Source organism: Lithobates pipiens, unplaced genomic scaffold (genome assembly GCF_037356315.1).
Source record: "Lithobates pipiens isolate NorthernLeopardFrog02 unplaced genomic scaffold, aLitPip1_a1.2 Scaffold_19, whole genome shotgun sequence".
In the NCBI taxonomy this organism is placed as follows: Eukaryota; Metazoa; Chordata; class Amphibia; order Anura; family Ranidae; genus Lithobates; species Lithobates pipiens.
The window spans coordinates 524720154-524792242 of record NW_027507764.1 but is presented as its reverse complement, the minus strand read 5'-3'; the positions used below and the strand labels follow the sequence as shown (position 1 = coordinate 524792242).

At 46.7% G+C, this 72089-nt stretch overlaps 1 protein-coding gene across 1 annotated transcript; it reads right to left on the bottom strand.

The window, feature by feature from the left end:
* Positions 1 to 15894: 15894 nt before the first annotated feature.
* LOC143998094 (glutathione S-transferase P 1-like) lies at positions 15895 to 67609 on the bottom strand. Its single transcript, XM_077493844.1, has 5 exons — positions 67445 to 67609; positions 48510 to 48656; positions 48106 to 48219; positions 40080 to 40187; positions 15895 to 16060 (listed from the first exon to the last, which is right to left on the bottom strand). The coding sequence occupies exons 1-5, from the start codon at positions 67607 to 67609 to the stop codon at positions 15959 to 15961; spliced, it is 636 nt and encodes a 211-aa protein (XP_077349970.1). The 3' UTR covers positions 15895 to 15958.
* Between the last annotated feature and the right edge of the window lie 4480 nt (positions 67610 to 72089).

Sequence of the window (72089 nt, the reverse complement as noted above, 5' to 3'; positions counted from 1 at the left end):
ACAGTGAGGCTGCATTTGATGGGCACTGGTGAGGCTGCATTGAGCTCTTGCATCAAGTTTGCAGTCTCTGACCATCTCCTGTAGGGAGTCTGGAGAGGAGTCAAGAGTGGGAGCACCACCAGGATGGGGGTCATGGGAGAAGTCAGACTTGTGTGGACTGTGGACAAGAGACTATAGGATAAAACCAGAGCCACCAAGCTGGAGCCGACTGACTGAGCCCTGCACAGTGCACCTGAGAGGAGGTTAGTGAAAGCACCGCCAGGCCAGTCGGGGGGGGGGGGGTCACTGATGTAAGGGGGGAGTGAATACGATAATGTAAAGCCCCGTACACACGAGAGGACTTATGTCCGACAGACCTCCAAAGGAGTTCCGCCGGAGTTCCGACGGAGTTCTGGCGGAGTTCTGGCGGACTTTTCGACCGAACGGACTTGGACACACACCATCACACCTAACTCCGACGGAGTCGAACGTGATGACGTACGACTGGATTCGAATAAGGAAGTTCATAGCCAGTAGCCAATAGCTGCCCTAGCGTCGGTTTTAGTCCGTCGGAGTAGCATACACACGAGCGGATTTTTCGAAGGGGACCGGGTCCGGCGGAGTTCCGTCGGGAAAATTTGAAGCATGCTTCATTTCTAAAGTCCGTCAGACTTTTGCGAAGCTAAAGTCCGTTGCAGCCCACACACGATCGGATAGTCTGACGGACTCGGTCTGACGGACTTTGGATGTTGAAAAGTCCGCTCGTGTGTACGGGGCTTAAGGGGCACTGATATAAAGGGTTTCCTCCTTATATTAGTAACCCACCCCCCTTACCTTCGTTTATCTTTTCTGCAGAAGGTGGTCCCCCCTGATGATTGATCACTTACCACTATTAACTGGTAAAATGTATGGTTTTCCCTTTCATGAACAAGAAAATAATGACGTTATGCTGTTGGGCTGTTATAATAATGCTGTGAGGCTGGTATGAAATGTTTTCCAGGGCTGGTTTTTGAAAGCATGGGCGTCCGCAAGGTTACTCAGGTGGCTGCGTACCATGACCATATAGCCTAGAGAATGTACATCTTTTTACATTGCAATACATCTGTTGTTGCCATATTTTTATCTTGATGAAAACAGCCTATACAGTGACAGTATGAGATCAAAATATGGCCACAACAGATGTATTGCAATGTAAAAAGATGTACATTCTCTAGGCTATATGGGCATGGAACACAGCCGCCAGAGTAACTTCCAATACAAAGTGAAGATGAATTATCTGTTATATAACACATATGTATTACCAGTGGAAAGATTTTCATGAGATTGTCCAAAAGGGGCGGAGCATGAGTGGCCTTAAAACGATGCCCCCCCTTGGAAAAAGTTCTGCGGACGCCCATGGATATAACCCACATAGTTATTACTATGGCGCTGTGTCCCCTGATGTAAGAAAATAAACGTTTGTGCTGCTTTTGCTGGGGAGATATTATGCGTTATAGTTGCTGCAATCCCGCCCACTTCTCACCCCATGTTACTGAATTTTTTTGCAATACTAGCACTAGCAAGACAGCCTAATATAGTGGTCAGGTGGCAACTCTAGTTGTGTTAATAACTGATGTCCCTTATGACATCACAGTCCCGAGGCATGCTGGGGCTGTGACGTCATAAGGGGCAGGGTCACCGTGACATATTTTGCTGGGTGCATACCTAGAATAAAAAGTATTTAATGTACCCTAATGCCCTTGATTACCCTGTGTGTAGACATGAAAGGTGTAAAGCATTTAAAAGCTATAAAGCTATATATGGCCACAGGATACCTATGGCCATATATAGCTCAGGGGGGTTTAGTACATGCTCCACACTATATAAGGCCACCAGCATAGTGTGTTGGCGTGCAGGGAGAGAGCAGGATAGGCAGCGACAGTGTCATCTTTTGCTTGTTAACCTAGCGCAGTTACAATGGGTTTAGTGTGCCTCCTGCACACAGTATAAACCTGAATCTACCCCTTATTGCTGGTGTTGTTCTGTTTCTGTAACACAGGCATCTGCAGCATTTACAGTGGGTGTTGTGTGCCTCCTGCACAGTATACACCTGAAAATACCCCTTATTGCTGGTGTTGTTCTGTTTCTCTAACACAGGCATCTGCAGCAGTTAGAGTGGGTGTTGTGTGCCTCCTACACAGTATACACCTGAAGATACCCCTTATTGCTGGTGTTGTTCTATTTCTGTAATATAGGCATCTGCAGTAGAGATGGCCTTGCGGTTCGCCCGGCGGTCGGTTCGTGGCAAACTTTGCTCGTTTGCGATTCGCCAAACCGGCGGAATTCTGGCGCTGTTCGCGGCAGCCATATTTGTTTACATTGTGAAGAACTTTTACCCATGACACATCCATCATGGGGTACAGGACAGCCAATTGAGACATTTCAGCACATGGACATACCCCCTACCTTTTAAATAGACCTGATCTGGCGGCCATTTTACATTCTGTCTTTTGTCAGTGTAGGGAAAGAACGCTGTGTGGAGCAGGGACAGTCAGTCTAATCACTAGCTATTACTATTAGGTCCACAAAAGTCCTTTTAAGGACTGGTATAGGTGTACAGTATATAGGGTTGCAATACACTTATAATATACTTTCTTTCAAATATAGAAAACATATTATAGTGCACTGCAGTGCTGCTGAGTGCTGACTGATTCTGCAGCTGTCTTTTCTCAGTGCAGGGAGGGACAGTTTGGTGTTTGGAGCAGGGCCAGTCTGCAATTCACTAGCTACTAGCTAGCTACTATTAGGTCCACAAAGGTCCATTTAAGGACTGGTATAGGTGTACAGTATATAGGGTTGTAATACACTTATAATATACTTTCTTTCAAATATAGAAAACATATTATAGTGCACTGCAGTGCTGCTGAGTGCTGACTGATTCTGCAGCTGTCTTTTCTCAGTGCAGGGAGGGACAGTTTGGTGTTTGGAGCAGGGCCAGTCTGCAATTCACTAGCTACTAGCTAGCTACTATTGGGTCCACAAAGGTCCATTTAAGGACTGGTATAGGTGTACAGTATATAGGGTTGTAATACACTTATAATATACTTTCTTTCAAACATAGAAAGCATATTATAGTGCACTGCATGCAGTGCTGACAGATTCTGCAGCTGTCATTTCTCAGTGTAGGGACAGTGTGGTTTTTGAGGGAGCAGGCACAGTCTGCAATTCACTACCTACTAGCTAGCTACTATTAGGCCCACAAAGGTCCTTTTAAGGACTGGTATAGGTGTACAGTATATAGGGTTGTAATACACATATAATATACTTTCTTTTAAATATAGAAAGCATATTGTAGTGCACTGCATGCAGTGCTGCTGACCGATTCTGCAGCTGTCGTATATCAGTGTAGGGAAAGTTTGGTTTTTGGAGCAGGAACAGTCTGCAATTCACTAACTACTAGCTAGCTACTATTAGGTCCACAAAGGTCCTTTTAAGGACTGGTATAGGTGTACTATTTGGTATGCAGTATATAGGGGTGTAATACACATATAAAATACTTGCAAATATAGAAAGCATAGTATAGTGCATTTCCACTGTGCAGCATTGTGACTGCTGAGCGGTTCTGCAGTGATACTACAAAGAGTGACAAACGCAATTAGAAAAAAGTATTATAACTGGTGTGATAGACCAGAGGCCCCCCAAAACGACAGATTGAAGTGGGGTGTTATATACCTTCTTCCACATATACTGCACTTCTCTAGAGACTTATTGTCACAGGGTCATTTAAAAAATGACAGGCAGAGGAAGAGGCAGACCCTTTAGCAGGGGTGGTAGGGGTAGGGCAGGAGCAACAGGCTTGAGCCAAAGTTGCAAATTGCAGAAGGTGCGTTCAATTACGTCAAAGGACGCACCAGACTTGATTGAGTGGCTCACTCAGCCTTACTCTTCTGCGCCCTCCTCATCCTCTCGATCTGCACCCTCTTCACTCTCTGCTGTGTGCACCCCCAAAGACACTACCACCAACACCACCACCACCATATGCCCTTCGCTTGAGTCACAGGAATTATTTTCCGATCCATCACAAGACATTGCCAATGCGCAGCCATTCTTGGCATTGGATCAGGAAGAGGAGGTAGCAACAACCGCCACTCAGCAGTCTGATGACAGTACCCAGATCAGCCCAAGGAGGTTGGTCCCCGGTGTTGCTGCCTACTCCGAGATCTCTAATTATAGCGGTGGGGAAGGTGACGTCGATGATGACGTGTCTGGTGATGTCACATGGGTGCCCACAAGAGACAAAGAGGAGGGGGTTCAGAGGGAGATATGGACCAGCAGATAGGGAGGAGAAGCAGACGGAACTTACATTGCACAGGAGGGACAAACCAGGCTGCTAATGTATCAGGAGTGAGGCATCAACCATGTACGGTCACATCTGGTGCTCCCAGGATGCCGGCACATGGCTCCGCAGTGTGGGCTTTTTTTAACGTGTCCGCTGCTGACAATAGTGTTGCCATCTGCAGCCTTTGCAGTCAACGCATAAGTCGCGGTAAGCCCATCACTCACCTAGGGATGACCGCCTTAAGAAGGCACATGAGCTGCCATCACCGAGCCCAGTGGGAGCAACAGAACCCACAAAGCCACACTCCAGGCTCTCACCGTCCAGCCTCTTCTACTTCTCCTTCTCCTCTCTCCTCAGAATTGTCCTCCACTCCACCTTCCATCATGCCGTCCTCATGTTTTTCTGGAAAAAGGCAGGCTTCCATGGGCCAAATGTTCGAGCGTAAAAAAATGATGACGCCGGATAACCCTCTTGCCCAACGGTTGACTGGTGGACCGTTGGAAGCCTTGGAGGCCTTTCGAAAATTTGTGGCCCATGAAACCACAATGGAAGGTCCCAGGAAGGAAGTGTTTCTCACAGAAGGGCATCCCAGAGCTATATGGCCATGTTCAGCGGCAAGTGAATGTATCTCTGGCACACAGTGTGGGTGCCAAGATACATCTGACCACAGACACATGGCCTAGCAAACACGAGCAGGGAAAGTATATAACTTTTACTGCCCACTGGGTGAACCTTCTGATGGCCGTCAAGCATGTAACCCGTGGCACCCGTGTAGATTTGGTTTTACCACCACAGATTGCATGCAGGCCTGGCTCTTCTTCTCCTCCTCCTACTCCATCCTCCCTCTCCCCCTCGACTGATTCGACATGCCAGGTGAGACGTTGCCATGCTGTGCTGCGTCTGTTGTGCTTGGAAGCCAAGAGCCACACTGGCCCTGCACTCCTTTCAGCTTTGCGTTCACAGGCAGATCAGTGGCTAACACTGCTCAATTTGACAGTTGGTAAAGCGGTGTGTGACAATGGTGCCAATCTGCTTAGCGCATTGAAACGGGGCAAAATTACACGTGTGCCATGCATGGCACACCTCTTAAACTTGGTCGTGCAGCGCTTCGTTGTCAAATACCCTGGGGTCCAGGACATCTTGCAGCAGGTAAGGAAAATCTCGGCCCATTTCAGAAGATCTTACACGGCCATGGCTCGCCTTGCTGACATTCAGCGGCGACACAATCTGCCAGTCAGACATCTTATTTGTGATTTCCCGACGCGATGGGACTCAACCTTCTATATGCTTGATAGTCTGCTCCAGCAGAAACGTGCAGTTAACAACTACCTGTACGAACTCTGCGGCAGAACAGGTTCTGGGGAGCTTGTTTTTTTTTTCACCGCGCCAGTGGCTGCTCATGCGTGACGCATGCAGACTTCTGCAGCCATTTGATGAGATCACCAAACTAGTCAGTCGCAGCCATGGTGCCATCAGTGACATTGTACCTTAAACCTTCTTTATGGAACGTGCATTGCGTTGTGTCATTGATCAAGCCGTGGAGGAGCAGGAGCAGGAAGATGAGGAAGTCGCAATGCTGGATGAATTCCCAGGGGGGCTATTCTATCTGAGACAAGTCCACAACAGGAGTCTGAAGAGGAGACAGAGGAGGATGGTGCCGGGGCGCATGAGGAGGAGCAAGAAGAGCATGCTTTAAACCTTTCTGGGATCTGTGTGGTTGTCCATAGATGGGGAGAAGAGAACGAGGAGGACGACATTATCCTGGATGATGAGCAGGAGCCAGGCCACCATGCCACTTCCAGTTTAGTGCAAATGGGGGCCTTCATGCTCCAGTGTTTTAACAGGGACCCCGTATAAAAACCATAAAGGTCAAGGACCAGTACTGGGTGGCAACGTACTTAGACCCCCGGTACAAACACAAAATGGCGGAAATGTTACCACCATCACAGAGGGCTGTCGGAATGGAGCACTTACAGGCCTTGCTTAGAAAAATGCTGCATTCTCCTTTTGCGTGCACTGGCAGAGGAGTTCCCACTCCCAGAGAAGGAGTTGCGGGTACCAATCCAACAGCGCCTGCAAGAAGAGGCCGGTTTGAAGATGTGTTGGTCACTTCTGATATGAGATCATTATTTCAGCCGACCCATCGTGTCATGGTTATGCAGTGATCTTCCTGTTTGCTTACCTCCCCTCATGTGTTCAGACTAAGAGGCCAGCCACTTCCACCTGGTGGTTTTTATAACCTCTCCTCTAAGCATGGCTCCACCCCAGGCCCTATCAGGGAACCTTATATTAACCTGTGCACTGCAAGCCAACAGTGCTGATGAACCATTGTGTATTCCTTTGTGTGTTTAGCTTCCTGTTACCTGCCGTGTGCTCTTCTGTTGTTCCGTTACCGACTTTGGCGTGTCTTTGACTATCCCTGTTTGCCTGTGATCCTGACCTTTTGGCGTGTCCCTGACTATTCCTGTCTGCTTGTGGCCCTGACCTTGGCTTTGTCCCTCACCATCCCTATCCTCCTGTTGCCTACTGTGGGTGTGAGCTGGGGGACCCTGGGGGTCGTGACCTGGAGCCAGTTGCAGCCAAGTCCATCCTCACCACTCGAGGTTCTGGTGAACACCTGCTGGCTCTTAGACTCCGCGCCCCAGGGAATCTTACACTCTAACCCCCCGGTGGGACCTGTCTCCCGTCCGCAGCAGTCAGCCGTAGAGTCCACAACCTTGCGGTGCACTCCTGATCCCTACGGTGTGCATCTGTCACCTCGCCTCAAGGTGACCTGACACATCAACATGTGCCATCCGGATCCAGCATCAGGGAACGCCTAGACCGTCAGGTGTCCGACTACATTGAGTTAACGGTCGATGTGGATGCTCTGAGAAGTGATGAACCCCTGGACTACTGGGTGGGCAGGCTTGACCTCTGGCCAGAGCTTGCACAATTTGCAATGGAACTGTTGGCTTGCCCCTCGTCCAGTGTCCTGTCCGAAGGACGTTCAGCGCAGCAGGGGGGATCATGACCGATAAGCGTACTCGCCTATCTCACGACAGTGTTGACTACCTCACATTTATAAAAATTAATGAGGCATGGATCTCGGAAGACCTTTTTTCTACCTTTGGCTCACTTCCTTGTACAAAAAAAGCACACCATACTATATGCCCATACCCTCCTGTTTGAAGAGGTTGAGCGGTGTCATATTTTTGGGTCCCGCAGCGAGTTGCTGGTATCAGTGCTGGTGTTAGTGCTCTCTATCTCGGTGCTGGTGTGGTGTCAGTGCTCTCTATCATGGTGCTGATGTGGTGTCAGTGCTCTCTATCTCGGTGCTTGTGTGGTCTTAGTGCTCTCTATCACGGTGCTGGTGTCAGTGCTCTCTATCATGATGCTGGTGCAAGTGCTCTCTATCTCGGTGCTGGTGTCAGTGCTCTCTATCACGGTGCTGGTTTCAGACAGTGAGGGAGATAGCAGCGGAGAAGCCAATCAGCAGGCAGTGCCAGCACCATGGCTGAGCATCAGCACTGGACTGGCACCTCCGGACCCCCGCAGTGGAGCCCTGCATAGGTGGGGGTAAGTGCCGGGCAGAGGGAGGGGCTCAAGCACAAGTTGGCACACTGTGACACTGGCACAGGACTGCGCTGCCCTGACTGTGGTATTGACCATCTCCTGCACCCCCTTCCGAGCCAGGCCTAACCTTGCCTCTCCTCCATGGCCTTCATGCGCTCCTGAATTGTCAAAATTTCACAGATAAAAAAGAATGCTCGTCGCTGTCGATCCCAGATTCACTTAATACTTCTGTTATGTCCATGTTGTGGGACTGTGTGTGCACAGCTAGTAAGTATTTTGTGTCTGAAAATGACCTGGAGGTTTTTAAGGTTCACCTGCCATTAAAGTCAATGGGGTCCGCCGCGAACCGATCGCGTTAGCGAAATGTCCCGTTGGAAGTTCATCCATCACTAATCTGCAGCAGTTAGAGTGGGTGTTGTGTGCCTCCTGCACAGTATATGCCTGAAGCTCCCCCTTATTGCTGGTGTTGTTCTATTTCTCTAACACAGGCAGTTGCAGCAGTTACAGTGGGTGTAGTTTGCCTCCTGCATAGTATACACCTGAAGCTACCCTTTATTACTGGTGTTGTTCTGTTTCTGCAACAGGCATCTGCAGCAGTTACAGTGGGTGCAGTGTGCCTCCTGCACAGTAAACACCTGAAGCTACCCCCAATTTCTGGTGTTGTTCTGTTTCTATACTACAGGCAGCTGCAGCAGTTACAGTTGGTGTGTTGTGCCACCTGCACAGTATACACCTGAAGCTACCCGAATTACTGGTGTATTTCAGATTCTATACCACAGGCAGGTAGCTGCAGTAATTACAGTCGGTGTACTGTGTCATCTGCTCACTGTGCACCTAAAGCTACCCCAATTGCTGGTTTTCTCATCTCCCTGCAGGCCATTAGACATGTGCATTCATTTTCGTCCAAATTTTAGGTATTTTCGTTATCCTTTTGACAAACGATAACGAAAGCAGTGTCCGAAAAACGAAAGATCCGACATAACTAAATGCTTTATTTTAGTTTTCGTTTTGACACAGTTCAATACAGATAGGAGATTCGACGTGACTCTAACAATAACAATCTGTGTTTATTGAACTTGTATCATAACAATCCATTCATTCACCCAGAGGCAACACGACTTCCAGCACGACTTCGGGAGGCAACTTGCACACGAATTTAATGTAAAAAAAAAAAAAACAGCATGGATTCCCCTTCAAGAGCATACCAGGCCCTTCGGGTCTGGTATGGATATTAAGGGGAACACCGCGTCCAAAAAAATAAAAAAGTGGCGTGGGGGTCCCCCTCAAAATCCATACCAGACCCTTATACGAGCACGCAACCTGGCAGGCCACAGGAAAAGAGGGGGGCCTCATCCCCATAACCCTGGCCGATGGTTGTAGGGGTCTGCAGGCGGGGGGGTTTATCGGAATCTGTAAGCCCCCTTTAACAAGAGGACCCCCACATCCCAGCCTCTCCCCTGTGTGAAATGGTAAGGGGGTACTTTCCTACCATTTCACCCAAAAAGTGACAAAGTGTTAAAAATGACAGGAGACGGTCTTTGTATATCTTCTTTCTTCTGGTTTTCTTCCTTCTTCTTTTCTTCATCCTTCGGTTTCTTCCTCCATCTTCTTCTTCCTCTGATCCGCTTCTTCTTGGTCCGGTGTTCTTGTCCGGCATCTTCCTCCACGGCATCTCTTCTTGGTTCACGGGCCGCTCCGCGCAATGGGAGGCTCCCGCTGTGTGACGCTTCTCTTCTTCTGACAGTTCTTTTATAATGGAGGGCGGGGCCACCAGGTGACTCCGTCCCCCTCTGATGCATGGAACCGTGAACCGTGATCCTCGCTGAACTTCTGGAGTGAGTTTGCTGCACTGAAAGTAAAGGGGCCGAATAATTTTGCACGCACCACTTTCGTTCCACTTCACAATTGTGTCCCACTTGTTGGTGATTCTTCACAAAAAATTAAAATTTTATATATTTATGTTTGAATCCTGAAATGTGGCAAAAGGTTGAAAAGTTCAAGGGGGCCAAATACTTTCGCAAGGCACTATATATATCATATACTACTCTACCTGTGTAGAGATACCCTTTTCTTTTCCTTTGTTCCCTTTTGTATTGGGCTAGCCAAAGAAATGTAAGTCATTTATTTAATTTAGACACATGGATATAAATTAATTTTATATAAAATATATATATATATATATATATATATATATATATATATATATATATATATATTTTTTTTTTTTTTTTTTTTTTCCTCTTTTGCCTCTTTGGGTTTATGCTTTATTTAGGTTTTTATTTTTATTTAAAAATGTCACACCCGTTCCCATGTTGTTTCAATTCGGGAAATTTTCCTACACAGAAAATATAATTTTTTTTTTTTTGTGGTAACCCTGGGAGCAAGTTTGTTCTTTTTTTTTTTTTGTATTTGTAATTATTTGGGGATGAATTGTTATGGAATTTTTATGAATCATCTTACTGATATACTTTTTCTATTTTTAGAAAAATGTTAAGCTCCTGAGGAAGCGTTATAATAAACGCGAAACATGTACAGCATCAGAATATCTTTGACCTGTTCTTCAATTATTATCCTGTCTATACCAATCGGTCTCTGTATTGAGTGTCAATTTTTCTTGAATGCTCATATGATCAGATGTGTATAGGAATACATACAGAGTTTGTTAGAATTTATTAATAGATTAGACAGGATATGTAATATTAAGATCTGGTGTGTTTTATTTTTTCCCCCTTTTTTATAAAAATTAAAATTATTTTAAATTAAAATTCTTTTTTCCTACCCATATATATATACATTTATGCCTAAAAAGTCCAACATGGTCAACAATTTTTGTTGAGGTTTTTGTGTTTTTCTCAAATATTTTTTTTTTTAAATGTCACATCCCTTTAAGCCTGCCAATGCTGATGCTGAGGGACTGTCCTGTTATGTTGACTGAATATTCTCTTCCTCCCCAATGATCCTGCTGATTGCTTGGAAGAACATTTTTGGTTCTGGGTGCCGCCACCAATGGCTAAGGCCCAATTTTCCAGCCCCTGTTTAGCAGGGGCATGTAATAACAATTTTTGATGCAATGCTTTGCAGCAGGGCTCATTCCTGCACTCCAACTAGAGTATCTGGGAGAGGTTGCAGTGTACCAATTTTTCAGCCCCTGTTTAACAGGGGCATGTAATTACAATTCTTGATATAATATTTCACAGCAGGGCCAGTTCCAGCGCCCACCAAGAGCAACTGTGAGGACAGTTGTGGCACCAGCACCACAACCACCAAAGGCCCAATTTTTCTACCACTGTTCAACAATGGCATGTAAATTCCAATTCTTGATATAATAGTTCACAGCAGGGCGCTCCAGCACCCACCAAGAGTCACTCTGATGGCTTACAGTGTTGTGGCAACACCAACACCTTAGGGCCAAATTTCTGCAGAGCATATAGGGCAGGCTCCTACTTTCAAACATCAAACTTACAAACGTCTCTTACTTGCAAATAGAAGGAGGCAACAGGAAGTGAGATGAAAAAAGACGGACGGCCCAAAAAATTATACAGGGGTGATAAGTCTTCCCTATGTTTTCTAAAAAGCATAAAAATAGATTTTTGAGTGGAGCTACACTTTAAAAATGTACCAGTTCAAAATTACAAACAGATTCTACTCAACTCAACAGACCTACACAGTCCCTGTCTTGTTTGCACTGCCTGTATACTGCTGTTCGGAGTATATAGGGCCTGGGGGCCCCACACCTTTCCTTTTTTTAATTTGGGTATGGGGTTCCCCTTAATATCCCATACAAGGCCCAAAGGGGCTGGTAATGGGAAGGAGGGCTACCCATGCCATTTTTCTCAATGATTTTCATCCATATTGCCAGAACCAGACATTACATTAAAACCGCAAGCAGTTTTAAATGACTTTTTTTCCGTTAAATTTCATTTTGTGCAGGGTCTGTTCTAAACACGAGAAACACGTGCCACTTCACAGGCATACTATAGACACCCCCCATGCACGATATTTAAAGGAATATTTACCTTTTTTTTTTCACTTTAATCGTCATTAAAATCAGTGCTCCCAAAAAAATGGCAGTTTTTAAAACATTTTTTTGCATTGATCCATGTCCCCTGGGGCAGGAGCCAGGTCCCCAAACCCTTTTTAGGACAATAGCTTGCATATTAGCCTTTAAAATTAGAATTTTTGCTTTTGAACGTTCAAGCCCCATAGACTAATGGGGTTTTAAAGTTCGTACGAATTTTCGGTCCGTTCGAAGGTTCTGCTGCGAAAAAACCGGGGGGGGGGGGGGGGGGGGTGTTCGGCTCATCCCTACTCGATACAATGGGAGGAGCTTTACATTAAGGAAACCCAAGCTGAGTATAGGTTCTGTAAATTCTGTATGTAAGATTTAATAAGAGGTGTAAAGTCAGTGTGGTTTGACAACATATAACGCACAATATCTCCGCAACCAAAGCTGCACAAACGTTTATTTTTGCATCACAAACCATCACAAATACGCCACAAACAAATGGCACGTTTGATTTTAAAATTCAGTAATATGGGGTGCAAAGTGGGCGCGGTTGAGGCACCTATAACGCACAATAACTCCGCCACCAAAGCAGCACAAACATTTTTTTTTGGCAGAATCCAGCCCAAAAGTGGCACAAACGAATAGCGAGTTTGTTTTTAAAATTCAGTAATATGGGGTGCAAAGTGGGCGGGGTTGCAGCAACTATAAACGCACAATATCTCCGCCACCAAAGCGGCACAAACGCTTATTTTTGCAGCGCAAACGAACACAAAACGCAGCACAAACAAATGGCATTTGTTTTTAAAATTCAGTAATATGGGGTGGAAAGTGGGCAGGGTTGCAGCAACTGTAACGCACAATAACTCCGCAACCAAAGCGGCACAAACGTTTATTTCTGCGGCAGAAACCAGCACAAACGTGGCACAAATGAATAGTGCATTTGTGTTTAAAATTCAGTAACATGGGGGGCAAAGTGGGCGGGGTTTCAGCAACTATAACGCACAATATCTGTGCAACCAAAGCGGCACAAACTTTTATTTTTGTGGCACAAATCAGCACAAACGAATACCGAGTTTGTTTTTAAAATTCAGTAACATGGGGTGCAAAGTGGGCAAGGTTGCAGAAACTATACTGCACAATATCTCCGCAACCAAAGTGGCACAAATGTTTATTTTTGGGGCAAAAACGCAGCACAAACGAATGGCGTGTTTGTTTTTCAAATTCAGTATCGTGGGGTGCAAAGTGGGCAGGGTTGCAGCAACTGTAACGTACAATAACTCCGCAACCAAAGTGACACAAACGTTTATTTTTGTGGCACAAACCAGCAGAAACATGGCACAAACAAATGGCGTTTGTTTTTAAAATTCAGTAATATGGGGTGGAAAGTGGGCAGGGTTGCAGCAACTGTAACACACAATAACGCTGCAACCAAAGCGGCACAAAGGTTTATTTCTGCGGCAGAAACCAGCACAAACGGGGCATAAACGAATATCGCGTTTGTTTTTAAAATTCAGTAACATGGGTTGCAGCAATTATAATGCACAATATCTCCGCAATCAAAGTGGCACAAACGTTTATTTTTGCACCACAAACCAGCACAAACGAATGGCATGTTTGTTTTTAAAATTCTGTAATATATGGTGCAAAGTGGGCGAGGTTGCAGGAACTATAACGCACAATATCTATGCAAGCAAAACGGCACAATCGTTTATTTTTGCAGCACAAACACGGCACAAATGGATGGTGCGTTTGTTTTTTTTAAATTCAGTAACATGGGGTGCAAAGTGGGAGAGGTTGCAGCAACTGTAACCTACAATAACTCGGCATAAACGTTTATTTTTGCGGCACAAATGAGCACAAGCGTGGCACAAACGAATGGCACATTCGTTTTTAAAATTCAGTAACATGGGGTGCAAAGTGGGTGGGGTTGCAGAAACTATAACGCACATTATCTACGCAAGGAAAGGGGCACAAACATTTATTTTTTCAGCACAAACACGCCATAAACTAATGGCGTGTTTGTTTTTAAAATTCAGTAATCTGGGGTGGAAAGTAGGTGGGGTTGCAGCAACTATAAAGTACAATAACTCTGCAACCGAAGCGGCACAAACATTTATTTTTGCGGCACAAACCAATGGCGAATTAATTTTTAAAATTCAGTAACATGGGGTGCAAAGTGGGCAGGGTTGCAGCAAATATAACACACAATAACTCCGCAACCAAAGTGGCACAGATGTTTATTTTTGCGGCACAAACCAGCAGAAACATGGCACAAACAAATGGCGAGTTGTTTTTTAAAATTCAGTAACATGGGGTGAAAAATGGGCAGGGTTGCACCAACTGTAACTCTGCAACCAAAGCGGCACAAACGAATGACCCGTTTGTTTTTAAAATTCAGTAATATGGGGAGGAAAGTGGGCAGGGTTGCAGCAACTATAACACACAACATCTCTGCAATCAAAGTGGCACAAACGTTTATTTTTGCAGCACAAACACGGCACAAACGAATGGCGCATTTGTTTTTAAAATTCAGTAACATGGGGTGCAAAGTTTGTGGGATTTCAACAAATATAAACGCACAATATCTACGCAACCAAAGCGACACAAACATTTATTTTTGTGGCACAAACCAGCACAAACGTGGCTCAAACAAATGGCGCGTTTGTTTCTAAAATTCAGTAATATGGGGTGGAAAGTGGGTGGGGTGGAAACTATAACGCACAATAACTCCGCAACCAAAGCAGCAGAAATGTTTACTTTTGCAGCACAAATGTGGCACAAATGAATGGCGCGTTTGTATTTAAAATTCAGTAATATGGGGTGCAAACTGGGCTGGGTTGCAGCAACTATAACGCACAATAACCCCGCAACCAAAGCGGCAGAAATGTTTACTTTTGCCACACAAATGAATGGCACGTTTGTTTTTAAAATTCAGTAACATGGGGTGCAAACTGGGCTGGGTTGCAGCAACTATAACGCACAATATCTCCGCAACCAAAGCGGCACAAACATTTATTTTTGCCGCACAAACCAGCTCAAATGTGGCACAAATAAATGGGGCATTTGTTTTTAAAATTCAGTAACATGGGGTGCAAAGTGGGTGGGGTTGCAGCAAATATAACACACAATATCTCCGCAAGCAAAGCGGCACAAACGTTTATTTTTGCACGGGACAAACGGATGCCGCGTTTGTTTTTAGAATTCAGTAATATGGGGTGGAAAGTGGGCAGGGTTGCAGCAACTATAATGCCCAATAACTCCGCAACCAAAGCGGCAGAAATGTTTATTTTTGCGGCAGAAACCAGCACAAACGTGGCATAAATGAATAGCGCATTTGTGTTTAAAATTCAGTAACATGGGGTGCAAAGTGGGCGGGATTTCAACAACTATAACGCACAATATCTGTGCAACCAAAGCGGCACAAACTTTTATTTTTGTGGCACAAATCAGCACAAACGAATAGCGAGTTTGTTTTTAAAATTCAGTAACATGGGGTGCAAAGTGGGCAGGGTTGCAGAAACTATAACGCACAATATCTCTGCAACCAAAGTGGCACAAATGTTTATTTTTTGGGGCACAAATGTGGCACAAACGAATGGCGTGTTTGTTTTTCAAATTCAGTAACATGGGGTGCAAAGTGGGCAGGTTTGCAGCAACTGTAACGTACAATAACTCCGCAACCAAAGTGACACAAACGTTTATTTTTGCGGCACGAACCAGCAGAAACATGGCACAAACTAATGGCACATTTGTTTTTAAAATTCAGTAACATGGGGTGCAAAGTGGGTGGGGTTGCAGCAACTATAACATACATTATCTCCGCAACTAAAGCGGCACACACGTTTATTTTTGCGGCACAAACGAATGCCGCGTTTGTTTTTCAAATTCAACAATATGGGGTGCAAAGTGGCTTGCATTAAATTGAATGTTTAATATCTCAGAACCACAAATGCTAATTTTTGCGGCACAAATCAGCAGAAACGCGGCACAAACAAATGGTATATTTTTATTCATGTTTTACAAATATGGGGTGCCAACTTCACATAGCTGTATTTAGCCTCATTTTGGAAAAAATTGTATGCTTTTACAGTCCTCGGAGTTCAGATATTCACTGAGATTACTTTGTGATGAAATGCGGGCTTTGGGAAGATATTGAGGTGACAATGAAGGACGTCCAGGAGGTTGTAGTCTGCATAGGAAATCTGTAGAAAGAAACATTTGTAATCATCCCATTTTTACTTTTTACAGTGATAATAATATTCTGTCAGCAATCTATGGCTGCACCAAATTCAAAAAATAATGACCTATTTACTCAAACTTGGCATACAGAGTGCCTGTCTCTGTACACTGTATCAGAACAGTATTTACTCTTCCCCTCCCCACCTAATACTGGTTGTCAAGGATGATGTTGGCTTCATAGACAGGCTCCTAGCAAGCAGCGACAGTAGGTGGAGCCAAAGGGGAAGATGAAGGGCTAGTTCCCCATCTTATTTGCTCCCCTTGTAATTGAAAGAAAGCAATGGGAGGGTCAATAGCAGGCTGTCTGTTGCCTCGCCGGCCACCAAACTCATAAGCCACTGTGTTGTCTGTGTGACAGCTGTAGTGTCAGGAGAGAGATCAACTGCCCTGAGGATAGAACGTCTCTAATTGTCTGTAGGACTTCAGTACACATCTGCACAGCAAATGTTGGTTCTTGCCCTAGTTTTATGTACCGGCAGTTGCTGGCAATTCCCAGCTGTCAACATGATAGCCAGAAATTACTGTGTAACATTGTTACATTTGTATCTACTATGTTTTATCGCTCTGCAGATCAAAGGGATAGATCCAATCTGTTTAGGATATCAGTTAAAACAACCTAACAAGTATAAAAACAAGTTTTTGTTCTCTTCCTATTTAACTCCCCATTAACCTATTGTTTTCCCTAAACAGTCCTAATTGACTTGTTCACTTCTTCCATTAACATTTTATTCCCCCTAATTATTTTCTTGTTTATTTCTATTTTGTAACAATTAGTGTTGAGCGAACCTGAACTGTAAAGTTTGGGTTCGTACCGAACTTTTGGCTTTTTGGGTCCCGATCCCAAACAATTGACTGTATGTTCGGGTTCGGGTCTGGTGTTTGGCAATGTAATGGCGCATTTTAAAAAGCCCTGCAGCAGCCAATCAACATTCGTTTAACTGGTGTGCCCTTAGAAGCCATCACAGCCATGCCTACTAATGGCATGGCTGTGATTGGCCAGTGCAGCGTGTGACCCAGCCTCTATTTAAAGCAGTCCTCCACCCTGAAGTGGAAGTTCCGCTCATCTGATCCCTCCCCCCCCTCCGGTGCCACAATCGGCACCTTTCAGGGGGGAGGGGGGGTGCAGTTACCTGGTAATCCAGGTATCTGCAGCCACTTACGGGACAAGACCTCCACAGATCGCTGCAGATGCCCCACCCCCCCCTCCCCGTTGTGTTCTGGGAAACACACAGTTCCCAGGACACAGCGGGGACCAGCAGAGATGCGCAGCACGACTCGCGCATGCGCAGTAGGGAACCAGGCAGTGAAGCCGCAATGCTTCACTTCCCGATTCCCTGACAGAGGATGGCGGCGGGGGCAGCAGAGAGACGAGCGATCACTCGTAATCTGCCACCGACATCGCTGGACCCTGGGACAGGTAAGTGTGCATTTATTAAAAGTCAGCAGCTGCAATATTTGTAGCTGCTGGCTTTTAATATTTTTTTTAAAGGTGCAGAACCACTTTAAGGTAGAGGCACTCAGCACAGCATGTCACTCTGCTTTAGACAGTGTAGGGAAAGGTTCCTGGCTACTGTTAGGGAGAGAATGTCAGAGAAAATATAACTTTTATCTGCAAGCTCAGTGCACCAGCACTGCATATGTTACTGTGACATACACCATGTACATACTCTGGGTGTATTCTGCTATTTCAAAAACACCCATTTAGTGCAAAAAAACAACAACTTTGCAGTGTTTTCTGCATATGTGGAGGTGTGTTACACAATTTATATATTTTTCTTCTATTGTGCTATTCAAAAAAAATAAAAATTTTTAGGGCAAAAACAATTTTTGTTAATAGCATTTTCGCCATTACCGCAGCTCTAAGATACACGTTTACATACTCTGGGTGTATTCTGCTATTGCAAAAACACCCATTTAGGGCAAGATCCTCAATTTGGAAAATTTGAGGAGAACATCAAAGAAGGGACGTGGCTCCGGTCGTGGTGCTGCTGGTGGAGCTCCTGTTGCAGGGAGAGGACGTGGTCGATCTGTGCCAGCTACACGTACAAGTAGACGACAGAGCCTACAGCGGTATTTGGTTGGGCCTAATGCGGCTGTACGAATGTTGGACAAGTACAGGCGATAGTAGATTGGGTTGCTGACAGTACCTCCGGTTCCTTGACATTGTCTCCCACCCAGTCTCCTGATGAAAGATCAGAGTTGGCACCTGCAGCCGATGTCCATCAGTCTTTCACATCACCCCCTTGCAAATCAGCCAAGCAGTCTGAGCCACAAATCATGCAGCAGTCTCTTCTGCTTTTTGATGACTCTGTTAGCAGGGCTTTCCAGGGCCATCCACCTAGTCCTGACCCAGAAGTGGAAGAGATTGAGTGCACTGATGACCAACCACTTATGATTGAAGATGAGTACCTGGGAGGACCATCGCAGCATGTCTCGGATGATGACGAAACACAGGTGCCAACTGCTGCTGCTTTCGCAATTGTGCAGACCAACAAGAAGGGCAGGGTTGAAGACTGGGTGAAAGATGATGTGGATTCCATGTGGGGCCCAGGACCTCATCGTCCTCCACATCATCTTCCACCCAGTCTTCAACCCTGCCCTCCTTGTTGGTCTGCACAATTGCAGGTGACCAGTGTAGTTCGGAGGAAGAGGCGGTGGTCGCACAGAGCCACCAGCACAGCAGAAGAGGGAGCAGGGTGCAAAAGCGGAGCGTCCGTCCCCTAGACAGTACGCCTGCTACTGCCCATCACAGCAAGGGAACGAGCAAACCAAAGCCAGGTCAAAGGAGTTCCCTAGCATGGCAGTTCTTCAGACAATGTGCTGATGACAAGACACGAGTGGTTTGCACGCTGTGCAATCAGAGCCTGAAGCAAAGCATAAACGTTCTCAACCTGAACACAACCTGCATGACCAGGCATCTAAATGCAAAGCACAAATTGCAGTGGAGTAGACACCTCAAAAACCAAGAAAGGTCTCTGGCTCCTGCTGCTTCCTCTTCTGCTGCAGTCTTAGCCTCTTTATCCACCTCTGTAGTGACAGTGGCACCTGCCAACCCGCAAACAGAGGATCTGGCAGCAACACTACCACATGGGTCACCAACCATCTCCACAATGTCCCATGGAAGCGTTTAGCTCTCTATCTCCCAAACACTGGAGCGGAAGAGGAAGTACCCCCCTAGCCACCCGCGATCCCTGGCCCTTAATGCCAGCATTTTAAAATTCCTCGCCTTTGAAATGCTGTCATTCCGTCTGGTGGAGACACAGAGTTTTAAAAGCCTGATGGCATTGGCTGTCCCACAGTACGTCGTGCCCAGCCGCCACTACTTTTCCAGGCGAGCCATCCCTTCCCTGCACAACCAAGTGGGGGACAAAATCAGGTGTGCACTGCACAATGCCATCTGTGGCAAGGTCCACCTAACTACGGATGCGTGGACCAGTAAGCACGGTCAGGGATGTTATATCTCCCTAACAGCACACTGGGTAAATGCAGTGGCCGCTGGGCCTGAGGCAGACAGCAATTTGGCGCATGTCCTTCCACCACCGAGGATTGCAGGGTGCTTCAATTTGCCTCTTGTTACTTACTCCTTCTACTCCGCTTCCTCATCCTCTACCGCCTCCTCATCCAGTCAGCGTAACACCTTCGCCACCATCTTCAGCACAGCCATGGGTAAACGACAGCAGGCAGTTTTAAAACTTTCCTGTTTGGGGGAAAAACCCCACACTGCGCAGGAGTTGTGGAGGGGCATGGAACAACAGACTGATGAGTGGTTGGTGGCAGTGAGCCTCAAGCCCGGCCTGGTGGTGTGCGATAATGGGCAAAATCTCATAGCAGCTCTGGGCCTAGCCAGTTTGATGCACATCCCTTGCCTGGCGCATGTGCTGAACTTGGTGGTCCAGAGGTTCCTTAAAAATTCTCCCCATATGCCAGAGCTGCTGCAGAAAGTGCGGGCCGTCTGTACGCATTTTCTGCGTTCTCACCCTGCTGCTGCTCGCCTGTCAGTGCTGCAGCGTAACTTCTACCTTCCCGCTCACCGCCTCATATGTGACGTGCCCACAAGGTGGAACTCCACCTTGCACATGCTGGCCGGACTGTGCGAGCAGCAGCAGGCGATAGTGGAGTTTCAGCTGCAGCACGCACGCGTGAGTCACTCTGCAGAACAGCACCACTTCACCACTAATAACTGGGCCTCCATGTGAGACCTGTGTGCCTTGTTGCGCTGTTTTGAGTACTCCACCAACATGGTCAGTGCCGATGACGCCATTCTCAGCGTTACTATCCCAGTTCTATGCCTCCTTGAAAAAACGCTTCGGGAGATGATGGAAGTGGATGTGGCACAGGAGGAGGAAGAAGAGGAATCATTTGCAAGGCTTTCAGGGCAGTCATTCACAAGTGGGTATGAGGGTGGGTTCCTGCTAGAGATGAGCCGAACACCCCCCGTTTCGGTTTGCACCAGAATTTTCGAACGGACCCCAAATTTGTACGAACTTTAGAACCCCATTGAAGTCTATGGGACTCGAACGTTCGAAATTAAAAGTGCTCATTTTAACGGCTAATATGCAAGATACTGTCCTAAAAAGGGTTTGGAGACCTGGCTCCTGCCCCAGGGGACATAAGTCAATGCCTAAAATGTTTTTAAAAATGTCAGTTTTGGTGGGAGCACTGATTTTAATGACGATTAAAGTGAAAAAAAAGTGAAATATTCCTTTAAATATGGTGCCTGGGGGGTGTCTGTAGTATGCCTGTGAAGTGCCACGTGTTTCCCGTGTTTAGAACAGTCCCTGCACAAAATGACATTAAACGGAAATAACATCATTTAAAACTGCTTACGGTTTTAATGTTATATCTGGTTCCTGCAATATGGTTGAAAATCATTGAGAAAAATGGCATGGGTAGCCCTCCCTGCCCATTACCAGCCCCTTTGGGTCTTGTACGCATATTAAGGGGAACCCCGTACCCATATTAAAAAAAGGACTTCCGGTTCCGGCGCCACATGAGGAGGAGGTGATCGCCATTAGCTCCCGCGCCCCTCCTCGCCAAATCTGCCTAGAACACCGGCTCAGGCCTCGGGGAGAATCCGCACAACCTCGGCGGACGGGTGAGCCCTTATGGATCGCTTCGTGGAGCGATCGTACGCTAAGGCGGCTTCGGCGGGCATCCCTCCCGCGGGAGAGACACACGCGGCCAACATGGCGGCCGGGCCGCCCTCACAGGAGCAGGCCTCGCAGCTTCAGGGATCCCTGACTCAACCGGCGCCTACCCAGGCTGACCCTGCATCCCCGGAGGGAATAGCACAAGCCGTGGTTCTCTTGCTGGGACCCACACTCACAGCTACCGTAGATGCAGCGGTACACAGAGGGCTGGAACAGCTTCAATTAGAAGTGCGGGCCCAGGGACAAAGGCTGCAACATACAGAAGAACGTATCTCAGCGCTTGAGGATGAAGCGGCCGGTGCTTCGGCAACGATTGCTAGGGTTCTCCACACACATAAAGAGATGTGGGAAAAGATCGACGATTTGGAAAATTGGTCGAGAAGGAACAATGTTCGCATCATTGGTCTCCCAGAATCGGTTAATTCCGCCCAACTCCCCACTATCTGTGCCAAACTAATCCCTGAACAATTAGGCCTTCGCATCACATGCACGATCGAACGGGCTCATCGTATCGGCAAACCGTCTGATACACGTGCTAAACCTCGCCATGTCATAGTTAAGTACTTAAATTATGCGGACAAAACAGCCATTATGCAGAAATACCGCAGCTCTCGCTCCCTGACAGTGGACGGGGCAAAGTTACTGCTATTTGCTGACTACTCTGTGGAGGTAATGAACCGACGCAAAGCCTTCTCTCCAGTTTGTACAGCGCTCTACAATAATCACATCAAATTCTCCTTGTCCTATCCGGCCACACTGCGACTCCAAACACCGGCTGGGGAACAACTTACTTTTACTACACCAGAGGAAGCAGAGAGATTTGTTGACTCCATGGGCACTGACATGGAACACTCTGCCACGGCTGACATCGCATTTCCTCAGTCTGCAAACAAAGCTGCTGTGCCTCCTAAACATCAACGCAGCCCCACTAACCCTCCATCTAAACGCATCAGAGTTACGCCTAAGGATGATCGTTCAGGACACCGCTGACACACCATGGTGCACATACCTTTTTATAGTTTGTCAGGGAGTGAGGGACGGAGGTTTTCATTTTATTTTGGTTTTCCCTCCTTCTCCCTCAAGCTCTCCTGGGGTCAGATGGCCTAGCATGGGTACTGCTGATTGCTGGTAGGTTGACCCTACATGTCCTGTTCTGGAATATTGGGCCTGCCCTTCTGGTAATCTCTGTAGCTCTTTGCTGTTCCAAATGGTTTTCACATTGGTTCTTTGTTGTATGTTATTTGAGGTTAATACTATATTGGCTTCCGCCTTCAACTCGGCTCTCATACCCTATATATTTTCCTACCATTGTAGATGTCAACCACTAATACATAGGACCTTTCTGGAGCCGGGGATGCTATCATTCATCCCTCTATTGGTTCCATTACTATCTCCTCGATGGGATACCGGGTTCTACCCGTCCTCACATATTCTTTTTTTCTTTTTTTTTTTATACCTCCCCCTCTGGCCCTCCATCAGCCATCAGGGGAGGAGCGGGACAGGGCCGATAGCCGAGACTGAAGTCTGTGCCTCATGTGGAAAAAAGGGGAGTCTCTACCTGTGGACATGTTGTTTCTCATGATATGTTTTTTATACTTGTTAAGATTTTTAGCCTATATGACCATATGCCTGTTACTGTTATTAAGTATAGTAGTTGTAGCACTCTTGGGGATTGCAGTCTCTAATAGGAGACACCGATACATGGGTACCCCGCTTCACAGCAGGATCACCCCTGAAACGCCCACTATGGTTTTCTTCTGTCTAACTCTTACATGGCATCCGCAGGTAGTGGGCGTCACTTAAACATTATCTCCTGGAATGTCAAGGGGCTTAGATCGCCATGTAAACGTATGGCTGTTCTGAGACACTTGAAACGCCTCCGAGCAGATGTAGCTCTGTTGCAGGAGACGCACCTTACGGCGGATGATCTGCAAAGACTGCGTAAATTATGGGTGGGTGCGGTATATGGCTCCCCAGCAGTTGGGCGCAAGGCTGGAGTTGCCATACTATTACATAAAAACTTACATCATGAAGTTACAGCTGTAAAAGCTGACACTGAGGGCCGTATGGTGACTATACAGATGGTGGTAGACTCTAACCCCATGGCCATCACTAACATTTATGCCCCCAATCTGCCGGCTACCCCCTTCTTCCAAGATGTAGTCCATTGGATACTCGCAGCCCCTGAAACTAGACACCTGGTCGGGGGGGACTTTAACTCTGTAATGTCCATCGTAACTGATCGTTCGAAGACTAGCTCCCACCGCACGACCCCCTTCGATAACACAACCCCCAAACCCACCCAACTGGCTCAAGCCATGTCATTAATTCATTTTACTGATGTGTGGAGACTACAACACCCGACTAGCCAGGAATACACCTTTTTCTCCCCGCCACATCAATCATTTTCACGTATAGATTACTTCTTTGCTTCCCCCTCCCTGATACCCTCCCTACAAGACTCGGAAATTCTAGACGCTAGGATCTCAGATCACAGCCCCATAGTGATACATCTATCGCGAACAACGTCCCCGTGCGCGCCAAAGACATGGATATTTCCTTCTTACCTAGCTGACAACCCTGACTTTCAAGACATGCTGCGGACTGCCTGGACTGACTACACCAACACGAATAATGCACATATCTCTAACCCTACCTTGTTTTGGGAAACGGGTAAAGCCTTTCTGAGGGGAAAGATTATTTCCTATACTACACAACTGAAAAAACACCATAGGAGCCAATATAATGATGTCAGCAATACGCTTCATATGGCCCACGAGCGTCTGCTTGTGAGCCGTACACCCGAGAATATCCGAAGCTGGACTCAAGCAAAGAGGGCATTTGACCTCTGGGCAGAGCAACAAGAAACTGCACAAATGGCTTATTCTAAAGCCGCGTACACACGGGCGGACTGTATGGCCAACTTAGTCCGTCGAAACACATTTCAGCGGACAGTCCGCTCGTGTGGGCTTCAGCTGACTTTTTCAGCGCGCAGTCTGGCGTACTAAGTATTTCGGAATTTCTGTAATACTGTCCGTCATACTTTGGTTTCAGCGGACAATCCGCTCGTCAGTAGGCTAGTTCGACGGACTAAGAATGGCGCATGCTCAGAAAGGATTTACACGGCGAAAGGTTGCATTGCTGTGTATTGGACTTCCTATTTCTAGTCCCGTCGTACGTGCTGTACACGTCATCGCGCAAGCTTTCGACGGACTGTTTGTGCATCCGTGTGTGGTCAAGTCCGTTCATTCGAAAGTATGACGGACTGTCCGTCGGATTGTATGACGGACTAAGTAGGCCATACAATCCGCACGTGTGTACGCGGCTTTAGTTATATTTCCATAGGTTCGGAAACAAAGCGGGCAAACTATTGGCTAAACTATGCGCTGGGCCTAGACGACCCACTCGCATTCTTACCATGAGAGACGCGGATGGATCCGTGACTTCTGACAAAGACAAAATCAATGCCATTCTCACCACTTATTATACGACTCTATACGACGCTGACCCTACTGACATGACTAAGGCGGACACTTTCTTGTCCAGGATGCAATTACCAATGCTACAGGGAGAACAACTTGCAATGCTTAATGCCCCCATTACCCTAGAAGATGTTAAGCGTACTATTTCGATGTTGTCCACCTCCAAAGCGCCAGGGCCGGATGGCTATACTGCGGAATTCTATAAATCCACCATAGATTATATACCTGACACTCTTCAACTTGTTTATGCAGACATGTGGCAGGGGGGACCTTATATGCCCACAGGTTCACAGGCCTTCATAAAACTTATTTCAAAGAAAGGTAAGGACCCCACTATGCCGGGTTCCTATCGCCTTATCTCCCTAATAAATGTGGACTCTAAAATTTTATCTAAAATAATTGCTTCTAGATTGGCCACTATACTCCCCTCCCTACTCCACCCCGCACAGTCAGGCTTTGTCACTGGGCGCTCAGCTACACTTAATATACGTAACGTACTCCTAGCCCTTCACTACGCCAAAACCCACCCTGCTCAAGATGTAGCAATCATTTCCTTAGACGCAGAAAAAGCCTTCGATAATGTGAGTTTACCTTGGTTGTTTAGAGTATTAGCACAGTTTGGCTTTCAAGGCTCCTTTCTACAATTTCTCAAACAGATGTACATGTCTCCCACAGCTCGCTTGGTCACCCCTGATTTTATATCAGAATCAATACCCCTATCTAAAGGGACTAGGCAGGGATGCCCGCTCTCGCCCTTATTATTCAACCTGGCGATCGAACCCCTTTCCAGGCTGCTTAATTCACGAGATGGGATCAGTGGCTTACCGATAGGACCACAGACTCTACGATCAGCGTTATTTGCGGACGACATATTGTTGTTTACCACTGACCCCATGTCCGACTTTACCAGGTTGCAGGAAATTTTTAATACCTTTCACAGCTGCTCGGGTTTCCGGATAAACTTCGACAAAAGTGAGATTTTGTCTTTGAATCCCAGAATGGTTCCCAAATGGATACACCAGTCCCCATTTACATTAGCCAAACGCCATATCACGTATCTAGGGATACACATAGGTCGTGAACCGGCCTCATTGTATGGGCTTAACTACCCCCCACTTTTGTCTAGGATTGTTAAGGAATTGGACCTATGGGCGACCCTGCTTATCTCGCTCTTCGGGAGATGCCATTTGTTTAAAATGATATCTTTTGCCAGACTATTTTACCCCTTGCAGACCATACCCCTCCTGCTAAAACACGCAGATATCCAGAAGCTGTACAGGGCACTGTCTACCTTTATATGGTCGGGTAAGAGAGCGCGCATAGCTTTGCCTAAATTATGCCTCCCGAAGACTGAGGGGGGTGCGAGTATACCCAATGTTCGTTTTTATAACCTTGCATGTTTGTTAAGACAGGGTCTGGACTGGCTTTCGGGCAACTCTAGATATTGTAATGTACATCTGGAAGGGGCTATGGCTTCTCCTTACACGTTGGCAGCAGTCCTTCACTCCAACCTGCATGCTCTGCCACCTCATCTAAAATCTAATTTGCTTATCAGAGACACCAACATTGCATGGAGAGAAATACACAAATTATTGGGACTACCAACTACCATCTCGAGTTTTCTGCCCATTCATGGAAACCCTATGTTCGTCTCTTCCACTTTGCACGCCATATACTCACAATGGAAACTCAAGGGTCTCACCTCCACGAAAGCTTTATATCAAGCTGACCATCGTAAGTTTAAGTCGTTTGAGGCCTTGTCTCAGGAATTCTCACTACCACCGACCCATGTTTTTTACTATAGCCAGCTAACCGACTACTTGAGCTCGCAATATGGGCCCCAGACGAATCCTTTCCAGCAGTCCTTCATCTACACTGTGTTGAACTCGGGGGACTACTCAATTACCAACCTTTATTCTTACCTCATTCAACACCAATCGGATAAATACCATCTCACACCTTTCCAGAAATGGGCGACCCTCCTAGGGGATGAAACTCTCCCTCCTAAAATTATGGATGGATACCGGCAAATACGTAAACTCACACTCTCCGAGACATGGCGTGAAACACAATTTAGGATAATTCACAGAGCCTACTACCCCATCTACAATGATAAAAGTAATATGAACTCGAAAATATGCCCATGGTGCTCTACACCTCGCCCCACTTTACTCCATCGTCTGTGGGAATGCCCTGCCATAGCAAGATACTGGGACACAGTAACTACCTATGTTGAATCTATTTCTAAACAGCGAAATTCCGAAGGATGTTCTGCTTTGTGTATTTGGATGGGCACCTCAAACTCCCCCAACGGGAGACGGGAATCTGACGTCTGTTTCTCACTGGGCACAACTGGCCCTTCTTGTTGCTCGTAGGACGATTCTGCAATCTTGGATATCCAAGCATCCCCCTACATTGCTAGCGGTGCAAAAGGCTATTGAATCACTTTTCTATATGGAAAGGCTGGATGCCATTACCAGGACTCCTCGCCATACACACCGTTTCTTTGCGAGATGGCGCAATTATATGGAGATCACGTTAAATCACTCCGACATTCAGGCGACAATGCATCCATTCCGATTTACGGCTTGGTATCTCCAAAGAAACCTTGCTGGCTCTCTGGGTAGGCTCAAACTGTCTCCCCGGGGAGATCCTGCGGCCTTTAGGCCACCTTGACATTCTGACTCTAATGTACATTTCTCATCAAGACTGAGCGTTACCTCGTCCTTTCCCCATTCTAAAGATTGTGACCCTAAGGCTACTGATTTTACCCATATATCTGGTATATTCGGATTGTATAGGCTATTGGGACCCACTTGGGTCCATTCGTCCCAAACCTGGGGCTTTACTGCCATCGGTTCTTTTCTACTCGCTACACAAGTGTTTATATCTGTATGCTTATATACTGTACAGTTATCTTTTGTAACCTTTTATTTGTAAAACCAAATAAAAAAAAAAAAGGAAATGCGTGTGGCCCCCAGGCCCTATATACTTAGAACAGCAGTATACAGGCGGTGCAAACAAGACAGGGACTGTGTAGGTTTGTTGTGTTAAGTTGAATCTGTTTGTAATTTTCAACTGGTACATTTTTAAAGTGTAGCTCCAGTCAAAAAAACAATTTTAAGCTTTTTGGAAAACATAGGGAAGGGTTATCACCCCTGTATAATTTTTGTCGTACATCTTTTTTCATCTCACTTGCTGTTGTCTCCTTCCGTTTGCAAGTAGGAGATGTTTGTAAGTTGGAGGTTTGAAAGTAGGGGCCTGTCCTATATGCTCTGCAGAAATGGCAGAACAAGGTGTTGGTGTAAGCCCTCAAAGTGACTCTTGGTGGGTGCTAGAGCGCCCTGCTGTGAACGATTATATCAAGAATTGTAATTACATGCCATTGTTGAACAGTGGTAGAAAAATTGACCTTTGGTAGTTGTGGTGCTGGTGCCACAACACTATAAGTCCTCACAGTTACTCTGGGTGGGCACAGGAACGGGCCCTCCTGTGAAATATTATATCAAAAATTTTAATTAAATGCCCCTGTTAAACAGGGGCAGAAAAATTTGGGCCTTAGGCACTGGTGCTGGTGCCACAACACTGCAACCTCTCCCATATACTCTAGTTTTATTGCAGGAATGAGCCCTGCTGCAAAGCATTGCATCAAAAATTGTAATTAAACGCCCCTGTTAAACAGGGGCAGAAAAATTGGGCTCATGGCATCACCCAGAACCAGAAATGTTCTTCCAACATATCAGCGGAGGAGGAAGAGGATAGACAATCAACATAACAGGACAGTCACTCAGCATCAGCGTAGGCATTCTTGAAGTGATGTGATATTTCAAAAAAAATTATTCGGTTACATCAGCTTCAGGTGCTTGGTAGCTGTGGGTTATCCAAGACTGATTCATCTTGATGAAGGTCAGTCGATCAACTGATTCGGTGGACAGGCGCACCCTGTGATCGGTAACAAAGCCACCATCAGCACTGAAGGTGTGTTCCGAAAGAACGCTGGATGCAGGACAGGCCAGTAGCTCAATTGCATACTGTGCAAGCTCTGGCCAGTGATCCATCCTCAAGACCCAGTAAGCCAGAGGATTTTCGGTGGGAAAGGTGTCCAAGTCTGACCTTGCCCCTAGGTATTCCTGCACCATGTAAATCAGACGCTGGCGATGGTTGCTGGAACCGATCATACTTTGGGGCTGCGGACTAAAAAATTGTCTGAAAGCATCAGTCAGACGGCCACCTTCTCCACCGCTCCTTCTGACCGATGCCTCAGCAACACATTGTCCAGGACCAGGAGTTTGTAACCGCCCAGTCTCTGGGAACGTGTTGCACAGACCTTTCTGCAAGGCCTCCCGGAGATGTCTCATCCTCTGCTCCCTCTGCGATGGCAAGATAAGGTCGGCAACCTTACCCTTGTACCGTGGATCAAGGAGAGTGGCCAGCCAGTAATGGTCCCTCTCCTTGATCCAAAGAATACGAGGATCCTTCCGCGGGCTTTGCAGGATCAGGGAGGCCATGCAGCGTAGGTTAGCTGAGGCATTCAGTCCAGAGTCCTCTGGGTCACTAAGGACAACATGATCCGCAGCTACCTCCTCCCAGCCACGTACAAGTCCACGGGGTTTCTTGGGACTGTAAATCAACCCTACAAGACTGCTGCTGCTGCTGATGCTGAGTGCCAGCCTCCACCTCCATGCTGACACAATCATCCTCCTCCTCCTCCTCATCCTCTTCCTGTGTGATGGGTGGCACAGCAGGAACACTGTCTGGATAAAGGGGGCCTTGAGAGGCAAGGAATTCCTCCTCTTCCTGCCTCTGTTCTGCCTCAAGTGCCCTGTCTATTATTCCACGCAGCGTATGCTCCAAGAGGTGGACAAGAGGTACAGTGTCACTGATGCATGCACTGTCACTGCTCACCATCCTTGTGGCCTCCTCAAACGGTGACAGGACAGTGCATGCATCCCTGATCATGCCCCACTGGCGTGGTGAGAAAAAACCAAGCTCCCCTGACCCTGTCCTGGTGCCGTAGTCGCACAGGTACTCGTTGATGGCCCTCTGCTGCGTGTGCAGCCACTGCAGCATGGCCAACGTTGAGTTCCACCTGGTGGGCATGTCACATATAAGGCAGTTCTTGGGCAGGTTCAACTCCTTTTGGAGCTCAGCCAGCCGAGCACAGGCATTAAATGATCAGCGGAAATGCACACAGACTTTCCTGGCCTGCTTCAGGACATCCTGTAAGCCCGGGTACCTGCCCAAGAACCTCTGCACCACCAGGTTAAGGACGTGAGCTACACAGGGCACATGGGTCAGTTGTCCCTGTCGGAGGGCGGAGAGGAGGTTGGTGCCATTGTCGCAAACCACCATTCCTGGCTTAAGCTGGCATGGCGTCAACCACCTCTCGGCCTGCCCCTGCAGAACTGACAAAACATCCGCCCCAGTGTGGCTCCTGTCCCCCAAACAAACCAGCGCAAGCACGGCATGGCATCGTTTTGCCTGCATACTTGCGTAGCCCCTGGAACGCCTACGGAATACCGCTGGTTCTGAGGACAGAGCACTGGAAGAGGCCATGGAGGAAGAAGAAGAGAAGGGGGTGGAGGAGAGAGGTGTGTCACAACCAATAGTAGCATTTTGGAGGCGTAGTGGCGGAGCAACCTCCAACACTACTGCACCTTGTCATGCATCCTTCCCAGCTGCCAGAAGAGTGACCCAATGGGCCGTGAAAGACAGGTAACGTCCCTGTCCATGCCTGCTGGACCATGAGTCAGCGGTAATATGCACCTTACCGCTGACTGCCCTGTCCAGCAAGGCAAGGACATTGCCTTCCACATGCCGGTAGAGAGCCGGAATCGCCCTCCATGAGAAAAAGTGGCGTTTGGGGACCTGCCACTGAGGAACCGCACATTGTACAAACTCACGGAAGGGGGCCGAGGCTATCAACTGAATAGGCAGCAGTTGAAGTGCTAGCAATTTAGCCAAGCTAGCATTCAACCGCTAGGCATGTGGATGGCTGGGAGTGAACTTCTTTCGCCGGTCCAGCAGCTGGGGCAGGGACATTTGCCTGCTATAATCGGACGTGGGTGTACTGCTAGCAGAGTGCCCGGAAGCACTTGGCTGTGACACACCTAATTCTACACCTTCATTCCTCTCAGAGCAGGTTTCAGAGAGGACTGAAGGTCTAGTGGGGTTGGAGATGCCAGCTGATGAGGAGCAAGGAGAGGTCCACTTTGTTCTTTGGTGTGGGTCTTTGAGGTACGCTTGCCAACGAGCTGCATGGCAGGTCAACATATGTCTGGTCAAGCATGCGGTGCCCAAGCGGCTGATGTTTTGGCCACGCGAGATACGCTTGAGACATATGTTGCAAATAGCAGAGGTGCGATCTGATGCACTCGTCTCAAAAAAGGCCCACACCAAAGAACTTTTAGAATAATGCGCAGAGGCTTTGCTAGTACCCTGAGACTGAGTGAGAGAGGATGAGGAGGATGAAGAGGGCTTGGTCATCCACTCTACCAAGTCGTTGGCATGTTGCGGCTCAACATGTCCAGCTGCCGAAAAGAAGGACAAGCGTGTCCCATGGCCACGTGCTGATGACGATGCACCGCGTCCACGACCAACACTGTTGTCTCTAGACACAGAGCCTGCTTGCCCTCTTTTATCGGCTCACGCCTGTCTGCCTCTCCTTGCCGGCCTTCCAGACATGGTAATGGCCTGAAGGGAGTTGGGTAAAACAGCAATTGGGTAGTGTATATTGTGCTGGAGGCACACAACACCCACTAACTCCTGCAGATGCCTTTTGTATAGAACACCAGCAATAAAGGGTAGATAAATGGGTATACTGTACTGGAGGCACACAACACCCACTAAGCCCTGCAGATGGCTCTATTAGAGAACACCAGCAATAAAGGGTAAATACAGATGTATACTGTGCTGTGCTGGAGGCACACACAACTTCCAATAACTCCTGCAGATGGCAGATGGCTCAAATAAAGAAGAGCTATGTAGGTGGATATAGCGGTGTGTACTGGGTACAGAGCATGCAGACAGCACGCAAAAGCTCCTAACACTGACTGCAAGCTCTATTATAAAAGATAGATATATCGCTAGCTATATAGGTGAGGTGAATATAGCGGTGTATACTGCGGTCAGGGCACGCAGACAACAACCACTACAGAAGAGCAAGATCGAAAAATCGTCCGATAACGATCGGTGTATACTGTGTTGAAGGTACATAGAACACCCACTAACTGCTTCAGACGCCAACACACTACACAAGGCCGCCGCGCTGGCGGCCTTATATAGTGTGGGGCGTGTACTACACAGCCTGAGCTATGATTGGCCACAGGCATCCTACCTGTGGCCAATCATGGCTCTCCTCACTGCCGGCGCTGTGATTGGCCAAGCATGCGGGGTCACAGTGCATGCTTGGCCAATCATGAGCCAGCAATGCACTGTGCCATCGCAGTGCATTGTGGGCCGTGAGCACCACACGAATTTGGCGCGAACGGCCCATATGTTCGGAATTCGCCGAACGGGTGAACAGCCGATGTTCATACGTTCGACTCAAACACAAAGCTCATCCCTAGTTCCTGCACCAACAAACGCCAGGTACACAATTGTCCGGCAGCAAGGGCACAGTTCTGGAGGATGATGAGGTGGAGGATGAGGAGGAGGAGGAGATGGAGGAGGAGGAACCATGTTCACAGCATGGTGGCACCCAGACCAGCTCATGGCCATCACTAGTGCATGGCTGGGGAGATATAGAGGACACAGACAATACACCTCCCACAGAGGACCGCTTTTCGTTGCCTCTGGGCAGCCTGGCACACATGAGCGATTACATGCTGCAGTGTCTCCGCAACGACCACCGAGTTGCCCACATTTTAACTGGTGCTGATTACTGGGTGGCCACCCTGCTGGATCCCTGTTACAAGGACAACGTACCGTCCTTAATACCCTCACTGGAGCGTGAGCGTAAAAATGCGCGAGTACAAGCGCACGCTGATAGACGCACTGCTGGTGGCATTCCCACCTGACAGCGGTGGTACGGTGGAAGCACAAGGCAAAGGCAGAGGAGGAGGAAGAGGTCACCAACGCAGCCGGGGCACCATCAGCACCTCCGAAGGCAGGATTAGCATGGCCGAAATGTGGAAAAGTTTTGTCAGCATCCCACAAGAACCAGCACCACCAGCTGAGATGGAACGTCTTAGCAGGAGGCAGCATTTCACCAACATGGTGGAGCAGTATGTGTGCACACGCTTACACATACTGAATGACGGGTCTGCCCCCTTTAACTTCTGGGTCTCCAAATTGGGCAGATGGCCTGAACTTGCCCTTTACGCCTTGGAGGTGCTGGCCTGCCGTGCAGCCACTGTATTATCTGAACGTGTATTTAGCACGGCAGGGGGCGTTATCACAGACAAGCACAGACGCTTGTCCAGAGCCAATGTGGACAAGCTCACGTTCATTAAAATGAACCAGGCATGGATCCCACAGGACTTGTCTGTACCATGTGCAGAATAGATATGTATACCGGTGTTCTGACAAAAACTGCCTGGCCATCGGATAGTGTCCGGCCCGAGGACAAGGAGATTCTGAAAATCTCGGAAGATGAACGACACCTGCCCCGTGAGTGCAGGTTCAAGCCCCACCATCCAAGTGGACATACGGTAGCACATAGTGACAGGGCCCCTCACAGGCTCGCTTCGCTCGCCGCACTTCGGGCACGGCCTCGCTTCGCTCAGTTTGAACCTCGGATGGCGTGGCTTGAACCTGGACTCACAGCGCAGCGCCGTTTGTCTTCGGAGATTTTCTAAATCCCCTTGTCCTACATACTGAGCATACGCAGTACAGGGCAGACACTATCCGACGGGGGACAGAATTCGACACATCACCGGCCTTACCCAGCCATTGTTGTGTTTTTGAACCAGTGTTGGCTACCTCGTCCTCCTCCACTGCCCCTTCCACCTACACCGCCACATCAACCTCCTACTCCATATGGACCTCGTCCTCCTAGGTCAAGATTATAATTTTTTATTTTTTTTATTTCAAAGTATTTTATTTTCCCACTAGCTTATCCATTAAATTGAATAATTTTTTCCAGAAAGGGCGTATTCTGGGGCATTCCCACCATATGTGTGGCATCGTGCCATTGAGTTTTTATGTTATTTTAAGTTATTTTAAGTTATTTCCCTATCCATATTTGTTTGCAGAGCACTTGCCATACTCTTTACAACATTTTGTTGCCATTTGCAGCCCTCTAGCCCTTCCCATTACTTTTTTAGAGCCATTTTAGTCCTCAAAAGTTCGGGTCCCCATTGACTTCAATGGGGTTCGGGGTCAAGTTCGGTCCCGAAACCCGAACTTTTTTTGGAAGTTCGGCTGAACCCATCGAACCCGAACATCCAGGTGTCCGCTCAACTCTAGTAACAATTAAAATTTAATGATGTTCATTTTTTAGTGTGACATTAAAGGAGAAGTGAGGGATTCTAAAAAAAAAAAATACTCTCCTCTAGTCTGATGCTGAAATGAGCGATCACATGAACACTTATCACTCAGATCTCAGTTCGCTCTGAGCACTGTAAGTCACTGTTCTCTGCACTGTCCCTCCAGTGCTCACTGGAGCACCAGGCTGAAGAGGGGGTGGGAGCGGAGGGGGGGGGGGTGATGAGAAGCTGAGTCAGCTGCCGGTGAGGCATCTGGGTGGATTCCAACAGCTGGCAGTGGGCGTTAGTCCTTTGTCAGCTGATTTTGGGTCACACAGTGGTGTAGGCGGCACAGTGGTTAGAACTCTCGCCTAGCAGTAAAAAGGGTCGCTGGTTTGAATCACAACCACGCCAGCTACCTGCCAGCTACCTGCCTGGAGTTTTCATGTTCTCCTTATGCCTGTGTGGGTTTCCTCCCACACTTCAAAGACATGCTGGTAGGTTAATTGGCTTCTGTCCAAATTGGCCCTAGTATATGAATGGGGACCTTGGATTGTGGGTTCCTTGAGGGTAGGGACTGATGTGAGTGTGCAATGTACAGGGATAGGGATAATTGTAGACACTCATTCAGGTTGAACTGGATGGACTGGTGTCTTTACTTCAACCTTACTAACTATGTAACTATGTAACAAGAGAACAAGTACACACCTTTGACCATACTTTTCTTTTTTCTCTTTATTCATTTGTGAATAACTTTGCATTATTTTGTTACCAGAATCATAAGCGTAGTTTGACACAGGATGAATTATATGCAAGAATTTATTTTTTTATATATATATATACATGGGCGTCCGCAGAACTTTTTCCAAGGGGGACATTGTTTTAAGGCCACTCATGCTCCGCCCCTTTTGGACAATCTCATGAAAATCTTTCCACTGGTAATACATATGTGTTATATAACAGATAATTCATCTTCACTTTGTATTGGAAGTTACTCTGGCGGCTGTGTTCCATGCCCATATAGCCTAGAGAATGTACATCTTTTTACATTGCAATACATCTGTTGTGGCCATATTTTGATCTCATACTGTCACTGTATAGGCTGTTTTCATCAAGATAAAAATATGGCAACAACAGATGTATTGCAATGTAAAAAGATGTACATTCTCTAGGCTATATGGTCATGGTACGCAGCCACCTGAGTAACCCTGCGGACGCCCATGCTTTCAAAAACCAGCCCTGGAAAACATTTCATACCAGCCTCACAGCATTATTATAACAGCCCAACAGCATAACGTCATTATTTTCTTGTTCATGAAAGGGAAAACCATACATTTTACCAGTTAATAGTGGTAAGTGATCAATCATCAGGGGGGACCACCTTCTGCAGAAAAGATAAACGAAGGTAAGGGGGGTGGGTTACTAATATAAGGAGGAAACCCTTTATATCAGTGCCCCTTACATTATCGTATTCACTCCCCCCTTACATCAGTGACCCCCCCCCCCCCCCCCCGACTGGCCTGGCGGTGCTTTCACTAACCTCCTCTCAGGTGCACTGTGCAGGGCTCAGTCAGTCGGCTCCAGCTTGGTGGCTCTGGTTTTATCCTATAGTCTCTTGTCCACAGTCCACACAAGTCTGACTTCTCCCATGACCCCCATCCTGGTGGTGCTCCCACTCTTGACTCCTCTCCAGACTCCCTACAGGAGATGGTCAGAGACTGCAAACTTGATGCAAGAGCTCAATGCAGCCTCACCAGTGCCCATCAAATGCAGCCTCACTGTGTCCATCAAATGCAGCCTCACTGTGTCCATCAAATGCAGCCTCACTGTGTCCATCAAATGCAGATTTACTGTGCCGTGAATGCAGCCTCACTGTGTCCATCATTGCAGCCCCTCCTGTGCCCTATGTCCCAGTCTGCAGTCCCTGTCTGTGGGAAGGTGTGTTGTTGATGCTTGGTACGGTACCTTGCATGCCAGAAGGATATCCATGATGGCAAGCAGCAGGCAGGGTCTGTTCTCGTTTTGGATGGGGACGGTGCTCCTTCCAGAGGATCTGTCTGCTGTGAGATGGAGTGGTCCCTGGCCACCTGGACCTTCAGCTGTCCTCATTTTCCAGCCCCAGTCACCCTGTCCTCTGGTCCTGGGGAATTGGAGAGCACTGGGTGGGAGTTGGAGAGAAGGGGGAGCAAAGACTACTGGCGGGGTTGGAGAACACATGGGTGGGGGCAAAGAGCGAGGGGGAGTGGAGATCACAGGGGTGGGGAGCATGGAGGGTAGAGAGCACTGGGGGGGCTGAAGAACGCCAGGGGGGCAGAAAGAACAGGGGTGGGGAGAATAGAGGGCTGAAGAGCACTGGGGTGGGGGCTGGAGAGTGATGGGGAGAGCTGAAGAGCACTGGGGGGGAGAAAGAATAGGGGGGAGAGCACTGGGGAGGAGAACAGGGGGAGAGCATGGAGGGGAGAGGACTGAGGGGAGTGGAGAGCACTGTGGGGGGGAAAGGGGGGAGCACTGGGCGGAGTGGAGAGCACTGGGGGGGAACGGGGGAGAGCACTGGGGGGGCAGGGGGGGAGAGCACTGGGGGGGACAGGGGGGGAGAGCACTGGGATGGTGGCTAGAGAAGGATGGGGAGAGCTGGAGAGCAGGGGGGGGCAGCAAAAACAGGGGAGGAGAAAACTGTGGGGGGGCAGGAGAGTGTGGTGGAGGAGAGCACTGGGGGGGGACAAGGGCGAGAGCACTGTGGCGGGAGCACTGGGGGGTGAACAGGGGGAGTGGAGAGCACTGGGATGGTGGGTAGAGAAGGATGAGGAGAGCAGGGGGGCAGCAAGAACAGGGGAGGAAAGAACTGTGGGGGGGGGGCAGGAGAGTGTGGTGGTGGAGGAGAGCACTGTGGGGGCAGGAGTGTGTGGTGGTGGCGGAGAGCACAGGGGGGGGGGCAGGAGAATGTGGTGGAGGAGAGCACTGGGGGGTGGGGGGCAGGGAGCACAAGGTGAACTGGGGACAGTAAAATAAGTTGGATAGGAGAATTGGCAGGGGGGGCCCTTGCAGACCCCCTCCCCCCCATCCTCCTTTCCAGGCACTGGAGCACACAGGGCTGGCTGTACCTGCAGCATCTTCTCCTATGGATAAAAGTGCTGGCTGGCTGTGTACGGCGGCCGCTCTGTAACATGGCCCCACCCCCCAGACCGGCTCGTGTGATAGGCGGAATGTTGATTCTCTCTACTATCACACAAGCAGGTCTGGGGGGGCGGGGCCATGTTACAGAGCGGCCGCCGAACACAGAGGCAGCCCGCTCTGTGATCCAGAGCAGAGAGCGGAGGAACACCTGGCGGACTCAGTAAAAAAAATGCAGCATGGTGGCTGCAACACCTTGGGGATTCCAGGGGGGGGGCACTTGACCCCCCTTGCCCCCTGCTGCGGACGCCCATGTATATGTATATATATATATATATATATATATATATATATATATATATATATATATATATATATATATATAAACACTGATAAAAGTAGAAAAAGTGTATATATTTTACATTTTGCTACACTTTTTCTCTATTGATTGCAAAAAAAATAAAAATAAGTTTTGTAAGACAATATCACCAAAAGAGAGCCTTATTTTTCCTAAGAAAAAATAATACATGCATTACTTTGTTGTCTTAAATAATGACAAAGTTACTGTTTTAAAACCAGGCTCATAACTGAAGTGTAAAAATTGCCCTAGTACAGTTGAGGTCAGGACTCTAAAAAAATTTATTGTGAAGGCAAGTCAAGTCCCTCCACACCTAACTTGCTGATCTATGGTCTTTATGGACCTTGCTTTGTGCACTGGTGCGCGGTCATGTTGGAACAGGAAGGGGCCATCCCCAAACTGTTCCCACAAAGCTGGGAGCATAAAATTGCCCAAAATGTCTTGGTATGCTGATGTCTTAAGAGTTCCTTTCACTGGAACTAAGGGACCCCCCTCCACCAAATGATTTGGACCAGTGCACAAAACAAGGTCCATAAAGACATGGATGAGCAGGTTTTGGGTGGAGGAACTTGACTAGCCTGTACAGAGTACCGACCTCAACCTCTGAGATGAATTAATGAATTTGAGCGGAGACTGCTAGCTAGGCCTTCTCATCCGACATCAATGCCTGACCTCACAAATGTGCTTCTAGAAGAATGGTCAAACATTCATATAGACACACTCCTAAACCTTGTGGACAGCCTTCCCAGAAAAGTTGAAGCTGTTATAGCTGCAAAGGGTGGTCCAACTAAATTTTGAACCCTACAGACTAAGACGTGGATGCCATTAAAGTTCATGTGCAGGTGTCCCAACACTTTTGACAATATAGTGTATGTATAAAGGCGCCTAATCTGGCCAGATCAAGCAGTTATCTCATCTCTGTGAAGCAGCTACTAAGCAGCTACTGACCAGGGGCGGATCCAGGTGGGGGCAATGGGACAATTGCCCCCTCCGAGAATGTGAGTGGGTGGGCAGGAGTCGCCGCGGGTGAGAGAGCTGGCGGGTGGCTCCACGGCTGAGAGCACGGGCGGCTCCGTTGAGAGACATCGGGGGGCTCGGCTCACTGACAGTGTGTGAGCGGCTGCTGGTCAATCAGGGAGCCGGCGGGTGGGGGAGCAGAGAGATGACATCATCTCTCACCGCCAGGCGCCCGCCCTGCATCCCTGCAGTTCTGCCCTCACTGTGCAGTGTGCAGGCAGCCGCGGCAGCAGAGAGATTACCTCATCTCTCTGCTGCTTGACTGGTAATCTGCTGCCTGGGACAGAGCAAGAGACAATCTGCATTGTGTGGCATGGGACGTGGCAAGTGACAATCCACATCGTGTGGCATGGGACGTGGCAAGTGACAATCCACATCGTGTGGCTTGGGACGTGGCAAGTGACAATCCGCATCGTGTGGCATGGGACGTGGCAAGTGACAATCTGCATCTGGTGACAGGTGACATGGCAAGTGACAGTCTGCAATGTGTGGCATGGGATGTGGTGGTGAGTGACAATCTGCATCTGGTGACAGGTGACGTGACAAGTAACAATCTGCAACATGTGGCATGTGACGTGGCAAGTGACAATCTGCAACGTGTGGCATGTGACGTGGTGAGTGACAATCTGCATCTGGTGACGTGACAAGTGACAATCTGCATCTGGTGACAGGAGACGTGTCATGTGACAATCTGCAATGTGTGGCAGGTGACAGCGGCAGGTGACACGCTCGGGGCTCCCACTGATTCTGCATTATGGTAAGTTGAACCATTTAATTTTTTATAACAATGTAATAATAGTAATCTGCTTCAATCATCCTGACACTATAACAACCATGGCGCCGTGATGATTGAATCGCTAACACCAGCCATTTCCCTGATAAATTTACCGCCAAAAAACATATTTTCTGGCAGTGCCCCTCCCGAGACAGATCATTCAATATCCAGTCACAATGCACTTGATTTACTAAAACTGACGAGTGCAAAATTTGGCACAGCTCTGCATAGAAACCAATCAGCTTCCAGTTTTTTCGTCAAACGCTTAATTGAATGAGCTGTAGTTAGAAGCTGATCAGCTACCGTGCAGAACTGCACCCAATTTTGCACTTCCAAGTTTTAGTAAATCAACACTATTGCTTCCTCTACATCATGCTTAGTGCCATCTCCTTCTACCTTCTTGAAAATCTAAACAAGAATGTTTGGCTAAGTATCGATTGTGATCACACTCTTGGATGTTTTTTAGCAATGATTCATTCAATACATAACCAGTGCAATGGATGATTTTTGGTTACACTTCTAAAAATCATCTATGTGGTTTAGGTCTGGTGTTCTTGTGCTTATCAGGTGTTCTGATATACAGTATGTGGACTTAACATCAGCAATACCAATTAAACCCATATAGTTCCTCTCCTCAGATCTTTCACTCAGTTTACTTTACTGATGTTAGCTGCTGAGTTACCTTGTCTCCCACCAGAAACTTGGTTCCATTAGAATTCTTAGAAAGGATCCTTTCAAATGCTGATAGCTGATTTGGTAGATCCTTTTCATACTTCTCCATCCCAGTTTCCTGTTAAACAAAAGTGACTTTAATAAGAACATCCCAGTAATTGTAATAGCTTGTATTCAGTCTATTTATATTGAAGACCATTTCCTATCCCATTTTTGTGTTTAACTCTATTTTAGGTCTGTTAACAGTGATCCATTTCTGCAATGCTTTTTTTTTAATGTGTTTTACGTTTTTATGTTTTTTTCATTTGGCCAAATTTGTTATCGGGCAGATTTAAAAATGCAAAACGCGGCATAAATGCAGCAAGAACATGCTTTTTTACAGATTCTCCATTGAATTCTATTGAACCAAAAACATGCCGTTTTGCTTTTCAAAAAGTCCCTGACCCTTTCCAAAAGTAGCAGCAGATGTGAACGTGTCTCCTAGGAAACCATGTTGAATGGACTGTAGTGCGTTTCTGCAAAAAGCCCTAAAAAATGTATAGGTGTGAACTAGACCTATGAAATGCCCATGATTGCCTACGCACACCAAATCTGACAGATAGAGGAAGCACTGAAAGGTGAAAAATGAATTATACTGCATGAGTGATTGGCACAACATCATGTGTGAAATAGGGATGCCCTCAAGGTTCATTCTGAACTTTGGTTGGTGCATTCTTCTGACCATTACACTCTTTGCCATTTCATTGGACGCATCATATATAGTAGTGCTATTTCCATTTGGCCAATCCCCCCCCCCCCCCTTTCTTGAGAGCAAATTACCTGGTGTGGTTCAGAAAGGGGAGGGCTGCATGTTCACCTTCCTGTACGTTTCCTGGCATGGCAGGCTGCATGTTCAGATAAGGGTCTGGTAGGAATTTTTGGGGGATCCATGACATTTTATTTTTGCACAGGGTCCCCTTTGACATCCATGTCAGACTTGTTTTATTTATTGTGTGCGGTGTTCCCCATTAATATTTAACGATTAAAAGGAAGTGGGTGGCAAAAATCTGTCATTTGCTGGCAATTTAAACAGCATTTTTTTGTTCTTTGTAAGTGTCAGTTTTGCTGTAGTAGGTTGTATACCTGGCATCCCCAGGCATGTTTTTAAAGGAATTTTGCATTTTTACAGTTTCACTTTAAGCATTACTAAATTGCTGCTCCCCAAAAAATTGAACAAAAAAATAAACATTTAACTTGGTACATGTTCCCCAGGGCAGTGCCCAGCCCCCCCATACAATTTGTTTACCACTTCCTCACCTATTAGCCTAAAATAGCTAGGTGAATAGCACTCCAATGTCAGAACCAGTGTGGGGGCAGCCAGACGAGAACCTAGTAGCATGCAGCTTCTCTGGGAGCACCTCCTTGATTGCTACCAGAACACTGCTGTTCCGGTGGGGTGGCCCTTTGTCCTCATTCCTCAAGCATCAGAACCCTCCAGCTGATCACCAGTAGTACCAGAGCTACTCTCTGGTCTTCATTAAGGCAGGCCGTACATGGGTCAAATTTCGAAATTAGTTTTCTTTTGAAAATCTTATCTATGAATTTTCGTTCGTATTTCGCACCATTAGTGGGCTTCATTAACCACTTAAGGACCTCCGCATGCCAATGTACGTCATCACAATGGCATGTACAGTCACAAGCACGTACATGTACGTGCTTGCCTTCCAGTGGATGAGGGGTCCGATCGGACCCCCTCCCACTGGATGCGGCAGTCCGTTTCGCTTCAGGAGCGATCCGGGATGAGGGGATGGCCGTTGGTTTCTGGCCACCCCCTTTCGATCGCTCCTTGGGGCGGTCTTTTTGACCAGACTACGAGGAGAAGAGTGAAAGTAAGTGTGCACCAACACTACGCTAACATAGGCACACAAACGCCCCCCCCCCGATCACCTCCCCGATCCCCCCCCCCCCGCCTAGGGTTGCCACCTGTCCGGTTTTGACCCGGACAGTACGGGTTTAGGAGGCTGTGCCCGGGTTTCCCTCTGCCTCACACCCGGACACCATTTCCAGCTGACAGGGGTACCATGGGGCCTCCTTTTATGAGCCCCAGCACACAGGGGGACCTGGACAGCAGGGGCATTGGAGCGGCGGGCGGGGGGAGCAATTACAGAGCAATCAAAACATATGAGAGAGAGCGGGCGACAGGCAGCTGCTGGTGCGTAAGGTTTTAATAAAATAAATGCTTAAATGCAATCCACTCACTCTACATGTCAGAGCTGTATATGTCAGTCTGTGAAGTTGGCTGTCCCATCCTCCCCTCCGATCCCACGCTGCTCTTATCACTGAATCGCTGGAGGAAGCCAAGGATACAGAGCTGCGGGGAGACTGCAGTGAGCTGTCAGCCTGGGATGCTGTGACCAATCAGAGCATTCCAGAGGCTTAACCACGCCTCCATCATCAGAGGCTGACAGTTCACATGAGTTCACATGAGTTTCCCAATTCAGTGATAAGAGCAGCGTGGATCGGAGGGGAGAATGGGACATCCAACTTCACAGACTGACATATACAGCTCTGACATGGAGAGTGAGTGGATTGCTTTTAAGCATTTATTTTATTAAAAACTTCTGCACCAGCAGCTGCCTGTCGCCTCTCTCTCCCTTATGTTTTGACCCTTCTGTGTTTTGACCCTTCTGTGTTTGCCACCCCTCCTGTGTATTTGCACCCCCCTCCTCTGTAATTGCCCCCCCTTCTCTGTAATTGCCCCCTCTCTGTAATTTCCCCTCTCCTCTGTATGTGCACCTCCTTCCTCTGTAATTGTCCCTCCCTTCTCTGTAATTGCCCCCCTCCTCTGTATTTGCACCCCTCCTCTGTATTTGCACGGGCTCCTCCTGTCACACCACACCCCCTCCTGTCACACCGCACCCCCTCCTGTCACAGCGCACCCCCTCCTGTCTTGCCGCACCCCCTCCTGTCACGCCGCACCCCCTCCTGTCACACTCTGCACCCCCTCCTGTCACTCTGCACCCCCTCCTGTCACACCACACCCCCTCCTGTCACACTCTGCACCCCCTCCTGTCACACTCTGCACCCCCTCATGTCAAACTGCACCCCCTCCTGTCACTCTGCACCCCCTCCTGTCACACTCTGCCCCCTCCAGTCACACCCTGCACCCCTCCTGTCACACTGCACCCCTCCTGTCACACCACACCCCCTCCTGTCACACCGCACCCCCTCCTGTCACACCGCACCCCCTCCTTTCACACACTGCACCCCCTCCTGTCACACTCTGTGCCCTCCTGTCACACTCTGTCCCCTCCTGTCACACCCTGCACCCCCTCCTGTCACACCCTGCATCCCCTCCTGTCACACCCTGTACCCCTCCTGTCACACTGCACCCTCCTGTCACACTGCACCCCTCCTGTCACACCGCACCCCCTCCTGTCACACCGCACCCCCTCCTGTCACACCGCACCCCCTCCTGTCACACCGCACCCCCTCCTGTCACACCCTGCACCCCCTCCTGTCACACTTCACCCCTCCTGTCACACTGCACCCCTCCTGTCACACTGCACCCCCTCCTGTCACACCGCACCCCCTCTTGTCACACTCTGCACCCCTCCTGTCACACCGCACCCCCTCCTTTCACACACTGCACCCCCCTGTCACACTCTGCGCCCTCCTTTCACACACTGCACCCCCCTGTCACACTCTGCGCCCTCCTGTCACACTCTGCCCCCTCCTGTCACACCCTGCACCCCCTCCTGTCACACCCTGCACCCCTCCTGTCACACTGCACCCCTCCTGTCACACTGCACCCCTCCTGTCACACCGCACCCCCTCCTGTCACACCGCACCCCCTCCTGTCACACTCTGCACCCCCTCTTGTCACACCACATTGCCTCCTGTCACTCTGCACCCCCTCCTGTCACACTCTGCAACCCCTCCTGCCACACCACATTCCCTCCTGTCACTCTGCACCCCCTCCTGTCACACTCTGCACCCCTTCCTCCCTCCTGTCACACTCTTCACCCCCCTGTCACACTCTGCATCCCCCTCCTGTCACTATGTGCCCCCCTGTCACACTCTGCTACCCTCCTATCACTCTGCCCCCTACTTTCACACCGGGGTACTGATGTAAAGAAGACTACTAATGTAAATTGAGATTTGAAAGAGGGTCTCTTGATTTAAGGAGGGCTCCTAATGTAAAGGGGCCCTTGATATGTGGAGTTACTGATATAACGGGCCCCTGCTGCTGTGAGGGAGGACTCTGATGTGAAGGGGGGGACTCTGATCTCATAGGGGGACCATTGATGCTCAGTACAGTGCTCCTAATGTAAAGGGTGACTCCTGGTGTAAAGGGGGACTCCAGACTCCCGAAACCTGATGAAGGGGGACTCCTGATCTAAAGGGGACTTTAATGTGAAAGGGGGATTCCTGAACTGATGGAAGTCTTTAGGGGGCACTGATATAAAGGGACTCTCATATAATGGGGGCCTTTAATCTAATAGGGCACTGATATAAGGGCACTCTGTTCTAATGGGGGGTCTCTAAGGAGAGGTAAAAATTTGCTGTGCGCTGTTAAAGTGTTTGGGTTTAGCTTGAAGAAAAGGTGGCAACCCTACCCCCGCCCCCCTCCCCCTCCCAGTCACAGTGTCACAGTGTCACTGATGGCAGTGATCATTTATTTTCTGATCACTGCATTCAGTGTCAGTTGTAAAAGTAAAAACTGTCAGGGCAGTTAGTGTTAGGTCCAGGGTAGCCCCCTACCACCCCCCAATAAAGGTTTAAACCCCTGATTGCCCCTAGAGTTAACCCTTTCACCCCCTTTTGCCAGTGTCACTAAGCGATCGTTTTTCTGATCGCTGCATTAGTGTCACTGGTGTCGCTAGGTAGCTAGTTATTTTTTTAGGTTCACCGCCAGGTTTTTATAGCGCTAGGTACCCCGATATACTACCCAATAATGGTTTTAACCCCCTGATTGCCCCTAGTTAACCCTTTCACCCCCTTTTGCCAGTGTCACTAAGCGATCATTTTTCTGATAGTGCATTAGTGTCACTGGTGCTGCTAGGTAGCTAGTTATTTTTTTAGGTTCACCGCCAGGTTTTTATAGCGCTAGGTACCCCCATATACTACCCAATAATGGTTTTAACTCCCCGATTGCCCCTAGTTAACCCTTTCACCAGCGATCACCGTATAAGTGCCACTGGTGACGCTGGTTAGCCAGTTAGTTATTTAGGTTCCCCGTCAGGTTTTTATATAGCGCCAGGGACCCCCATTCACTACTTAATAAAGATTTTAACCCCCTGATTGCCCCTAGTTAACCCTTTCACCAGTGATCACCGTATAAGTGTTACGGGTGACTATGGTTAGTTTGCTTTTTATAGCATCAGGGCACCCACCATTTATTACCCAATAAAGGTTTAACCCCCTGATCACCCGGCGGGTGATATCAATTAGGTTTTAGGGTCAGGGTCTGCGTCGCCCCAGGCAGCCCTAGGTTAATGCCAGTACCGCTAACACACATGCGCAAAGCATACCCCTCCCCTATTGGTATAGAATCTGAACAGATCAATATCTGATCTGATCAGATCTATACTAGCATCCCCAGCAGTTTAGGGTTCCAAAAAAATGCATTGTTAGCGGGATCAGCCCAGATACCTGCTGGCACCTGCGTTTTGCCCCTCCCCCCAGCCCACCCAAGTGCAGTATCGATTGATAACTGTCACTTACAAAACACTAAACACATAACTGCAGCATTCGCAGAGTCAGGCCTGATCCCTGCGATCGCTAACAGTTTTTTTTGTAGCGTTTGATATTTAAATCCGGAAGGCAGTGCTTGGTTTTTGGGGTCCCGTATGTGGCTAGACTCCCAAAAAGTCCCCCACATGTGGTATCCCCGTACTCGGGAGAAGCAGCAGAATTTATTTTGGGGTGTAATTTTACTTATGCCCATAGCATGTGTGAGCAATATATCATTTAGTGACAACTTTGTGCAAAAAAAAAAAAAAATTTAATATTCCTGCAACTTGTGGCAAAATATAAAATATTTCATGGACTCAACATGCCTCTCAGTAAATAGCTTGGGGTGTCTACTTTCCAAAATGGGGTCATTTGGGGGGGGGGGGGGGTTTGTGCTATTTTGGCATTTTATGGCCTTCGAAACTGTGATAGGTAGTGAGGAGTGAAATCAAAAATTTGCACCCTTAGAAATCCTGAAGGCAGTGATTGGTTTTCGGGGTGCCGTACGCTGTTAGACTCCCAAAAAGTCCCACATATGTGGTATCCCCGCACTCAGGAGAAGCAGCAGAATATATTTTGGGGTGCAATTCCACATATAAAGTGAAGTGGGGGAGGAAATAGACTTGGCGCTATACCTTTTAAAATTCAGATAATTGTAATAAGCATAAATTTTCCAGCATGCTGGTAAATAATAACAATAAAAATAATAAAAAATGTGTACGATACCAAATGGTGATCTATACTGTTATGTGTATATATATGTGCTTATCAATAGGTGTCATCAAACGATAATAATCATTAAACCTTAAAAACCATAAATGTCATTGGAATCATAAATCAATGAGCCATAGATCAATTAAAATAACATGCAGTTCCTAAATTACAATATTAAAGTGCAAAGTGCCAGTGAACGGGTAGTGTCAATACCAAAATGCACAAAAACCAAACAGAAATGTGGAAAAAGGAATAATAAAAGTAAAAGATGAAAAGCAATAATATAAATAAAAATTGAAATAAAAATAAAAAACATTCCGATTATTTGTTTTACATATCAAATCTTCAATTTGTGCAACTGTGATTAAAAGTCCGTGCATAAATAATTAAATGGGATAAAAAATGCAAAAAAATGCAAAGATGAAAAAAAATTGTGATAAAAATTAAAAATTAAAAATTTGAAATTAAAATAAAAAATGGTGGAAAAATTAATGATTAATGGTGTCCTAAAAGTAGTGGGGTATCTTCTATGAGTGGGGGTGAAGGGAAGAGGGGAGGTGACTTCAGCTGTTGCTCCCGGTGCTCTGTGACCACTTATGCAATTGCTCTCACCAGAGGTATGACCCCGTCCGGGGTGGATCAGCCTTCACAGTATCAGCCACTGTGTTGCTCTCTGGCTTGCCTCTGTTGTGGTTCTGGGAGTCCCTCGTTCCTCTGTTCGTATAACGTGCTCGATTATATGCAATGAGTAAGAGGCATATCCATGGTGTAGTATGTTTTTAAATTTCCAATTTTATTAAATAAACACAATTACTCACAAACATTCATTGTCTGCAGACTCGTTCATATATGCTGCTTGGTTTCTTTAAAAGGAAGGGAAGGAAAGGTTCCGTTCGGCTGCCTCGCCGTATGAGTTAGAGGTGTATGCTGTCTGGCCACGCCCTACGCGTTTCGTCATCAAAGACGTCCTCTGGAGTCTTTGATGACGAAAAAAAAATAATTGAATTGTTGCCATAACGGTAATAGAGGGGACATCTTACAATAGGGATGTTTTTCTCAGTGGTAGCGTTTTAGTTTGTAGAACATTTTCCATAATGTGTAGTGACTTCCTCTTACTTCCTGCTGTGCCTTGCCATAAGAATTTTACCCATTCAAAAAAGTTTTGGCTTTACTTTACTTTAATTCATGCCATGGGGGATAGTGTTGAAGGGTTGAAGTTCAAAGGATTAGGCAGAAACTGCTGTGTTCTACCCAATGTCAGGACAGGATCTAGTAAAATTGTGTTCTTTAAAGAGGGTTTTAAAAGCTCATGTAGAATGTGAAAAAGTAGCTGACTTGAATGAGTTCTCACTGCATTCTGGTTCTGGAAAGGTGAAACTAAATGTAGTAATTAGCTTCGCTTTATGCAACAGCCCTACCCAAAAACCTTTTATACATCCGACTTTTACTGAAGCTGACCACAAATGGATACTGTGCTTAATGAAGATAGGGTTGTGAACATCGTTTTCCAAGTACACAGTATACATACAATTTCTTATGCTCTTGCGATTGGGTAAAACTGAAGCATGATCCATTTGGGACATTATTCAGAAAAAAGAAAAAAGTACATAGCAGTGGTATGCAATATACTCACCAAATTTGCGTCCTAGGTATCTCAGGATGGTGTTGCTCTGATACAGAACAAAGTCTCCATCACTGAACTGAGGCAGCTGACCAAACACCTGGGAAAGATCATATCAGATTTAGGGGAAAAAATTCTCTCATTGCTCAACAGTCCCATAAAAAAAAAAAAACAGTCATTCCCAACACTACTTTTATATTTGTGGAACCTTGGTGGAAAAACTTCCACCCAAACCAATACTCCTACCACCATATCTTAGCTTTACCAGAGGCCAAAGATATTTGATACTTCATAGAAATCACAGTCATCTTACACTTCTGCTGGAATAGTAGGTAGGGGATCATCTAATGTCTCTAGGTGCTTTAAAAAAAGGTTTTAAAATGAACTTACTGCTTCTTTCTTCAAAGGACATTTTCCACCAAACCAATCAGCAAACTGTATCACATCCTCAGTCCACTTAGCTCCATTATCAGCCAAGATAAGACGAATGGATTCCCCTCTTCCTATTGGTAAACATACAGATTTAATAAACAGGAGCTAAAATAATAACAGTTGGATTTATTTTTATTTTTTTGCCATGGTTAACACATTCTTCACTTTTTTAAAAGGTAATTACATTGAAACACAGTAATGAACAAGTTCTGGGAATTGAAACAAACAACACAATCACATTATTAAGTGGTCAATCTTAAAGTACTCAAGGCAAAACTTTTATTTTCATTTTGTGTATATTTAATTTTCATGTGACAATACTGAAGAAATTACACTTTGCTACAATGTAAAGTAGTGACTGTATAGCTTGTATAACAGTGTAAATTTGCTGTCCCCTCAAAACAGCTGTGTGAAGTTGGCACCCCATGTTTGTAAAACCTGAATAAAAATATACCATTTGTTTGTGCCGCTTTTGTGCTGATTTGTGCCGCAAAAATTTGCGTTTGTGCTGGTTCGGTTTCTGAGATATTAAACATTCAATGTAATGCAAGCCCCACCCACTTTGCACCCCATGTTCTTGAATTTTAAAAACTAACGCGACATTCATTTGTGCCGCATTTGTACTGGTTTGTGCTGCAAAAATAAACATTTGTGCCGCTTTGGTTGCAGAGATATTGTGCATTATAGTTGCTGAAACCCCGTCCACTTTGCACACCATGTTCTTGAATTTTAAAAATGACCGTGCCATTCGTTTGTGCCACGTTTGTGCTGGTTTGTGCCACAAAAATAAACATTTGTGCCGATTTGGTTGCGGAGATATTGTGCGTTATAGTTGCTGAAACCCCGCCCACTTTGCACCCCATGTTCTTGAATTTTAAAAACGAACGTGCCATTCATTTGTGCCGCATTTGTGCTGGTTTGTGCTGCAAAAATAAACATTTGTGCCGCTTTGGTTGCAGAGATATTGTGCGTTATAGTTGCTGAAACCCCGCCCACTTTGCACCCCATGTTCTTGAATTTTAAAAACAAATGTGTCATTAGTTTGTGCCGCGTTTGTGCTGGTGTGTGCCGTAAAAATAAACGTTTGTGCCGCTTTGGTTTCGGAGATATTGTGCGTTATAGTTGCTGAAACCCCGCCCACTTTGCACCCCATGTTGTTGAATTTTAAAAACGACCGTGCCATTCGTTTGTACTGGTTTGTGCTGCAAAAATAAAAGTTTGTGCCGCTTTGCTTGCGGAGATATTGTGCGTTATAGTTGCTGAAACCCCACCCACTTTGCACCCCATGTTCTTGAATTTTAAAAACGAACGTGCCATTCGTTTGTGCCGCGTTTGTGCTGGTTTGTGCCACAAAAATAAACATTTGTGCCGATTTGATTGCGGAGATATTGTGTGTTATAGTTGCTGAAACCCCGCCCACTTTGCACCCCATGTTCTTGAATTTTAAAAACGAATGTGCCATTCGTTTGTGCCGCGTTTGTGCTGGTTTGTGCCACAAAAATAAACATTTGTGCCGATTTGATTGCGGAGATATTGTGTGTTATAGTTGCTGAAACCCCGCCCACTTTGCACCCCATGTTCTTGAATTTTAAAAACGAACATGCCATTCATTTGTGCCGAATTTGTGCTGGTTTGTGCTGCAAAAATAAACGTTTGTGCCGCTTTGGTTTCGGAGATATTGTGCGTTATAGTTGCTGAAACCCCGCCCACTTTGCACCCCACGTTCTTGAATTTTAAAAATGACCACACCATTCGTTTGTGCCGCGTTTGTGCTGGTTTGTGCCGCAAAAACAAACGTTTGTGCCGCTTTGGTTGCGGAGATATTGTGCGTTATAGTTGCTGAAACCCCGCACACTTTGCACCCCATGTTCTTGAATTTTAAAAACGAACGTGCCATTTGTTTGTGCCACATTTGTGCTGGTTTGTGCTGCAAAAATAAACGTTTGTGCCGCTTTGGTTGCAGAGATATTGTGCGTTATAGTTGCTGAAACCCCGCCCACTTTGCACCCCATGTTCTTGAATTTTAAAAACAAATGTGTCATTAGTTTGTGCCGCGTTTGTGCTGGTGTGTGCCGCAAAAATAAACGTTTGTGCCGCTTTGGTTTCGGAGATATTGTGCGTTATAGTTGCTGAAACCCCGCCCACTTTGCACCCCATGTTGTTGAATTTTAAAAACGACCGTGCCATTCGTTTGTACTGGTTTGTGCTGCAAAAATAAAAGTTTGTGCCGCTTTGCTTGCGGAGATATTGTGCGTTATAGTTGCTGAAACCCCACCCACTTTGCACCCCATGTTCTTGAATTTTAAAAACAAACGTGCCATTCGTTTGTGCCGCGTTTGTGCTGGTTTGTGCTGCAAAAATAAACGTTTGTGCCGCTTTGGTTGCGGAGATATTGTGCGTTATAGTTGCTGAAACTCGGCCCACTTTGCACCCCATGTTCTTGAATTTTAAAAACGAACGCGCCATTCGTTTGTGCTGCATTTGTGCTGCAAAATTAAACATTTGTGCCGCTTTGGTTTGCGGAGATATTGTGCGTTATATTTGCTGCAACCCCGCCCACTTTGCACCAAATAGTGCTGAATTTTAAAAACAAATGTGCCATTCATTTGTGCCGCTTTGTGCTGATTTGTGCCGCAAAAATAAATGTTTGTGCTGCTTTGGGAGATATTGTGCGTTATAGTTGCTGTAACCCCGCCCACTTTGTACCCCATGTTCCTGAATTTTAAAAACAAACGCGCCATTCGTTTGTGCTACAAAAATAAACATTTGTGCCATTTTGGTTATGGAGATATTGTTTGTTATAGATGCTGAAACCCCGTCCCATATTGCTGAATTTAAAAAAAAAACACGAATGGCGTGTTTGTTTTTAATATTCAGTTGGTTTGTTCGTTGTTTGTGCAGATTTGGTGGATATTGTACATGTTTTACTCCACATGGATCCCCCCTTCCGATTCTCTAGGGCTGACCGGAAGAACAGATGGAGGAGGAAATCTGGGGAGGGGGATGGCACAGCTGGCTCTAGTGAGGCAGAGTCAGCTGTCAATCAGGCGGCAGGATGAATCTCAACAGTATTGTCAGGATCTGTCCCGGCTGCATCGCGGCTCTGTGCTGGCAGGATATAGTGGGCAATAGCCCGCCACATGCACATGAGTTTTTTTTGTCATGGGAGAACATCCTATATGTCATCTTGTGAACAAAAAAAAAACTAAGGCCAAAAAAGGTTGGGCCATAGTTCTCTTTTAAACCAGGTCTTAACCAAGCAAAACAGCACTCCAGCAAATTCTCTTATATAAGTCCCTTCTTTTTTAATTGCTTTTTTGAAAAATATCATGTCAGTAAACATTCTTTTCCTGACAGACTCCATGGCAGACTATATGTGGGTTAACACCGCTTCCTCTCCAATGCTATAGGACCCCACTCCCATACATTTGAGCTCACCACTAGAGACTGCGTTCCGAAATTAGCCAACTCATGACCAAAGGGTGGGAGCTCCGTCTGCCATGGAGTTCATCAGGAAAGTAAAATTACGGTAAGTATTTGATAATAAATTTTCAATTTTCCTGACAGCCAAACCACACGGGTGGGTATGCTGATAAAAAGAAGTTTAATTCTCCCCGTCAACCGACTGGATTCTTAAACCAAAGATCGAAAGATGCAAAGATTGCAATAGTGTGAGATAAAGGTATTAATGGAGGCCCATGAGGCCGCCTAGTAGATGAGATCAGGAGCTACATATCTGGCTGCTGCCCACAAAGTCGTCATACCCCTTCTCATGCCCCACATACCTGGAGCACAAGGGCTGGCCGTACGGAGGCTGTGATCTGTCCATGGCACCCTGGCGGACAAATAGGAGGTGATTCTGCAGCATTGTAGGAACACTCACACGTCCTGGAACAAAGGAATACAAATAGCAGTGCAGCTTCCCCTTTAAAAGGCATCTTAGCCCCCCTTCCCTCTTTTACCATAGCCCCAGGCTGAAGCTAACCATGAGCTGGGAACCTGGGGCCTGAGGAGCGGACGCAAGCTGGCTGTAGTAATCCTTAGAATGACAGGGCTCCCAGGGATTCAAACATCCCCACCGGAATGACATCACTGCCATGCCCGGACTGCGCCTGCGCAGTGGTGACCTGCCGTAGAGTGCCTGCATGGCCGCCGGGTCCCCTGCCACACAGCGCATGCGCAAAACCAAGCCTCGGCTTCGTCCGAGGATTGCGCGTGTGCAGTAGCGAGCCGGAGCTGCGACCTGGAAGATACACTTGAGTTCCAGGCGCCATAGAAGCAAAAAAAAAAGAAGACGGCAAGGCACATGAGAGAAAAACAAACAGGGAGCTTTTACATACAAGAACTGCTGCCATGGAGAATCTTCAGACCTGACAGCCACTTGAAGATGAAGGCCATCCCCTCAACAGGACACGGGACTGGAGCCACACACCCGCCCATGGCTGTGTCCTGGGCTATCTTGAAACTGCCCGGCATCAACTTCCACAATCAATTGTGGACATCCGTTCACACAGGAGCGACTCAGATCCGACTTCAGGTCGCCCCTAGTCGCCTCAGGTCGCACAACATGTAAAAATCAATGTAAGTGAATGAGAGCCGTCTTAATGCACACTACTGAAGGCTCTCCGACTTCAGAAAAGGTTCCTGTACTACTTCTATCTGACTTGGTACCCATTGATTTCAATGGAGGTCGCCTCCAAGTCAGATCTCCGTCTATACGGAGGTGACTCTCACAGAATTATCAGCTCTCAAGGGGGAACTCCACGCCAAATTTATTTAAAAAAATTGCAGTGGGTTCCCCCTCCGAGAACATACCAGGCCCTTAGGTCTGGTATGGATTTTAAGGGGAACCCCCTACGCAAAAAAAGACGTGGGGTCCCCCCCAGATCCATACCAGACCCTTATCTGAGCACGCTACCCGGCTGGCCAGGAAAGGGGGTGGGGACGAGCGAGCGCCCACCCCCCCTCCTGAGCCGTACCAGGCCGCGTGCCCTCAACATGGGGGGTGCCTTGGGGAAGGGGGGGTCCCGCGGTCCCCCCACCCCAAAGCACCTTGTCCCCATGTTGATGAGGACAAGGGCCTCTTCCCGACAACGGCGTTGGTTGTCGGGGTCTGCGGGCGGGGGGGTTATCGGAATCCGTGATACCCCTTTAATAAGGGGCCCCCAGATCCCAGCCCCCCACCATATGTGAATGAGTATGGGGTACAATGTACCCCTACCCATTCACCTGTGAAAAAAATGTACAAAAAAAACACAACACACAAGGGTAAAAATAGTTTATTGCACAGCCCCGGGGGTCTTCTTCCATCTTCAGGAGTCTTGTCGCCGGACTCCTCCGCTATCTTCTGCTCCTTTGCTAGCTCCTTCACTAGGAGGAGCCCGGAGGAGCCCGGCTTTCTTCTTCGCCACCACCCTCTTCTTCCGACTTCGGGGGTCTTGTCCCTCTCTTCAGGGGTCTTGTCCCCCTCTTCGGTTCTTCTTGCCGGGCCACCGGCATTATCCCAGCAATATGGGACGGGGTTTCAGCATCTATAACGCACAATATCTCCACAACCAAAACGGCACAAATGTTTATTTTTGTAGCACAAACGAATGGCGCGTTTGTTTTTAAAATTCAGCAACATGGGGTACAAAGTGGGCGGGGTTACAGCAACTATAACGCACAATATCTCCCAAAGCAGCACAAACATTTATTTTTGCGGCACAAATCAGCACAAAGCGGCACAAATGAATGGCACATTTGTTTTTAAAATTCAGCACTATTTGGTGCAAAGTGGGCGGGGTTGCAGCAAATATAACGCACAATATCTCCGCAACCAAAGCGGCACAAATGTTTAATTTTGCAGCACAAATGCAGCACAAACGAATGGCGCGTTCGTTTTTAAAATTCAAGAACATGGGGTGCAAAGTGGGCCGAGTTTCAGCAACTATAACGCACAATATCTCCGCAACCAAAGCGGCACAAACGTTTATTTTTGCAGCACAAACCAGCACAAACGTGGCACAAACGAATGGCACATTAGTTTTTAAAATTCAAGAACATGGGGTGCAAAGTGGGTGGGGTTTCAGCAACTATAACGCACAATATCTCCGCAAGCAAAGCGGCACAAACTTTTATTTTTGCAGCACAAACCAGTACAAACGAATGGCACGGTCATTTTTAAAATTCAACAACATGGGGTGCAAAGTGGGCGGGGTTTCAGCAACTATAACGCACAATATCTCTGCAACCAAAGCGGCACAAACGTTTATTTTTGCGGCACACACCAGCACAAACGCGGCACAAACTAATGACACATTTGTTTTTAAAATTCAAGAACATGGGGTGCAAAGTGGGCGGGGTTTCAGCAACTATAACGCACAATATCTCCGCAACCAAAGCGGCACAAACGTTTATTTTTGCAGCACAAACGAATGGCGCGTTCGTTTTTAAAATTCAAGAACATGGGGTGCAAAGTGGGCGGGGTTTCAGCAACTATAACGCACAACATCTCCGCAACCAAAGCGGCACAAAAGTTTATTTTTGCAGCACAAACCAGCAAAAACGCGGCACAAACGAATGGCGCGTTCGTTTTTAAAATTCAAGAACATGGGGTGCAAAGTGGGCGGGGTTTCAGCAACTATAACGCACAATATCTCCGCAAGCAAAGCGGCACAAACTTTTATTTTTGCAGCACAAACCAGTACAAACGAATGGCACGGTCGTTTTTAAAATTCAACAACATGGGGTGCAAAGTGGGCGGGGTTTCAGCAACTATAACGCACAATATCTCCGAAACCAAAGCGGCACAAACGTTTATTTTTGCGGCACACACCAGCACAAACGCGGCACAAACTAATGACACATTTGTTTTTAAAATTCAAGAACATGGGGTGAAAAGTGGGCGGGGTTTCAGCAACTATAACGCACAATATCTCTGCAACCAAAGCGGCACAAACGTTTATTTTTGCAGCACAAACGAATGGCGCGTTCGTTTTTAAAATTCAAGAACATGGGGTGCAAAGTGGGCGGGGTTTCAGCAACTATAACGCACAACATCTCCGCAAGCAAAGCGGCAAAAACATTTATTTTTGCAGCACAAACCAGCACAAACGCGGCACAAATGAATGGCGCGTTCGTTTATAAAATTCAAGAACATGGGGTGCAAAGTGGGCGGGGTTTCAGCAACTATAACACACAATATCTCTGCAACCAAAGCGGCACAAACGTTTATTTTTGCAGCACAAACCAGCACAAACGCGGCACAAACGAATGCCGCATTCGTTTTTAAAATTCAAGAACATGGGGTGCAAAGTGGGCGGGGCTTGCATTACATTGAATGTTTATTATCTCAGAAACCGAACCGGCAAGCCTACGCCTTGAAGGGGCAGGTGTCTCCCTTTCCAGTCACGGCCCACTCTACAAGAGCAATCAAAAGTCTTGGGCCTTTCAACACCAAGTGTCGGTCGCTCAGGTGTGTAAGGCGGTGACCTTGTCGTCTGTCCACACGTTTATCAAGTTCTACAAGGTAGACGTCAGTGCATCGGCTGATGCCTGTTTTGGCCGCAAAGTTTTGCAGGCGGCCGTGTAGTTGCAATTGAATTTTTTCCTGTTTTTTTTCGATAAAAATGCAGTACCTTTTGGTTAATGCACTGTTGCATTACTTCCGCAATGACCGACACAGCACCCACCCCTCCTTTTCTCTACGTTATACTGCTTGTTGACGTACTGAAGCTGCTAGGAGCACTGGGAAGGGTTGATAGCATGGGATCCACCCCCCCCCCCCCCCCCCCCCCCCCGGGCGGGATTAAAGTACTGTGTATTGTGTAACAATTTTGCCTAGTTTCTCCTAATGGCAGGCTATACAACCCATTTAGTTACAGAGAGGAGCTGTGTCGGTCTGTGAATTACAGAGAAAAGGATTTTACGGTGAGTACAAAAAATCCTGTTTTTTCCTTGGGTCTGGATAACCCCTTTCAGTGCATGCAGCAATATTCACTTTCCCCTATCTAATTGGTTGGCGCAGAGATACCTTACTTTACCATCTGAGTACCTGTCACAGTATATCTGAGTACCCGAGTACCTGTCACAGTTCATCTGAGTACCTGTCACAGCCCATCCAAGTACCTGTCTCCACCCATCAAAGTACCTGAGTACCTGTCGCAGCCCATCCGAGTACCCGTCACCACCCATCAAAGTACCTGAGTACCTGTCCCAGCCCATCTGAGTACCTGTCACAATCCATCTGAGTACCCGAATACCTGTCACAGCCCATCTGACTACCCAAGTACCTGTTATCGCCCATCTGAGTACCCGAATACCTGTCACAGTCCACCTGATTACCTGAGTACCTGTCACAGTATATCTGAGTATCTGGGGGCCCCCTTGTTAGGCCCCTTCCACAGACCCCAACAGCCACAGCCTAGGGCTGTCGGGAAGAGGCCCTCTTCCCCATCAACATGGGGACAAGGTGCTTTGGGGCGGGGGCAGGGCCCCCCTCTCCCCAAAGCACCCACCCCCCAATGTTGGGGGCATGTAGCCTGGTATGGTTCAGGATTCACCCCCTTCCTTTCCTGACCTCCAGGCTGCATGCTCACATAAGGGTCTGGTATGGATTTTGGGGGGGACCCCATGCCATTTTTTTATTCAATTTAGTTTTTTCTAACATATTTTTCTTTTGCTGACAATTTAAATTTTTTTGGTACATTCAGCTGTCAGTGGGGAAACCGCTGACAGCTGATGACTCATCTGTTGTTAACCACTTCAATACAGGGCACTTTCGCCCCCTTCCTTCCCAGCCCAATTTTCAGCTTTCAGCGCTCTAGCGCTTTCAGTGACAATTGCGCGGTCATGCTACACTGTACCCAAATGAAATTGTTATCATTTTGTTCGCACAAATAGAGCTTTATTTTGGTGTTATTTATTCACGACTCCGTTTTTTATTTTTTGCGATATAAGCGCAAAAAAGCGGAAATTTGGAAAAAAAAAACAATATTTTCTTTTTTCTACTTCAATAAAAATCCAATAAAATCAAATTTTGTCATAAATTTAAGCCAAAATGTATTCTGCTACATGTTTTTGGTAAAAAAAAATCCGTTAAGTGTATAATAATTGGTTTGTGTGATCACGGACATATGTACGCAAATGATCATGTACATATGTGTGCAGGTGATCACGTACATATGTGTGCAGATAATCATTGGGACATGTGATTTTAGTGGGACATATGTGGGGGACATGTTTTTATTATTAGGGACATGTGTTTTTATTATTTGGGGACATGTATGTTTTGGGGACATGTGTGGGGACATTGTGTTTATACTGTGTGATGTGTTTACTGTGTGGTGTGTTTACTGTGTACACTAGACTGGTGATCAGTGAGTAAAAAGCTGTAAAAAGCAGCTCATACTCACTGATCAGCAGCCGGCTGCAGCGATCTGCTCTCCTCTCCACAGCGATGACTTCTGTGTGAGGAGAGGAGGAGCCGATTGCCTAGCAACCGGCTGTTTGTTTACATCACATGACGGCTGTGATTGGACACAGCCGTCATGTGATCAGGAGGGCCAATCACAGAGCCCTCCTGCCGATCTGAGATGCGCCGTGTCCGGGTGACACGGGCGCATCGGGATCGCGCCGCTGCGCGGGCGCGCGCGCGCGCGATCCCGCTACTCCTGAATGACGTTCCTGAACGTCCTATCAGGAGTAGGCGGCTCCCACCCGGCCGTATATGTGCATTGGCCGGGTGGGAAGTGGTTAAGGACGTGGCAGCCGGCTGTGAAAATAAAAACCACATAGCTTCCATCTTAATCAGCAGCATATGCTGACAATAGACGAATGCCTAATAGCCAATGCCACATGACCATGGTTGTTACTATAATATTAATGCCTCAAATGCAAAACATTATTGTATAAAATTAAAAGAATCAAACATCAGTACACATATTTCCTATGTATGATTGTGGTCAGCTCAATAGTGTAGTGGTGTGCCCTGCTACCTTCAAAGGTTCAAGTCATGGGTTTGAATACCACTGATGGTATCACCTGCTGAAAACTTGCATTGTACTCCAAAAATCACACACTAGTTAACATGCAAGGTGTTAGTTTCCTTTAGTTTATTTTTTTGGAGTTTAATTTGCTTTATAGACATCAGTGCACACCACCAAGCCATTATGCTAAGTACACTGAGACCTGCATAATAGTGTAGTGTAGTGTAGTGATTACAAATGCCGTCACCCGGCTATTAAAAAATCCAGACCAAAAACGACATGCGGTCCCCCCCGGTCCATACCAGATTCAGTGTGCCACTTGCCACCAGCAGCCTGCCACCAGCTACAGTGTGCCACTTGCCACCCACAGCCTGCCACCAGATACAATGTGCCACTTGCCACCAGCAGCCTGCCACCAGATAGTGTGCCATTTGCCACCAGCAGCCTGCCACCAGATACAGTGTGCCACTTGCCAACAGCAGCTTGCCACTAGATACATTGTGCCACTTGCCACCATCAGCCTGCCACCAAATATAGTGTGCCACTTGCCACTAGTAGCCTGGCACCAGATACAGTGTGCCACTTGCCACCATATAGGGAGAGTGGCACCAGCAGCCTGCTGCCAGATACAGTGTGCCACTTGCCACCAAATAGTGTGCCACTTGCCACCAAAAGCCTGACACGCCCTCCAAGACTCTGTCTGGATGGGTAGAAGGGACAGGGCCTGCAAAGTCAAACAAATCCTTGGAGGCCCCCACCCATCCTGAGCTGGGATGATATGGTGGTGTATAAAATGAATTCCAGGAGTATTGATCAGACCAAGTTCTACAGAGGGGGTGTGTAGAAGCCTTTGTGCTCACACTGGCATGCTGCTTGTGTATCTGCAGTTTTAGCTGAGGTCTTATTAATTTATATTAGGTTGCAGGTTTTTGATTAATTTTATAACAGTGTGCCAAAGATAAGATGTAGCATGCAGGAATTTTGATGCACTTTCAGAAAAAACATGCAACCTAATAGAAATTAATAGGACTGTGGGTAAAACGCAGGAAAACTGCAGATACACCAGCAATGGGCCAAAACGCAGGAAAACCAGTGTGAACCCACCTAAAAGCCCAAGGACCCAAGTCTAAACATATTGGCTGCAGTTATAACAGCTATTGCTGAAGTAAAAAGTGTAAAAAAGAGGGGGAGAGAAGAGATCGAAGAGTCCAGTCACTGAGCGCACACTTGGATGGTTGGAAGCTTATCACTCAGATATGGTGTTCACCTTATCTGCCAGCTACTCTGTTCATAATTTCCCACCCACATGGCTCCTTCACTGCATGGACTTTACAGAGGGAGAGGGGAGAGAGAAGGGAAGGGAAAGGCAAAGCAGACCCAGCCTCTCTCTCCCATTTGTGCAGGGGAAACTGTACAATGTGACATTGTAATAACCACAGTGAGCAAACACAGATGCAGCCAGACACCCCTACATTTACACACAGCTTCTTCGGTCCCATAGACGTTTATAGACATGAGAAATTGGGCTTATAATGCTGGCTGGGCGGGCCGATTTTAAGGCAGGGGCCTGGAGCTGCAGTTCCAATAGCTAATTAAGCTGTTAATCCGGCCCTGCCTATCAGGACAATAAAATCTGTCATTTCATTCTCTCTGTGCATTTTTGTTCTACTTCAGCTAGCTCAGTGTGAGCTCAGCATAAATGTATCCATGTTAGAGCTTCATCAAAACAGACATTTTTTTGCATACCTACAACAAAGCTTTGCAAGCACCAGCAAGTTACCAGGGCAACAGATATACAGCTAATTAAAGGGGAATTCCAAAGAATACTATTATGTATCCTATTCCTTCTGTATAGAACTGTATTGTAATTGTACTGTCTTCCCACTGCATTGTAAAGCACTGCGCAAATTGTTGATGTTATATAGATTGTGTATAATAATAATAATAATAATAATAATAATAATGCTTTAGTCCAGTGTTTCTCAACAGCCAGGCTGCGACCTTCCTGTGGCAGGTAAGGAGGAATACAAGCCACCCATGGGGGAATTGCTGAGCACTGTGCCCTCAATGCCCCGGATCTGATGCCCTGGGTCCATCAGTTTAAAGGAGGGGGAGGGGAGGAACGACACTGAACACCATTTAATGGGCGTTTACTACCAGTTTAACGCCATATAGTTGTGTGTGTCAATGTATGTTTGGCACATTATATTACAGTATATTATAGTGTATCCGTGAAGTGTGTCTGTGTAGTGTGAGTATTCAAATTATAGTGCACCAAACACCTCTTTACATTGATTAAAGTGCATCTGCGTACAGATTTCAACTTCTTCTTTACAGTTGCTTATAAGCACCGCCCTCTCCCTCCCAATAATGTCTGGGAGGACAACAAGGAGAGGCAGACATTCCCTTGGCACTGTAAGGGGGCCAGAAAAAAAATGTGTCCACAGGTAAAGGTGGACGTGGTGGTCAGTCCTCGGGTAGGGCATAATTTCCTCTGTTTAGTGAGTTTGCCCATGCTATCCAGCCACAGCATGCAGAGGAGGTGGTGGACTGGCTTACTAACCCTTCCTCCTCCTCATCCTCTGTCACGCAAGCAGAGACAAGTGTGCAGTCCCCTGCAGTTGCCAGAGTGGATAAACCTGCCTCCTTGTCCACATCTATTTCTGCCATAGCCCCAATATCAGCCATTGAACAACAAGGCCTGGGGAATGCCCAGGAAAAATCCAAGCCTACTTACCACCAGCTCGCAGACAACCAAATTGACCCATCTAAGCTCTTTTACACACAGTCGGAGATTCCGACAACCAAATCCGTCTGAGTTATTCCGACTGATTAATTCCGGAAGAGGTCCGGAAGTGATGTTGGATACACATGGTCGGACCAAGTTGTCGGAATTTCCGGTTTCCAAGAACGCGGTGATGTAAGCCACGCCACTAGAAAAAGGAAGTTCAGTACCATGTTCGGCACCCTTTGGGCTCCTTCTGCTGATCTCGTGTCTATCGCGTGTTAGTAGAAGTTTGGTGAGAGACGATTCGCGCTTTTCAGATTTGTGATTCAGTTCACTACTGCTCTTCAGTTTCTGCTTGTCTTTGCGTATCTGATAATCAGTGCGTGTAGTCAGTAAGCATTAGTTTCTCATTGTGGACTATATCTTGGTATAGTACTCTTTGATTTGCATTGCTTATAGTCTGCTTGCTTCTGCTATTCAGGTCATTCTTTCAGGCATTGCTGTTTATCAGTGCTTTCTGTTGTCCGTTCTGACCAGCCGACCGTTTTCAAACCATGTTTCGTCTACGTACTCATCATAGAGTTTGTGCTATGCAGGGGCTTCGTGTTGGGGTTCTTACTTTGACACAAGCCCGGTCCATGAACAGGGAGGGGAGGTGTTTGTGGACCAAGAATTGGTTGCACCAGCATAACCAGTTCTCGCACATGCCTTTGCTCCGTGAGATCCGGGAGAATAATCCTGAGGATTTCAGGAATTATCTCCGGATGACGGACCCGTTTTTCACCGTCTGCTGGCTTTGCTTTCCCCTTATATCACCAGGCAGGATACCTGCATGTGGCAAGCCATCACTCCGGAGCAGAGGCTCATCGCCACGTTGCGCTACTTGGCGACAGGGAGAAGCCTTCAGGACCTCAAGTTCTCCACAGGCATCTCCCCCAGGCTCTGGGGATCATTATTCCAGAGACCTGTTCTGCCATCATTCAGGTCCTGCAGAAGGACTAAATGAAGGTAAGTTTTATCCTTTAACATCACATTCTATGTATTTAATGATTGCTAATGTATTGCATTTCCTTCCTCATTCCCTAATTACCATCATTGCAATATGCTCTAATTCATATGCTCTGCCCCTTTGTCCTCATGCATATTTGCCTCACTAACTTCCCCACCATGCTCTTCTTGGCCCATAAAACTATAGTCTAGTCACTTGCCAATGTCTTTTGTCAGCTCCATAGTATTGCTTTCCCCTAAACACCCCCTAAAATTTCTACAAATGTTATGTGTGTGCTTCAATTCATGCAGAGTGACTTTTTTTTTTTGGTTGTGCCAAACTCATTAGAAACCCCCTCCCCCCAACTGCTAGGTCAGCTGCTAGCAATCCTCTATCTGCTGACTTTACCAAACCCAAGACACACTCTACCTAGATTTTTGATGGTCACATTTATGGACGAGTTCACCAAAGCATGTAGTGCAAGGGCCTGCCTCAATACTTTCAAATGCTATCATTTTTTTCCCCTATTATTATCTTGATATGTAATAGCAGAATGTCAAAATGTGCTTTATTTTTGGTATTATGACACTTCTTACCTGTCCGGTGGGCTGCCAATAGTGTAAGTAAGGAGGGGCTTCCCAAAGTATCACACATTATTTAGGCATTCAGCTCTCAATCAAGTGGAGAGGGTTACCTGTCCAAAACACCCCCCCCCCCTCATTTTTAGCAAGGGCCCATCAGATGGGGGGGGTGATAACTCTGATAAGGGGACCTTATACTTTAGGCTTTAAATACTCAGTTCCCAAAATGTTATACTGATCTTGGCCAAAAATGTTGGTGTCTAATCTGCTTGCAATGTTGACTTTGCAAAATTACACATTTTTGGTCTTGTTTCACTCAATAGTTTCCTTCAACGCCACAGGAATGGCAGACTGTGGCCTCCCACTTTGCCAGTTGTTGGGACTTTCCCAATTGTGGAGGTGCAATTGATGGAAAACATGTCCGCATCGTCCCACCCCCAACTTGGGGTCGTACTATTTTAACTACAAGGGGTTTAATAGTATCGTGATGTTGGCGGTGGTGTCTGCGACCTATGACTTCTTGTATGTGGATGTGGGGCAAAATGGCCGGATGTCGGATGGTGAAGTGTTCGCACGGATGGAGTTCTACTGGCGTCTCCAGAGTGGCAGTCTCGGCTTGCCACCCCCAGAAGAGAATCAGGAAGGACTCCCGTTCGTCTTCGTCGCGGATGAGGCGTTTGCCCTGGCAAACCATCTGATGCGGCCTTTCCCGATGAGGACCCTCACCCCGGACCAGAGGATTTTTAATTTCCGGCTGGCCAGAGCCAGAAGAGTGGTGGAGAACACTTTTGGAATACTGGCCAGCCGGTTCCGCCTTTTTTTAACGCCTATCCACATGGCGGAATATAAAATAAATCACATAGTGCTTGCCTGCTGTGTTCTGCACAATTTCTTAAAAAGACATTCAGCTAACTATGCGGTCTCAGTTGGCCAAGATGCAGACTTGCTTGAAAACCTCACGGCCCTTGAAGCTGCTCGTCCTGGCTTGCCCCCCCCCCCCAAAGCGCCCGTGAGGTCTGAACCCAATACATACTTTGTGGGTAGGGGGGCCATTGATATGCCAGACAATGTCTGAGCGGCATTTTTGTAATACATTTTTCTTTGAAACTCCAATAATCCTTGTTTTCATTTACTGCTTGGCTTGGTTTTAGGTGTCTCCTAGGTAAATTTTAGATTTTTTTCTACAACAGTGCAAACCCAAGTTCTGAGCGAGATGAGGGAACAGTCTCTTCTTCAGATAATCTTATTATGTTGTGGGTCTGCTACACACACACCTTGTTTTTGTTAACTAATGTATGTAGTGCATTACTGACCAAAATCTTGCTCATTTTCAGCACCATGTCAGAAATATGTGGGCTCAGGAAAATGGCATGATTGTGAAAATTAACACATCACTGTGGGTGTTATTTACTAAAGGCACATCCACTATGCACTACAAGTGCACTGCAAAAGTGCACCTGAAACCGCACTTGGAATGCAAAGTGGAGTTGCCTTTAGTAAAGAACACCCATTGTCACCGAAAACAAAAATTTTACTCCAAATACTGCTTTTGCGCATTGAAAAAGGAAGCCACACATTGTTGATCATTGAACTTTTTAATCAAAGCACATTCACATGTGCGTTTAGAAAAGGGTTTTACAACAAACCAACATATTGGGTGTATCAAAAACATTATTTAAGGTCATTTTTGGGAAACTTGGTGTTTTTGTGTAAACAGGCATGTATCAAAGAGTAACATACAGAACACAGGAACTTACAAAGTTCAACTTTGAAAAGTGAAGACAATATCAGACATGAGTATGTACAAACTGGGCTGATATTGCCTTCATCACATGGGGTTTCACCCCTGGAAAATCCAAAATTGGAAGATGCACACAGTGTGTCAACATGTGCTATCTCCCATCATGGGGATCAATGTACATGTTTTGGGGCTGCAACCCCTTCAACTCAGCCACTTTCAACAAAACTCGTACATTGATCCCCCATGATGGTAGCGCATGTTGACACACTCTGTGCATCTTCCAAATTTGGCTTTTTGTAAAAGACAAAAGTTCTTGTTTAAAAACAAAAAAATAAAACCCTAGCTAGCTAGTTTGGGGTGTTCCACACTCTCCCCAAAACATCAATGATGTTCTTTTATTTATTTATTTATTTTTTTCCACAAAATTTTATTGAGGTGATATAAACATAAACATACAGAAACATGTTTACAATAAAGTTAACTTAGCAAAATGCTCATAGACTGTACATTTGTACATAAATACGTATGAGTTAGGACATTGAAGTAGGTGAAATGAAAGGCCACAAATCCAAATGTTGAGATTATAATAGAAAACAATATGAACATTTTTAGAGTTGACATGTTGATCATAGATTAATTATCTTGTCTGGCTAAAAGACTTTTCTAAAACGTCTGAAACATACTGTGGGCAATGAATCGGCGTAGGAAAATCTGTTATGGGGGGTAGGGAAGGGGGAGGGTGAAACAAGAGGAAAAGCAGTACATAGAAGGATACACAATCTCGTGTACATGAAGTATTCAGCCAGTACGTGAAGAATCTGCATCTGTAAGTTTGAAACGGTGCCAGTCATACTAAGTTGCTGTAAATTTAGATACTGTTTCATTTGAGATGCTAATCAATTCTTCAATGGTCTCAGTGCCATTCAATCTGCGGAACCACACCTCCTTAGTCGGGACCGAGGAGGAGCGCCAATGACACGGGATGCATTGTTTTGCTGCATTAATCATGACCATATTGAGGGATTTAAGGTAGCGTCTTTTGGGGATTTTGGTGTAGTGAAGCAAGTAGGATGCAGGGGAAAAGTCATTGCGTTGGGATGTGACTGCAAAAATGGTGTCATGGACTGACCTCTAGAAGGTTTGGATGAGAGGGCACAACCACCAAATGTGGAGCATGGTACCCTCCTCCATGCCACATCGCTAGCATTTATTTGAGATGGATTCCGAGAATTTGTGGAGTAATGAGGGGGTTCTGTACCATTTTGAGAGTATTTTGTATCCACATTCTTGAATGGCTACATTAAGGGAGCCCTTGTGTATATATGTGCATATAGTTTCCCAGTCCAATTTGGAGAGTTTGATATCTAGGTCTTGCTCCCATGAAGAAAATGACTCACTGGAGAACGCTGAACTATCCTTGAAGAGAAATGAATAGAGGGTAGATATGAGATGTCTTTGAGGTGTGAACATAACTCCTCTAAAGTATTTAGGTCTCTCGTCCAGTGGTGAACAGTATTTCTTCTAACCAGGAAATGGTGTAGTTGCATATAGGTCCAGTTAGAAATGTGAGTGGGAGATGTCTTGGTGTTCAGATCTTCTAGGGACATGACTACCTCCTTTGGTAAAGAATTGTCGTGCACAGAGTTCCTTGTGGGGCCAGGCGTGAATAAGGAAGTTGTCGCTCAAGCCTGGAGGAAATTTGGGATTGCCATGCAGTGGCGTGAGGGGGCTCAACCATGGATTCGGATACAATGCTTTCATTGCATTATGGAGACTATGCAATGTGGGTCCTATTAAGGGGTGTTGTTTATTGTGGTTTTGAATGTGTCGCGGTTTTAACTAGGGTAGAAACTTTAGGGGTTGTGGAGTGATGGAGTGTTCTAGCAGAACCCAATCTTTAACTTCTTGGTGTACATTCCAGTCTACAATTCTGGCTAAGTGTGTTGCCCAGTAGTAACGTCGTAGATCAGGAAGAGCTATTCCACCTTTGGCTTTAGGAAGGGTAAGACGTGTGTATTGAATTCTTGACTTTTTGTTTTGCCAAATGAAGGAGGAGCAGGCTTGTCGAAAGGATTGAAAAAAGGAAGTAGGGATGTGTATTGGAATTGTTTGCAGTAGATAAAGGAAACGCGGTAAGATTGTCATTTTGAGGAGCGTGGCCCTGCCAAACCAGGAGACATTTAGAGTCCTCCACTTTTTGAGATCTTCTCTGGTTTCCTGCAAGGCTGGGGCAAAATTTTCTTCAAAAAGATTTGAGAGGGACGTTGGTATTGTGATTCCCTGATAGGTAATTGAATGTTTGGCCCAATTGAAGGGGAAATTGGTTTGGCAGTGTGATATAGTTGCTGCGGGAAGGGTTATGTTCAAGGCATTCGATTTAGAATAGTTTATTTTAAGATTTGAAATGGTCTGAAAAAGTTCTAGGTCGTGAAGAAGGTTGGGGATAGAGATGTGTGGGTTAGTTAAGAAGAGGAGGAGGTCATCGGCGAAGGCTGCTATTTTATAAGTGCGACTTTTGATAGTTATGACATTAATGTCCGGATTAAGCCGTATTTTATTGAGTAAGGGTAAGGACAAAGAGTTGGGGTGAGAGGGGGCAGCCCTGCCTGGTACCATTGTGGAGCCGGAAGGCGTTTGACAGGTGGCCATTGACCCGGACCCTAGCGGTAGGCAGGGAGTACAGCACTCGTATGTATGATAGTAGTAGGTCCGGTAAACCTATAGCTGATAGGACCGAGTCAATATAGTCCCAGGCCACCCTGTCAAACGCCTTCTCGGCGTCAAGAGACAGGAAGAAACCCTGTTTATTGGTAGAGGTTAACCAATGATGAATGTTCAATGCTTTAATGGTGTTGTCTCTACCTTCCCTTCCTGGAATAAATCCCACCTGATCTAAGGAGATCAGGGATGGGAGAAGGGGTAATAAGCGGTTCGCTAGGATCTTGACATAGATCTTGACATCTACGTTGATGAGCGATATGGGGCGGTAATTTGTTACCAGGGAGGCGTCTTTGTCCTCCTTTGGTATAACCTTGATATGAGCTTCAAGCATTTGAGGGGGGGCTGGCGGGTTGGAAGCAAAGCATCGGAAGGCTGAGAGAAAGTGGGGTTTAAGTATGTCCGTAAAGGTTTTGAAATATAACAGTGAGAAGCCGTCCGGACCCGGGGCCTTACCTACTTTCATATCTTTTACAGTTGCGTCAAATTCTTCTTCAGATAGAGGAGTATTTAATTTTTGGGCAACTACCTGTGAAATAGGGGTTGGACCATATTTGGAAAGGAAATCTTTAATCAAATGCTTTCTTGTGTCCGAGCTGCGGGGCTGTTGGAATTGGGTGGAATATTATACAACATTTGATGTGTGTGAATGTTTCCGTGTTTGTCAGTTATGTGATGCACAGTGGTGCTGTGTTTTTTGTTTTGAACTGCTCTGGCTAGGAGATTACCAACTTTGTTACCCTGTTCATAAAAGAGTTTATGTCTCAAGACATATTGCCTCTTGGTTTTCAAGCTAAGTTCTTCCAGGAGCATTTTCCTGGCCTGGGTCAATGCTTGGTAAGTTTGTAAGGCAAGAGTCTGTTTGTGAGTGGCCTCTAGCGAGCGTATCTGAGATGTAAGTTTCGAGATTTTGGCTTGGCGTTCCCTTTTGATGATAGATGACAGCTTGATAAGTTCCCCCCGGATGACGGGTTTGTGAGCTTCCCATTGTATTAAGGCGGGGGTTTCAGGAATGTTATTAAATTTGAAGTAATCTGTGATGCAGGTGGAGACTTTGGCTATGTTCACTGGGTCTTTTAATAAGGAGGGGTTAAGTCTCCAAGTCTTAGACTTGGTAACTGTCTCGGGAAATACTAGAAGGATGGTGATCGGATGATGGTTGGAGAATGTCATAGGTTCTATCGTGGCTTTTTTAATATAGGGATGTCAGTTTGAGAGATAAAAAATAGTCAATTTGGGTATATTTTTGATGGAGGGGTGAGAAATACGTGTAGTCTTTACCTTGCGGGTTCAGCGTTCTCCAGGTGTCATGGAGCAAGAGGCTTTGGAGTTGAAGTTTGATTTGTTTTAAGGCTTTGTATGGCATGGCTGAGGTACCAGAGGATGAGTCTAAGATTGGATTCAGGGGAATGTTTAAATCCCCTCCGAGAATTAGAATGCCTATTGAGAAAGAGGATAGGAGGTCACATACAGAGCGGAAAAATGTAACTTGTTTGGTGTTGGGAGAATAGATATTAGCGATTGTGATAGGTTTAGAATAGATGGTCCCTTTAAGGAATAGGTATCTCCCTTCCGAATCGTGGAGCGAGTCTGTCAATTGAAAAGGAGTATTTTTAGAGATGAGGATCGACACTCCTTTTGTTTTGGATTATTTATTGGTCGAGTGGAAAACTGTGGGGAATTCTTTATCTGATAAGTTGGGAGTTTTGCCTGTCATGAAGTGTGCTTCTTGTATAAAGCTTATATTGGCTTTGAGTTTGTGGCATTCTCTGAGAACTTGGGATCTCTTCTCCGGTATATTAAGACCTTTAGCATTGATAGAGGCCAACATCAGCGAGAGGGCCGCGGAGTGTGAGGTAGAGGAAGAGGAATTCATTCTGGCTTGATATAGTTGGGTTGTGTGTGAGACGTCTATGTGCGGATGATGCGAGGGGAATCGCTAGACACTCTGCAACTGAGGTCAGTAATAAGATGTGAGCCTGGAGTGTAATTTGAATTGTGCAGATCTATTGAGAAGAGGGTGGTTAGAGGGGGAGAGCAGGGAGGGAGGAGGGTGGATTAAGGAGAAGGATGATATCTCGATGTACCAATGAAGATTTGGCTCGGTATAGGTTAGGGTTGAGAATGCTGTGAGTACTTATTAGTATCCGGTTTGTAGCGAGAACCAGCTCGCTTTGCTCTGTGTGGTGTATACCTTGCACAGGGTTAAACCAGGGTAGTTCAGAGGTATTACAATAAACTAAGGTAATCGATTGAGAAAGGCAAAGCTGGGTACCACTGCGTGGGGTGGAATCTGAGGCGAGGAGGAATGGAAGTAGTAAATAGAAAGGTGCTATCAGCTGAATGGAGGGAATTAAATAAATGCTAAAGTAGGAGGTAATGCATGGTCGAATAGGGGACAATCAGACTCATTAGCGATGAGGGTGGGGCTAGTGTGTACTAAGTATGACCTCTTATTGGGAGATGCAATACACCTTAGAGCGGGATCAGGGAAGTCATACTGGGGTAGGGGCCTAGGGTTGGAGTCCTGCTGATACATGGCTAGGGTCTGTAAGACATATCATAGACTTGCAAGTAAGGACTATTCAAGGTAGCGACAGGTGGCAATCAATGGAACATAGTAAAATTGATAACAGTACTAAACTGGAAACTGTAAACAACAGATAAAACTGTATCAAACAAAGCGGAATAAACTGGTATCCCATAACATTAATAAATATCATACTCTCCCCAACCCTGGACGAGATCAATGTCGGGGCCTAGTCGGATAGGTTCCACCAGGACCCTGTCCATGACCGCTGGGTCAGACTGACTGCTCTAGCGGCGTCAGTAAGGGCTTTCGTGTGTATCTCGCCAGGGGTGGTAGCACGGTCTGTTGGATGAAGAAGTAGATGTACGCTTTCACCAACATCCACACCCTGTGTGAGGTGCCAATCCCACTGAGAAGGGAAACAGTATGCTTAGAAGCATCACCCCCCTGTGACAGGACAGACATCGTCTTAATGCAAAGTCTGTTTCTAGAAGTGGGTATCTGCAAGGAGCTTAGAATGTAAACATAATCCTTAAGCAGGACCGTCTGAAATCATTGTGTCCCTCCATCTCATATTATCACAATGGGTACTGGGTTTGTTATCTGATGGGGAGCTTCCATGGGTTCTCGTTAATGGATGGTATATCTGGGAGTATACTGCCTGGGTGTATAACGTTAGAACAAGTAAATAAATGATTAAATGAAACAATAGAGTAAAAAGGGGGGCCGGTTGGAATCGATTGTTATTATTTTTTGGGGGCTACAGTCCTTTCTGCAGCTGATTGGGAACCGTGCCCTGCGGGCCAGAGCCCTCCTCCCTGCAGGAAATCAAAGCGAACATCCCTTGTAATTAAAGAGCAACCCCATCGGGGACAGAAGTGCTATGGATGCAGAGAGGAGCGAGTCATTTGGCTATGTCATCAGAACAAAAATACAGAGCTTATTATATTCTCAAAAACATATACCGTAAAAGTATGAGAGGACGATCTACAGGGACCACACCGCCAACTCATGTGATGGAGGGGGTATGGGCGGAGGATATTCCGCCAGATAAGAGATCATTTGTCTGTAAGGTCTGTAACCGTGTTATCATACGGTAGCTTGTGGTTTGACTATGAGTGGTCCCTTCATGAGGGAAGTGCGAGTGGGTCACAGCTTTGGGTCCGTGCAGATTGTTTCTTCTGAAAAAATTAAAAATTATTATTATAAAAAAAGGGGGGGGGAGGGAATAACCCATGATGATTTGCGTCTCAAGCTGGAAGATTTGGGCAAAGATAATAGTTGCAGTTAGTATTCCCCTTGCGTGCGGTAGAGGGGTGACCAAGTGCACAGCATCAGATATTTGAGAGTCTCACTGTCACATGGGTGGGATCAGGAAGCACAGAGTAAAGTCAGAAGTCTAATAGGAGAGGTACGGTCATATAAACCTGACCAAGAGGGAAAGGGAAGAGGGGCAACAAAAACTGAAAGGGCTAGCTTAGCAACTTAGCTGTATGCATAGAATTCCTGTGTCATTGTTTAGCGATCACTGCGTGCACTTCTTGTGTGCGGAGCTTTCAGTGGGCTAGAGCCGTGAGTGGAGCCCGCTGCCGATTTGTGTAGTCAGTCTTCTGATGGCGAGCGTTGTCTGCAGTTGCGATGTTCCTGGGTTTCCATCTGTTCACTTTCCTGCGGAGGATGTCCTGCGGCTTGCGGGCGGAATTCTGCATACCAGTCAGGCACTTCAATGTAGGGGATCTCCAGAGTGGCGCAGAAACGACATAGGTCCTCTGGGACCCTGAGCATAGTGGAGCGGCCCTGTGAGAAGGCTGAGAGTGCAAATGGATATTTCCATCTATATTGGATTCCCTTGGCGCGGAGAACATCCAGTAGTGGGCGGAGTTCTTTGCGTCATTGCAATGTAATGGAGGATAGGTCGTGAAATAAACAAACCTCCACATCTTTATATAACAGCGGGTTCTTGATGCGTGCTTGTCTGAGAATGTCCTCCTTAAGTTGGTAATCAATTACACAACAGACCACATCCGGGGGGGGGGGGGGTCAGCATCTTTGCCGCGCGGACGAAGGGCGCGGTGGATACGTTCCATCCCTATGGGTGTCGAGGGGGCCCGTTCCAGGATAGAATTGAATAGGCCCGTCACTTCAGACTGTAGGTGATCTGCTTCAATCGATTCTGGGAGGCCACGGAGACGGAGGTTGTGGCGTCTGCCACGGTTGTCCAGGTCCTCCATGTGGTGATTTAGATCTCTGAGTTGCAGGGTGTGTGTGTCTATGATCTGGCAGG

What these genes read in the sequence shown, in the direction of transcription:
- LOC143998094 (XM_077493844.1), bottom strand. Translation starts at nt 67,609, where the DNA reads ATGCTTGAAGCTCATATCAAGGTTATACCAAAGGAGGACAAAGACGCC. An exon ending in CCCTGATCTCCTTAGATCAG is followed by an intron (nt 48,657 to 67,444) that starts GTGGGATTTATT and finishes TTATTATTTTAG; the next exon opens with CTCCTGTTTATTAAATCTGT. An exon ending in AGTTTCTGGTGGGAGACAAG is followed by an intron (nt 16,061 to 40,079) that starts GTAACTCAGCAG and finishes TTCTTTCTACAG; the next exon opens with ATTTCCTATGCAGACTACAA.